Raw genomic sequence first — 72,089 nt, forward strand, 5'->3', positions numbered from 1 at the left:
AACGAGTTTGTCGGAGACATTTGACTCCATCTACCGCATAGTTCGGGGATAGTAATCCCGGGACAGCATGTTTTGTGAGTATACTGCTCGAGCGTGAAGCCAAGGGAGAGGGAATCGCGGTGTAACCCCTTTTTGTTTTGTTTTTAGGCACGCGATAAGGACAGTAGTGGCGTCCTGCATGAGAATTATCTGCCCATTGCTTGATCATAAACTGCTGTTTGCTCTGCTCCTCATCGGCTGCTGTTCTGTTTTATCTCTTCTCTCTTTGGCTCTCAACGAAGGCGGTCGCATTTTCTTCCCCTCCTCTCCCTTATCTCCCCTGCTTTGCTCCTCTCGTCTCATCTAGTCTACTGTCTTGTACTTCAAGAGACTCTCTCCGCACTGCTCTCCAAACTAAGAAATTATGGATTTGATCAACTGGTCTCTCAACGCAATTGACACCATCTTCTCAACGAGAAGCTTGGGTTCGGGGGAACCTGACTGCCCTGCCGGAACGTTCACAGCTGGCTACACGATGGACGCGTGGGAGAGGTGGCGGGTCGTGTGTCTGGCGGCTCTCTCCGTGGAGGACATTGAAGATATCTACCTATTCGGAACCATGATAACAGGTTTTCTGCTGTTTGGATTAGGCATTGCCCTGGTTTATCGAGGAATTAAGAAGACGGTGACAGCTGTCCAAAACCCCACAAGGCTGCCCGTCATGATTGAAGCAGTGGGCAGAGCTGTCAGCACTCAGACTGTGACTTTGGTGACTATGAACCAAAATATTGATAACATCTTGGAGAAGCTTACAGCTTTGCAAAGGCAAATGATCGTTTCGGAGACCCAAATGGACCAGGAGCTATGTAAATTGGCGGCTACTCGTCCCAAGACCAAACAACCCCAATCTTATCTGTTTTCGGCCCCCCTCTACCAGCACTGGCCTTGGCCGAGGCTGCTGCTGCAACAACAACTCCCTCTGGAGAGAGCACTGCAGCGAGACGCTCTTGCGTTCCTTCCCCCATTCCCCACAGACACCTGCTGATTGTTGACTCTGTCTGGGACCTGATCAAGGTTGACTCCATGGCAACTGCTGTGTATCGCTATGACATCCTGTGGACTGAGGCACCTAGATTAGGATGTCAGGCGTAGCGACTCTCCAGGCCTACACATACACGAACTCTTACATATATACAGATATGCAATCACCACCCCAAACCCCAATCCCTCGCCTTCAACGCTTTGTACCACCAGTCTGGCAGGCGGGTCTGTGACCAGCGCCGAAAATGGCTGCAGGACCGGATGGCTGCTTGCCTGTGCTGGGTTACCTCCATCCCCCACTCCACTCCCCTGTTGCAAGTCTTGTGTGTTCATGTTGTGTACTGATTATGTGCTAATGTTGCTGAGGTGTTTTTTTTTACTGTTCCCAAACTGTACTCCTTACAGGAGCATAGTCTGTGGGTTGCCTTTTTTTCTCCTCACCTCTCCTCATGTTATGCTGTATTTTTTTTCCTCAATGCTCTGTCTTCCTGTTCTGTCTACCCACTTGTCATATTGTATGTATGTTTGTATGGACAGGTTGATGGCTAATTTCGCTGGTACTTGTGACTAAGTGACAATAAAGGCTACTACTACTACTACTACTATTTTGTGTTTTGTTTTGTGTTCCGTCTCGAGGGAACCGACTCGAGTGAACTGACGCTACGGTCTCGAGTGAATCGTCTGGAGTGAACTGTCTCAAGTGAATCGTCTTGAGTGAACTGTCTCGAGTGAACTGTCTCGAGTGAACTGTCTCAGGTGAATCGTCTTGAGTGAACTGTTTTCAGTAAATTCTGTTCTCAGTGATATGTTTGTTTTTCCTCGTTTTTCCTGTTTATTTCTTTAATTGATTTCTCTTTTTCGAATTTGTATGTTTATTTTGGTTTGATTATTGTATTAAGGAATTATTTTGTTCTTTTTGCATATCACTGTTTGATGTCTTTTTCTTTTGTTTGTTGGCAGGGCCTGGGCACCCGGGGGCAGACGAGTGACCATTTAGGTGGTGATGTCCTCACTGTGTGTCGTGGTCTTCTCTGACATGAGTCGTTGAGTGTGTATTAGTGTGTGTACTGTGTATAGAGTAATTTTCATAAGGGTGATATCTTGAGACTGCCTCTGCAGGTAAGCCCAGGTTCCTCTGCTGCCAACAATAGAATTAAACAATTGAGATGTGTGATTGCTGGTCAATGCCTCTTTTAACTATGAATGTTGCTTAAATAAAATACTTTTGTACGATTACTTATGTCTCTGACTCCAACGGTGATTGGGACCTGTGTGTGCCTTAGAGGTTATATTAAATTCTTGGGGTGAAATTCCCCAGGTGGCGTAGTCGGAAATTACAGCAATTTGAGTCAAATCACGCCCGCTCTGCTACACTAGTCCAGCCATAAAGTCGTATGTAAAGCCTCAAACAGACAGAAGCTAAATCCTTCATTTGATATGTGATACATGAACAGGGGCCCCAAGTTAACTAGAACTTGGCAAATAGTAAAGATAGATGATTTAGGCAGAAACTTGGCTTGTTTAGTTCAAGTCAAGAAACTCAATGCACAAAAGAAAAAGGTTTAGTAGTGCAGAAGTCAAACTGAGAAAAGTCACGAAACATCCAACTCAGACAGAAATGAATACCAAAGAGAAACATGTTGAGTTTCATGAAGTTTATTAAAACACTTAAATTCACTTGACCAGGTTAACTTGTCCACTAGACACCACAGTTTGCCCACTAGAGATGGTCTTGACGTGCACGTCTCTTCCTGTAAAAAGTGGTAGAAGCGTGAGGGGCATTTCAATAAATTCTCAGTTCCTGAAGTCAACTTACAGCAAGCACTCACTTTTCCTAGTGCAACTTTGCTCACAGGAGCCAGAGGAGGGATGGCACACCGCTGTACTACAGTGGATGAAGATCTAACAGAAGGGGAAAGGGTTAAGCCATAGAATTCACTGTAAAAAGCACTAATATTAAGGGTTGAGGTAAGGCTGCAGAGCATACGGTTTCCTGCAGAGGAGCCAGTGATGCTGGATCTACAAACGCGAACATCTTCACAACAAAGCGCTTGTAGTGGGTCGGGAACTGAAGACCAGATGATCCAGCCACTGGAACCAATGCGGTCAGGTAACGATCATCCTGGTAAGGGCATCTGAAAGGCAAAGAGGCAGTCAGAAATGCCTTACAGCACACTAGATGGATAAAGACTGGCCTTACTCACCCATCAACCAGAAGATCCCATTGGGGTAGACTGAGTGGACTGGGGGTTGATGTCGCCCAGCAATGTCCCAGCATCAGGACAATGTTGGGGTCGGTCCTCTCCAAAATGTGCACCTCAACATACACAGGCTCCCGCAGGACTTTTGTAACTGGATAATCAGCATCACTGTAGTAGGACGTGTACGCCTCGTCCCCTGAGGAAGAATGCAGCGTTTAACTAGAAACTGGAGCTTTAGAAAGGCTTAAGGCATACTTGGGACAAACACTTACCTTCTGCACAGCCTTTGGTGACACATTGACCATTTGCCAGTCTAAGCTCCACCCTGAGGGGTCCAGGAGCAGCTACTGGTGGAGGTGGAGGAACGGTGTTGACCTCGACAACCAGAGCTTCCACAGAGGTACCAGAGTACCTACACTGGAAGAGAAGCCTGGACAACAAACAGTGAGCTTGTAGCATTTGTCAATGATTCTCATTTATGATAAAGCATACATCACTTACTCAAAATGACTGTCCCTTGTAATGGAACCAAGTGGTCCGATACCCACTTCATATGAGGAGGTCATTCTGTTTTCATACACCACATATCCACTGTCCTCCTGCAAATAGTAACATTGTTGGCATCCAATCCATTCTTAGCCATGCAGAACAAAACCACAAGCAGCTACTCGCCATCATGCTTGTGCCACATGCAGTGACAGGGAACTGGTATATAGCAAAGAAAGGTGTGGATCCCACAGGACTGCAAGCTGGATCACTTCCACCCAGGAGACGGACTGAATCCAGGCTCAATCGAGGCAGCGTAACATCTCTAGCCACCACTACCACAAACTGACCATCTCTTATACACTGGACAGTCACTGGAACGAGTTACAAGAGCAGGTTACTGCTGAGGATCAGTTTAACATGAATGCCTCCACATTGACTACACTCTTACCTGCCTTCCCATAGTAACACTGCTGTCCATTAAAGCAGCAGTTGATAGCAGCACACTCAGCACCACTGATACCAGGTGGTCCACATTGAATCTGCTCATAATCAGCTACAGTACATTTGTCAAGGGGCTCTGCCTGTGCCACTGGCTGCTTAGGCTGAAACTGCTGAGGAAACTGTTGACTAGCTTGCTGTTGAACTGACTGAGGAAACTGTTGACTAGCTTGCTGTTGAACTGACTGAGGAAACTGTTGACTAGCTTGCTGTTGAACTGACTGAGGAAACCATTGACTAGCTTGCTGTTGAACTGGCTTTTGAACCTCCTGAAGAAACTGTTGACTAGCTTGCTGTTGAACTGACTGAGGAAACTGTTGACTAGCTTGCTGTTGAAATGGCTTTTGAACCTGCTGAGGAAACCATTGACTAGCTTGCTGTTGAAATGGCTTTTGAACCTGCTGAGGAAACCATTGACTAGATTGCTGTTGAACTGGCTTTTGAACCTGCTGAAGAAACTGTTGACTAGCTTGCTGTTGAACTGGCTTTGGAACCTGCTGAGGAAACCATTGACTAGCTTGCTGTTGAACTGGCTTTTGAACCTGCTGAGGAAACCATTGACTAGATTGCTGTTGAACTGGCTTTTGAAACCACTGGTCAGTTTGCTTGAACATCAGAGCTTGAGGATTCTGGGGCAGATCACTCCACTTCGGAACAGCATGACTGAAAGCACAGAACCAAACACAAAGTGCCAGCGACTGAACAGCAAACCAACTTCCTGCCATTCTTCAACAGCTAGTCACACTGCTGAGGTGCTGCCCTTTGGTCCTTTTGTACTCTACAGACTTTGGCTAATTAATGATAATCCCTCCCTCTTCATTAACAGTCATGATTCTCCAGACTTGCACGAGTGGGAGTTTATGCAACTAGGTGATTCTATTGTTTCTTAAAAGTACATTTTTCCCTTTTGAACATACATAAAACCACATTGAGCTGAATTCAGAATACTATTTCTGCCATTCTGAATTCATCCTTTTTTATATTAGATGTTTTAGCTATTCTGGATTGTTTTTTTTCTTTGAAACACATCATAGTTTTCTCATGGCAACAGGCCTGTGTATTTTAAGAAAGTTTAAATAACACCTGCTAGTGCACTTCTTAAAGGGATACTTCAGCATTTAGCATTAAGCTTTGTATCAGTAGAAAACCTGTAGTATTTTGGAATTACCGTGCTTCCCTCCCTCATATCCCCCTGAGACAAGAGATTTATGTATTTTTTGTTAAGCTAGTTCCGCATGTTTTCAACCCTCCCATAGGGGGTGGAATCTCACTAACAGAATGTACAAATAGTGTCAGCCATCTTCTTTTGGAAGCTAAGCTAACAGGCTCTTGCTCTGTGGAGAAAGCTGAGTAGTAGGGTTTACCATCCTCTTTTACCCGGTCATGTCCGACCGTCGAGATCGTCCGGGATTCAGCTTTTGCTTACTACAGTCGCCATACATTGTTTACATGCACACCTTTTGTTTCAATCTAACTGAACTCATTCCGATTGGTGAATCTGAATGTAGTGTTTACATGAACGCTAAACAAGTGTTCGGTAGATGTGCGTTTTAGCATTGCTAGGAAAATTCCCGCTCCTCCGTGAGAGATAGCCTACAAGACCGGTGCGTCTCACAGGTGTCGCTCATCAGTAATCACGCCACCGGCCTCGCGCCGTCCTCAGCCTCGTCCTGCTCGCCACAGTAAACATAATGAATGGCGACTGTAGAACGCAAAAGCCAAATCCCGGACATTTTGGGCGATCTCGAAATCCCGGGCAGACTCGTCACGGAGACTCACGATAAAACGGCGTCTTTTAAGTTGAGTCAACTAGTAGCCTAGCCTAGTTGTTTAACTGCGCTCTCTTACCGGTAGGCGTGGCTTGGGAGTGGCCTCGTAGGGCAGCGAAGCAAGTGCATTCTGGGAGTTGTCTTTCATCCACATGAGCCAAAAATACATTTTCTGGCTTTTCTCAGTCTAGAAGGCTCCAAATTTAAAAACAATTTCACATTTCTACTACATAAATGACCCATTTTAAATACAGATTCATCTTCCAGAGGTGAAGTATCCCTTTAAAATGTTTACGTACTAGGTCAGTAGGCGGTAGAGTACACCGTTTTGCGGCTGTTTGAACATTCAACCACATGAGCATCTACTCTATGAAAGCAATCTGGCCGAATGTGTTTGACTACCTCTGGAAGTGGGCAAAAATAGACAAGCTCAAAAAAAGTAAAAAAGAGCCCCTTTTTACACCTTCATTTACCACAGTCCACTTGTAATCTGATTTACAAAAATGCTTCTGAGTACCAGGTGTAAACAAGGCCTTGGACAGCTACCTAGTTGGGATACAACAGTTAAAGGATTAATGCTTAAATGAAAGCGGTCTACATTACTGGGACTAGCCTGAAATTAAAAATATATATATTCAGTATCAACCAATCCTTTATCCCAATATGATTCTATACTTGCGTGACTGTAAAAAAGCATTCCAAAAAGCCAACGAGTGACCTCAGAGGGGTTTGGGCATCAATATATGCAGTTATGCTAGTCCAGCCATAAAGTCGTATGTAAAGCCTCAAATAGACAGAAACTAAATCCTTCATTTGATATGTGAAACATGAACAGGGGCCCAAGTTAACAACTAGAACTTGGCAAATAGTAAAGTTAGATGACTTAGGCAGAAACTTGGCTTGTTTAGTTCAAGAATCTCAATGCACAAAAGAAAAAGGTTTAGTAGTGCAGAAGTCAAACTGAGAACAGTCACGAAACATCCAACTCCAGACAGAAATGAATACCAAAGAGAAACATGTTGAGTTTCATGAAGTTTATTAAAAGACTAAAATTCACTTGACCAGGTTAACTTGTCCACTAGACACCACAGTTTGCCCACTAGAGACGGTCTTGACGTGCACGTCTCTTCCTGTAAAAAGTGGTAGAAGCGTGAGGGGCATTTCAATAAATTCTCAGTTCCTGAAGTCAACTTACAGCAAGCACTCACTTTTCCTAGTGCAACTTTGCTCACAGGAGCCAGAGGAGGGATGGCACACTGCTGTACTACAGTGGATGAAGATCTAACAGAGGGGGAAAGGGTTAAGCCATAGAATTCACTGTAAAAAGCACTAATATTAAGGCTTGAGGTAAGGCTGCAGAGTATACGGTTTCCTGCAGAGGAGCCAGTGATGCTGGATCTACAAACGTGAACATCTTCACAACAAAGCGCTTGTAGTGGGTCGGGAACTGAAGACCAGATGATCCAGCCACTGGAACCAATGCGGTCAGGTAACGATCATCCTGGTAAGGGCATCTGAAAGGCAAAGAGGCAGTCAGAAATGCCTTACAGCACACTAGATGGATAAAGACTGGCCTTACTCACCCATCAACCAGAAGATCCCATTGGGGTAGACTGAGTGGACTGGGGGTTGATGTCGCCCAGCAATGTCCCAGCATCAGGACAATGTTGGGGTCGGTCCTCTCCAAAATGTGCACCTCAACATACACAGGCTCCCGCAGGACTTTTGTAACTGGATAATCAGCATCACTGTAGTAGGACGTGTACGCCTCGTCCCCTGAGGAAGAATGCAGCGTTTAACTAGAAACTGGAGCTTTAGAAAGGCTTAAGGCATACTTGGGACAAACACTTACCTTCTGCACAGCCTTTGGTGACACATTGACCATTTGCCAGTCTAAGCTCCACCCTGAGGGGTCCAGGAGCAGCTACTGGTGGAGGTGGAGGAACGGTGTTGACCTCCACAACCAGAGCTTCCACAGAGGTACCAGAGTACCTACACTGGAAGAGAAGCCTGGACGACAAACAGTGAGCTTGTAGCATTTGTCAATGATTCTCATTTATGATAAAGCATACATCACTTACTCAAAATGACTGTCCCTTGTAATGGAACCAAGTGGTCCGATACCCACTTCATATGAGGAGGTCATTCTGTTTTCATACACCACATATCCACTGTCCTCCTGCAAATAGTAACATTGTTGGCATCCAATCCATTCTTAGCCATGCAGAACAAAACCACAAGCAGCTACTCGCCATCATGCTTGTGCCACATGCAGTGACAGGGAACTGGTATATAGCAAAGAAAGGTGTGGATCCCACAGGACTGCAAGCTGGATCACTTCCACCCAGGAGACGGACTGAATCCAGGCTCAATCGAGGCAGCGTAACATCTCTAGCCACCACTACCACAAACTGACCATCTCTTATACACTGGACAGTCACTGGAACGAGTTACAAGAGCAGGTTACTGCTGAGGATCAGTTTAACATGAATGCCTCCACATTGACTCTACACTCTTACCTGCCTTCCCATAGTAACACTGCTGTCCATTAAAGCAGCAGTTGATAGCAGCACACTCAGCACCACTGATACCAGGTGGTCCACATTGAATCTGCTCATAATCAGCTACAGTACATTTGTCAAGGGGCTCTGCCTGTGCCACTGGCTGCTTAGGCTGAAACTGCTGAGGAAACTGTTGACTAGCTTGCTGTTGAACTGACTGAGGAAACTGTTGACTAGCTTGCTGTTGAACTGACTGAGGAAACTGTTGACTAGCTTGCTGTTGAACTGGCTTTTGAACCTGCTGAAGAAACTGTTGACTAGCTTGCTGTTGAACTGGTTTTTGAACCTCCTGAAGAAACTGTTGACTAGCTTGCTGTTGAACTGACTGAGGAAACTGTTGACTAGCTTGCTGTTGAACTGACTGAGGAAACTGTTGACTAGCTTGCTGTTGAACTGACTGAGGAAACTGTTGACTAGCTTGCTGTTGAACTTGCTTTTGAACCTCCTGAAGAAACTGTTGACTAGCTTGCTGTTGAAATGGCTTTTGAACCTGCTGAGGAAACCATTGACTAGATTGCTGTTGAACTGGCTTTTGAACCTGCTGAGGAAACCATTGACTAGATTGCTGTTGAGCTGTCTTTGGAACCTGCTGAAGAAACTGTTGACTAGCTTGCTGTTTAACTGGCTTTGGAACCTGCTGAGGAAACCATTGACTAGATTGCTGTTGAACTGGCTTTTGAAACCACTGGTCAGTTTGCTTGAACATCAGAGCTTGAGGATTCTGGGGCAGATCACTCCACTTCGGAACAGCATGACTGAAAGCACAGAACCAAACACAAAGTGCCAACGACTGAACAGCACACCAACTTCCTGCCATTCTTCAACAGCTAGTCACACTGCTGAGGTGCTGCCCTTTGGTCCTTTTGTACTCTACAGACTTTGGCTAATTAATGATAACCCCTCCCTCTTCATTAACATTCATGATTCTCCAGACTTGCACGAGTGGGAGTTTATGCAACTAGGTGATTCTATTGTTTCTTAAAAGTACATTTTTCCCTTTTGAACATACATAAAACCACATTGAGCTGAATTCAGAATACTATTTCTGCCATTCTGAATTCAGCCTTTTTTATATTAGATGTTTTAGCTATTCTGGATTGTTTTTTTTTCTTTGAAACACATCATAGTTTTCTCATGGCAACAGGCCTGTGTATTTTAAGAAAGTTTAAATAACACCTGCTAGTGCACTTCTTAAAGGTATACTTCAGCATTTAGCATTAAGCTTTGTATCAGTAGAAAACCTGTAGTATTTTGGAATTACCGTGCTTCCCTCCCTCATATCCCCCTGAGACGAGAGATTTATGTATTTTTTGTTAAGCTAGTTCCGCATGTTTTCAACCCGCCCATAGGGGGTGGGATCTCACTCACAGAATGTACAAATAGTGTCAGCCATCTTTTTTTGGAAGCTAAGCTAACAGGCTCTTGCTCTGTGGAGAAAGCTGAGTAGTAGGGTTTACCATCCTCTTTTACCCGGTCATGTCCGACCGTCGAGATCGTCCAAAATGTCCGGGATTCAGCTTTTGCTTACTACAGTCACCATTCATTGTTTACATGCACACCTTTTGTTTCAATCTAACTGAACTCATTCCGATTGGTGAATCTGAATGTAGTGTTTACATGAACGCTAAACAAGTGTTCGGTAGATGTGCGTTTTAGCATTGCTAGGAAAATTCCCGCTCCTCCGTGAGAGATAGCCTACAAGACCGGTGCGTCTCACAGGTGTCGCTCATCAGTAATCACGCCACCGGCCTCGCGCCGTCCTCAGCGTCGTCCTGCTCGCCACAGTAAACATAATGAATGGCGACTGTAGAACGCAAAAGCCAAATCCCGGACATTTTGGGCGATCTCGAAATCCCGGGCAGACTCGTCACGGAGACTCACGATAAAACAGCGTCTTTTAAGTTTCGAGTCAACTAGTAGCCTAGCCTAGTTGTTTAACTGCGCTCTCTTACCGGTAGGCGTGGCTTGGGAGTGGGCTCGTAGGGCAGCGAAGCAAGTGCATTCTGGGAGTTGTCTTTCATCCACATGAGCCAAAAATACATTTTCTGGCTTTTCTCAGTCTAGAAGGCTCCAAATTTAAAAATAATTTCACATTTCTACTACATAAATGACCCATTTTGAATACAGATTCATCTTCGAGAGGTGAAGTATCCCTTTAAAATGTTTACATACTAGGTCAGTAGGCGGTAGAGTACACCGTTTTGCGGCTGTTTGACCACATTCAACCACATGAGCATCTACTCTGAGAGCAATCTGGCCGAATGTGTTGGACTACCTCTGGAAGTGGCCAAAATAGACAATCGTTTCAATTATACCAGATGACGTTATGTAGAGCGACAGAAATTCGACGAGGAAGATAAAACTTAACCAAAATAAACTTGTGTTCTAAACTACTTAGAACACTATCTAAGGCTGCATCGAAAGGTAACTTCGCGTCTGATGCCATGTTGGATCCATAGATATAAACAAACTGCTTCGGTGTGTCGCATAGACGTCGTCATCGTCTTGCTGCTCCCTCCCCGTTCTGTGATTGGTTCCCTTTTTGAGGGGAAAATCTGGTCCATGGTGTCCAGGCTGCCTAGCAGCGTGAATAAAATCGCGCAAGGCAGCTTGGGGAAACCCAGGCTATGGACAGCTACCTAGTTGGGATTCAACAGTTAAGGGATTAATGCTTAAATGAAAGCAGGGGTCCGTTCTTCATACGTAAGCTAACTTACTTAGCTGGATTTGATTGTTGCCGATTTGGCATGATCTTGGATTGTTTGGTTCTTCGACGCTCATCCTGGACTTGCTGTCATAGCAACAGGTCCGTAAGCTTAAACCTGCTCGTGAGCAGGCTTATTTCATGTTAACAGGATTAGACCCCGGCTTTATAAGCGGAGGTGATACGGGAAGTCTTTCGCAGCCATGTCTTGTCCGTTTTTACGACAGGAACCTGTTGCTGAAGGTGCAAGAATAATTTGCAGAGCTTTTCGAATTAATCACGTTTTGCGAGATAGACAGGATCCTTTAGCGCAGCGCGATAATCTACTTATTGAGAGATATCGTTTTTCTCGTGAGGGTGTCATATACATTATTAATTTGTTGGAACCACGTTAAATAGAGTCGGTCTTTAACAACAGCACAAACTGTTTGCATTGCATTGAGATTCTTTGCGATTGGCTCTTTCCTTTACACTATTGGAGATGCGGAAATCTTGGGGAAAAGTGCTGTCTGTCGTGCCATTCACAAAGTTTATCTGGCACTCAAGCAGTTTTTAGGGGGTTTTGTGGTATTCCCAAGCCACTTAAGACCACAGGTTGTGAAGCAGAATTTTTTTGTTATTGCAGGTACATTATAATTGTTAATGAAGATCATGCAACCATGACCATGACAAAAAAAGTAGGACTTACAGTATTTGTTCCTCAGGCTTCCCCAATGTGATTGGTACCGCAGACTGCACACACGTCCCCATCAAGGCCCCAATGAAGGGGATTTTGTGAACCGAAAGGGATTTCCCAGTGTAAATGTGCAGGTAAATTACTATTACGATTCTTAATATTCCAGATTAGTAATATATCAAATAATAAAAAAACGTAATGTAATCAAAAAGTATGCAGTTGACTGACTAAAAATATCTTAGATGGTGTGTGACTCCATCTCCTACATCACAAATGTGGAAGCAAAATGGCCTGGTTCTGTGCTTGGCTCCAGGATTTTCAGAGAGTCACATTTTTGCACATTATTTGAACGTGGTAAGGAAAAATTTAATATCAAGCTCACTGTATTACATACATTTATTCTGAGCCTAACAAAACTGCATTTTTCCATTAGGTGCTGGCAAGATTTCAGTGTCTGAAAAGTCTGAGGGTTGCACCTGACAGGGCCTATGAGATATTGCATGTGCCATACTCCACAACATTGCCACCATCAGAAAGGAGAGGACCCCTGTGGTGGAGGTGCAGCCTGATGATGACCTCCAGCCTGATGATGACCTCCAGCCCGATGATGACCTCCAGCCCGATGAAGACCTCCAGCCCGATGAAGACCTCCAGCCTGATGATGACCTCCAGCCTGATGATGACCTCCAGCCCGATGAAGACCTCCAGCCCGATGAAGACCTCCAGCCTGATGATGACCTCCAGCCTGATGATGACCTCCAGCCTGATGAAGACCTCCAGCCAGATGAAGACCTCCAGCCTGATGATGACCTCCAGCCCGATGAAGACCTCCAGCCTGATGAAGACCTCCAGCCTGATGATGACCTCAAGCAAGTGCACTTGGACCAACCGGGACAGAGCGGACAGAATTGTGGACCTTTTTTTTTTTTTTTTTTACAAACAAAAACCTTCATTAAATTAATAATAAAAGAATTCCTTGTTGAAGCTGGTACCTGGGCGTGGCAGGGGGGCTCAACAGCGCCCCCTGGAATGGTGTCCGAAAACTTGGTCCATAAATCAAACACGCTTGCATGTAATAATATGAAACTCAGTACACATATTGATCTCATCGGGCCGAACAACTTTCGTGCTCTAAGTTTTACAAAAGCCCAACAGGAAGTTGGTTATTATACGTTGTTTGGAAAACGCATACAATGGAATGTGAAATACTCCTCTTAGGGAATTCATCCGATCGCCACCAAACTCGGTGTGAATAAAGTCAAGACATTGAGGATGAATTCTTGCGAACAGATTTTTGATATCTTGAACGGTTTGGCCGTGGCGAGGAAACAAATTTATGGCGAATAATGGGACACAGGAAGTGTGTTATAACTTCTGCATACATTAACTGATCTTGATGAAACTTCCGCAGTGTGTTCGTTGTAAGAGGCCGATCACATGGATGTGATTATTGTGAGTCAAAGTTATAGCGCCACCAACTGGCAGCAGGAAGTTTGTCACTTTCAAAATGCTTTGAAATCACTCTCTTATTTTTACCCGATTTGCTTCAAACTTTGTGTATAATGTTGACACACGGCAGATGTAAACGTGTGAAAGGATTATTGATATCTTAGATACTGTTGCCATGGCAACACATCGAACTTTAATATTATAGTCGAGTCCCAAAATAGATAAATAGCCCTGGATAAGATGCAGTAGGCATTTTTGAGGAAAAGTACTTCAAGTGTTGTTTCTATATGATTTTTAGGTGCTGAATCCATTTCTGCCGTATAACAAGTTGTAAACATCACTGTTTTGGCATAAACAATAAAAACAAAATGGCTGCCAAAAAATTAATAAATAAACGTTTTAATGCATTTATTGCAGTTTAAACATTAAACATTATAACTAAACTATGCATTCTCAGAATATTTAAACATGTAAACAATGAAAAAACAACATTAACATGAAAGGGACAGTTTTTAATGGCTGCTGGAATTATGCCAAGGTACCAAGGTACACTGGGAAGCATATATCAGTGGAAATATGCAATTATGCCCAGCCCGAAGGGGGGAACTTGGAATACACATGACCCCAGGGGGCTGCATATTGAGAATCACTGGGGTGTCCAGCCGCAGGTGGAATATTTCAAACCCCGGGGTGGCAAGGTGGCTTGCCGAGGAAAAGACACATGCTCAGAGAGGCTTACAGTGGACTACACACGTGGGGGTCGCCCAGAGGCCGTGTTAGGTGTCGCCCAGCCTGCAGCTCTACAGATGTCTGTTAGCGAGGCGCCATGCGCTAGAGCCCAAGAGGATGCCACACTCCGGGTGGAGTGGGCCGTCACACCAAGGGGGCATGGTCGACCTTGCTGCTGGTAAGCCAAAGCAATGGCGTCCACTATCCAGTGAGACAACCTTTGCTTGGAGAGAGCCTTTCCCTTCAGCTTCCCACCATGACTGACAAAGAGCTGGTCTGAAGTCCTGAAACACTGCGTTCTGTCTACGTAAGCATGGAGGGTGCGTACTGGACAGAGCAGTGCCAAGGCTGGGTCTGCCTCCTCCGAGGGCAGCGCTTGCAGGTTCACCACCTGGTCTCGAAAGGGTGTGGTGGGAACCTTGGGCACATATCCAGGCCGGGGTCTCAGGATCACGTCCAGAGTTAGCCGGTCCAAATTCCAGGCACGCTTCGTCAACCGAAAATGCCTGCAGGTCCCCTACCCTCTTGATGGAGGCCAATGCAACCAGGAGCACTGTCTTCATTGACAGGAACTTAAGCTCCACTGATTGCAGAGGCTCAAAGGGAGCACTCTGCAGAGCAGTTAAAACCACTGAGAGGTCCCAAGAGGGAACGAGAGGAGGGCGAGGAGGATTCAGTCTCCTCGCTCCTCTCAGGAAACTGATGATCAGGTCGTGCTTTCCAATGGACTTACCATCAACTGCATCATGATGTGTGGCAATGGCGGCACCATACACTTTCAGGGTGGAGGGAGACAGCCTTCGCTCCAACCCTTCTTGCAGGAAGGAAAGCACGACACTGATCGGGCCTTTCGTGGGTTCTTGAAGTTTAGAAGAACACCAGTTGACGAAGAGGTTCTACTTCAACGCATAGGCATGTCTCGTGGACGATGCTCTAGCGGAAGTGATGGTAGCCACCACCGCTGGTGGTAGGGTACTCAAACCTGCCTCGTCCCGTCCAGGAACCACACATGGAGATTTCAAAGATCGGGACGAGGGTGCCATAGGGTGCCCCGTCCCTGAGAAAGCAGGTTCTTTCTCAGAGGAATTGGCCAGGGAGGTGCTGTCGCGAGGAGTACTAGTTCTTGGAACCAGGTGCGGTTGTGCCAATACGGGGCAACCAAAATTACCTGCTCCTCGTCCTCCCTGATCTTGCGCAAAGTCTGCGCAAGAAGGCTCACTGGGGGAAACGCATACTTGCAGAGGCCCCGCGGCCAGCTGTGCGCCAGTGCATCCTTGCCGAGCGTGCCCTCGGTCAGAGAATAAAACAGGTCGCAGTGGGACGAGTCGTGGGAGGCAAACAGATCTACCTGTGCGTCCCCGAACTGATCCCAAATCAGCTGAACCGACTGGGGATGGAGTCTCCATTCTCCAGCGAGAGACCAAAACCGAGACAGATCGGCTGCACGGTTCAGGTCTCCCGGGATATAAATGGCTCGAAGCGACCTCAGACGCTTCTGACTCCATATGAGGAGGTGGCGGGCGAGTTGCGACATACGACGGGAGCGCAGACCACCTTGTCGGTTGATGTACGCTACTGTGGCGGTATTGTCTGATCGGACTAATACGTGCTGACCCCTGAGCAACGCACAGAAGCGGTGCAGGGCGAGACGTACAGCCTGCAACTCGAGGCAATTGACATGCCAAAGGCGCTGGGGTCTTGTCCAGGAGCCCGCGGCAGCATGTCCATTGCACATGGTGCCCCAGCCCATTGTGGAGGCATCTGTTGATATAACAACATGCCAAGAAACTCGTTCTATGGGTCACTGGGACTCGGAGCGTGCCGTGTTGCCATGCCCACCTCGGGACTTGATCGCGAAGCGGTCTCATATGAAGCAAACCGAGCGACATTACTGCGGCTGCGGATGCCATATGCCCCAGGAGCCTCTGAAATAGTTTCAGTGGAACCGCACTTTTGTGGCAAGTTAGCAGTGACTGCGCGCGCTCGCTCGTAAGCTGCGCGCACATGGCGACCGAGTCGATTTCCATACAGAGAAAAGAGATCCTCTGCACGGAGCAGAGTTTGCTCTTCTCCCAGTTGACCCGAAGGCCCAGACAAGCTAGGTGCCGGAGCACTAGGTCCCTGTGTTCGCAAATCTTGTCTCGAGAGTGAGCTAGGATCAGCCAGTCGTTGAGAGGAACAAGGGCTGCCTCGACAACCTTCGTGAAGACGCGAGGAGACAGGGCTAGCCCGAAAGGGAGAACCGCGTACTGGTATGCCTGCCCCTCGAATTATATATATATATATATATATATATATATATATATATATATATATATATATACACTGGTATGCCTCATTTGCATATGTAAACATGACATTTCAGAAAACTTGTAATACAAAAAATTTCTGTCTCTATGTAAGTGAAAAACTGGAAAGGTTTTATGGTGATATCTATAACTTAAATTTTTTACCCTATCCACCTGTAGTGTTTCGGCTGTGAATAATGCACCTATTGTTTCAATAACAATTACAAGAAAATGGGAGCCTTATTTCAATGTTATACGGTGGATCCTTATTCAGGAGACATTGAACTTTCTAAAAATGTGGTATAACAACTTTTCCTCAAAAATGCCTACAGGGTTACACAATCTTGAAGATTCGGACCTGACTATTATTTTTTTATGCTTTTGAGACTCTTAGCATGCTTGAAATTGGATTAAACTCGACAGACACATCACATTTATTAGCCAGTAGACATGTGCAAAGTTTCAGAAACGGGCATGGTGGAATGGCTCAGTAGCGCCACCTTTTGACCAAAGTGGGGGGTTAGATTCATCTACAGCAACAAAACTTGGTATGTATATTGTTCTCATCAAGAGAACTTTCTAATTTTCAGTCAAGTCAGATATTTTGGTTTGAATGTGGATTTTTCTGGAGAATTTTCTCTCTCTCTCTTTCTCTCTCTCTCTGTGTGTGTGAGGGGTGGGGGGGGATTTTTCACCCTTGAACGGGGTCTGAAAACTTGGTCCATAGATCAAACACGCTTGCATGAATTAATATGAAACTCAGTACACGTATAGATCTCATCGGGCCGAACAACTTTCCCTCTGTCAAGTTTTACGCCAGCCCAACAGGAAGTCGGCTATTATGGGTTGTTTGGAGAACGCTTGCTCTGGAATTTGAAATAATCCTCCTAGGCAATTCTTTCAATTGCCACCAAACTCGGTCAGCATGAAGTAAAGACATTGAGGATGCTAAAGACAAAGGCCGTAAAAGCCGTAAAGACATTGAGGATTTTTGATATCTCGAACGGTTTGGCCGTGGCGAGGAAACTAATTTATGGCGAGAAAAGATAAAAACAAAGTGTTATAACTTCTGCATACATTAACTGATCTTGATGAAACTTCAGCAGTGTATTCGTGATAAGAGGCCGATCACTTGTATGTAACTATTGTGAGTCAAAGTTATAGCGCCACCAACTGGCAGCAGGAAGTGTGTCACTTTCTAAATGCTTTTGACAAAAGTGGGGGGGTTAATTTTATGTACAGTCACAAAAATCAGTACGCATATTGGTCTCATCGAGCCGGACAATTTTCTAATTTACAGTCATTAGCTCCGAGCAACAGGAAATCAGATATTTTGGTTTGAATGTGGATTTCTTTGCAAAATCAGCCTCTGAATTTTTACCCACTCCTCTTAAGTGGTTTATTTTATTCCCACCAAACTTTTTCAACATGATGAAAATACATTAAATATGCTAAATTGTAAACAGATAATAAATATCTCAAACAGTTTTGCTATGGCGAGGGATTAATGTCAAAAAAGGAAACACTAAAAGCCTAATATCTTCTAAAAATTCTATATAAAATTATACAAATATCAGAACTAAACCTATTTTATTCTTTTTTTTTATTATTTAATAATTGTTTGTTTAAAAACATCCAGAATGTTTTTTTTTGTCCAAAAATAAATGAATAATGTCATTCATAGTGCTATACTGCCCTCTTGTGTTCAAAATCAGGTAGGCCTATTGTATCTATATAAAAATATACTAGGTATGTGACGGTGAGGAATATTCTACCACCGGTTAATCAACGTGTGACTCCACTGGGGGCTTTTGAATCGCTAACTTAAAAACGAAAGTAAAATATGTTCGTCCGCACTGACATGGATAATGGTGCAGAGCAGAGCGAGCGTTTTCAATGAATTCCTATGGAAGTAGGAATGAACTAAAAAACGTTGACTCTGTTCTGCTCGTTCCTCGCCATGTACGCGTACCGTTATGAATGCCCGTGCAGCCGTGAGCATTTTAGTTTAATTTTAAAATTAGCGCCATTTCGGGGGCAGATTGCTTGAATTTATTTTACAAAAGCACAATGTTGTGTTTTATTTCGACTGTACACAAATATAAGTTAACACTTTGCAGTTTGAATGATTTTAGGGTTAGGGTTATATATATATATATAAATATATATAATTATATTGGCTTGGGCAGCGTCACCCAAGCCGGTGACGCCGCCACCCCAATGCCTTTAGTGTAACTCTGTGTACTCAATAGTGCCTTAATAGTACTCTGTGTGAAATAGTGCATCAGCACCTCTATATCACTTTGTGCTGTAGGCCTTTCCTCCTGCAACTCATATTGCAGTCAGAAATAATATGTACACAGCTATAAATTAAGTAAAGTTATTTATGCACTTACAAGTACTTCCTCCAAAGGACAGTCACCTGAGAGGGTTTCTTCACTGTCCTGTGCAAAAGAAACAAATGGGTCATACAAAGTGTTGCACTTTCTTCCCTTTTGATGTAAAGTTAGAAAAGTCCACGTACTGCACATATTCCACTTTCTTGGGAACAGGTAAAAGTGTTGGTGTATTGTGTAAAACTGCACAAAAGAGGAGAACACAATGGCATTACAATGAACTACACTAGGAAAAAATGTGATCAATAACTTATGGCAAAATATTTGTACATTAAGTTCAGCAGTTTTCACCATCACGAGTCAAGGCAATTGATCACTACTCAATATTTATCAGCTGAAATTACTGTACCAGCCATTTGAATTATAGGCATACTTAATTTAATGCAGCAACAAATTATTTTACAGTGTAAATATATACTGTATATATGTATATGAGTATGTTAATATACTGTAATAAGTGATAGAACCATAACATGGTGAGCACTTACACATTTAATTTGTCTGCTTCTTTTTGCCAGCCCTCTCTCCTGGCTTTTGCACACTTTGAGGTGTTCCCTGGCGTTTTAATTAAGTTTTCAAACTCAGCACAACCTTCAAGCAATAACTCTTGCTCTGCTGCGGAGAAAAACTGAGCAGGCTCTTTGGCCATGATGATCAGCGTTGCTGATCAATGTTTCTATTATCGATACATATCCCCTTTTAAACCAGCGCATGAGCGCACAGTTATCTCAGATAACTCAATCCAGCTATACTAATCATAACCGGCAGGTGTGTGCGAAGAACCTAATTAGCCGGATCATGATTAGCACGATGATATTATCTTGGATGTCTCATTTGATCTCGGATGTTTTAAGCGACGTATGAAGAACGGACCCCTGAACTTGAATGATAATACTGGCCTATGGTATGACTTTACCACAAACAACCAGCCCGTTAATCTAAGTGCCAAACTTGTCTACCAGAAGAGCTGGTTTGCTCCTATTATTGATTTGGGTCTCGTTGTTCCTTCATTGGGTAACCTAGTCTCTGAGGTGTATTTCAAGTCCTCTATTCTTAACCTCAGTGCTAATGCAGGTATTCATCCGAAGGATTACTGGATGTGTGTTAGTGCCACAACTGTCTCCGTGTTTCAGGGATTGAAGGCCAAGCTTAATGGAATCACTAGCCTGACCACAAAAAGTGGATTGAAACTGGCCTCTTCTTTGTCTGTGGAAAATGCCCACATTGACGGTAATCATGAGAGTAGCCTACATTGACTCTGGAAGACATCTATGAGGGTGTATTGTCTGTGGACACAGTTGCTAAGATTAATCTGACAAGCTTTACTATTGATGCCACTCATCAACTTTCTGCGGACACCAAGGCCCATCCAAAGGCAGCATCAAACTTAAAGATCAAGTACACCTTTGATCGTCCAGATTCAGAGGCTGCTGGACATGGAGATGCTGAGAATACCTTGAAGCTGGATGCAACTCTTTCCTTTATCTCTATTGAGTCTGCAACCCAAGTAACCACAGATTCCTCTTCCGGGGGCGCGGCCTGCTGTCGACCCTGTGCTCACTGTTTGTTTGTTTGTCTGCCTGTGACTAGTTTTTTACATGCTAGAATAGCATCTTGAACGGTATCTTAAATATAATCTCGAAATAGCATCTCGCTATGGATATTATCGTCATGAAAATCGCTTTACTATGGATACTACTTTGCTTATCGGCATTTGGAATTGGGGATTGTTTATCAGGCCGTCAAGACTATCTCACTTACACCCGTGAGCACCTGCTCTCTCTACGAGCAATCGGTGAAGCTCCACCAACTCTTCCTGTCGACTGTATGGAAATCTGTCGGCTTGCCAAATGGCCAGAGAGGAGGAAGAAAGTAAAAAAAAAAGCGAGGCTCAAGAGGAGGTGTGAGGCACAGACTTTGGAGACGCGGCAATAGATTCCCATTGCCCGTCATTACTCTGACCAACGTCCGATCGGTAAGCAACAAACTTGATGAACTGGCATTGAGAGCAGAACATGATTGTGAATTTAGGCAGAGCAACCTTGTGTGTCTGACCGAATCATGGCTTAAAGACTATCATGACACTCCAACCCTGCCCGGGTACACTACCATAAGAGCAGACAGAAATGAGCGTAGCTCACGCAAGTCAATTGGAGGAGGGCTGTGTTTATTTGTTGACAATCGCTGGGCTACACAGTATTGCGTTCGGGAGCAAGTGTGCACACCGGACTATGAATTACTGACTGTAACTTTCCGACCATTCTATCTCCCGCGAGAGTTCGGTCAAATTACTATTATTCTTGTGTATGTGCCCGGACCGAATGACGCAGCAGCGGGTGAAAAAATAACAGAGAGCTATAATGATGCACTCGCCCGCTCTACAGATCAGCCTGTCTTTGTCCTTGGGGATTTCAACTCATGTAACTTGTCTACACATCTGCCCACTGTTCATCAATATGTTGACTGTCCTACACGGTTAAATCGGACCCTTGACCGCTGTTATGGAAATATCCCTGAGGCATATAAAGCAGTGTGTAGACCACCCCTGGGCAATTCCGATCACAATATAATTCACCTTTTGCCTAAATATAAAGCTATGCTAAAAAGGACGAAACCAGTTATCAAGCAGATAAAGACGTGGTCTGGAACAAATAAAGATCAACTCAGGGACTGTTTTGACAACACAAACTGGGACACCTTCTTTGAATCCTGCCAGGATGGGAACGAACTTACAGACACTTTAACATCATACATTAAGTTTTGTGAGGATTGTGTATCTGAAACAAAGACTATTAGAATATTCCCAAATAACAAACCCTGGGTTCCCAAACAATTAAAAACCTGCCTTAATGAAAGAAAAATTGCCTTTTGTTCAGGCAACATGGAATTAGTGCAGGAAAAAAGGAAACAATTAAGGGCAGATATCCTTAAGGCAAAAATTGAATATAAAAACACAATAGAGAGTACATTTTTTAGCGGGAATATAAAACAGGCTTGGGAAGGCTTAAACATTTTAATGGGAAAAAGTTGCAATAAAAGCAACAGTTCTGTAGTTTGTAGTCAAAGTCTTGTAGATGAAATGAATATGTTCTTCTGCCGGTTTGACACCGTGGATGATAAGGATGAGTGTGATGACATCTGTAAAAATCTTTCCATAGGCTCACCAATACTTATCACAGAAGATGATGTTGCTAAAAGCCTCACTAAATTAAAACCGAATAAGGCCACCGGCCCTGATGGCCTAAAAGCCCGCTTACTTAAAGACTGTGCCCCACAATTAAAAGGTGTTCTTTCAAGGCTTTTTAACTTTCTTCTAGTTGCAGGTGTACCCACATCTTGGAAATTTTCTCTAATAAGGCCGATACCTAAAAAGCCTGGTGCAAGTAAGCCTGAAGATTTTCGACCTATAGCCATCACCTCCATATTATGCAAAACAATGGAGAGAGTTCTGGTAGATCTCTTGACCTCCCAAGTAACCAGTGTGATAGATCCGCTGCAATTTGCTTATAGAAGTAATAGAGGGACCGATGATGCCGTGTTGGTCCTTTTAGGCTCCATTTCAAAACAGCTTGCACTCTCTAAAGGGTATGCTAGAGTTTTATTTATAGATTTTAGTGCAGCATTTAATTCTATGAAGTTACACATTCTCCTGCAAAGACTAGTTAACATTAATATAGATAACAGCCTGATTCTCTGGATCAGAGACTTTCTCTCCTGTCGCCCTCAGAGGGTAAGTGTAAATAGTTTTTTGTCTGGAGTGCGTACCATCAGTACAGGCTGTCCACAAGGCAGCGTTCTTTCACCTATGCTTTTTTCCTTATTTACAAATGATTTTAATATAAATAATAGTAATTTTAAATTGATAAAATATGCAGATGATATGGCCTTAGTAGGACTTTTACAAAAAAAGAATTCCTTGGATGAAGCCTCTTATCTTGCACATGTAAAGGCCCTTGAAGCATGGTGCAAAGATAGCGAGCTAGAAATTAATGTGGCAAAGACAAATGAGCTAATTTTTTGCAAAAAACAGGACATAATAACAGAGCCAGCTTTAATTAATAATCAAGTAGTTGAAACTGTGGAAACTTTTAAATATCTAGGTACGGTTCTGGATATCCACCTGAGTTTTACCGATAATACAGAACTTATCTTCAAGAAATGCTCACAACGACTCAGTCTTCTTAGAAGACTGAGTTGCCTGGGTGTCAGTGCTCAGATTATCGAGCTAGTGTATATTACACATATTGAAAGTGTTTTAACTTTTCATCTCTCTGCTTGGTTTGATTATCTAAACTGCAAGCTTAAGAAAAAGCTCAATAGGATAGTCTCGATGGCCAGCAAAATAGTGGGAAAACCACAAAAACCACTGTGCCAAATATACATTGATAGAACGAAGAATCAGGCTAGGAAAATCACTGTAGATAGTACTCAGACTACTCACCCTCTCTCTAGTGAGTTTGAACTACTGAAGTCTGGGAGGCGCTTCAGAGTGCCTCTGGCAAAAAGTTATTTTAAAAAATCTTTCATTCCAAACGCCATTAGTATCCTTAACCAAACAAAGTAACTACCATAAATGAGCTGCTATTTTAATGTATTTAAGTATATTTATTCTCAATATGATATTTTATATTGTATCTTGTTCTGTTTAGCTAGATATATCGTTTTTATTATTATGTCTGACACATTATTTGTATGTTTATCTGTCTTGTACGCTGCTGTGAGCCAAAGAAAAATTTCCACCTCGGTGGACAATAAAGATTTATTCTATTCTATTCTATTCTATTCTATTCTATTCTATTCTATTCTATTCTATTCTATTCTATTCTATTCTATTCTATTCTATTCTATTCTATTCTATTCTACATTGCCTGAGTCTACTGAACTTAAGGGAAAAATGGATAATCAAGCTAACATCTATGTGAACGCTGATGGTCTGAAATCCAGTCTGAAGACTACTGGAAATGGGTGCATTGATTATAAATATTCCAAGTTTGGGTTTGACATTAGTGACCAGCTGACCTTGGAGGGAGATCTTGGCCGTATGTATTCTTTGCTAGAAATTGATCCAAATTATCTATCTATTACAGATATGCTGAAGTTGCAATAAACCACACTGCTCTTGGTAAAGTTGAACTTGTTCCCCTGAGCACCCTCTTGGCTGCACATGTTCTGGACTCAGCCGAGGTATAGTGATTTTGATATAAGAGATCCAGTAAGAGGAAATGTTTTTGTGTTTTTTCTCTCCCTTTTGTACAATTCAAGTACAGAAATATCACTAGAGTATAGTGGTTTACCCGATTACCCAAAAGTTGTGTTAGGGTGCGCTTCTAATCTCACATCTCCATCTACACTTCTGGAGTATCAGGGTGAATTAAGTGTAACTCAAACTGACCTCAATTAACATTAATTTGTTTTGAATATTTCATCAAGGGATTGATTTCAACTAATCATTGAGCTTTATTTACTGTGTGCTTGCTCACCTCAGGCCTCATAATCACTGACACGAACAGATCCAGAATAACTTTAAAAGTCACTCTCAAGCACAATGATGTTGTCTAGTGATTGAAACCCTGAAATATCGCTTGTCCCATTTAAACACTACTATAAATGGATCACTTTACTATAAATATAGACTCGACTCTTCTTATTGTTCTACTTCAGTGACAATTTTACATTAAACTGTACATTTTGTGATGGTCATTGTTTATTTAATTGATGTTCATATATTTAATTGTACATTTGCAAAATAATAATAAAAAAGGGTTAAAATGACTTTTGGCAAAAGTTAGTTATTAATATTCCTAGTTATATTCCAAGTTAAACGGGTTTTCTTTTGTAGTTTTTATATGGAAGTGTAATAACTCCAGCATTTAAGATGCAAATAGCCTACGTGTGAACCGAAAAACAACAATATTTCCTTGACTAGATGATATAGTCACAATTATTAAACCAGTGCTCTTTAAATGATCTCAAATCGGTCTATCAATGAATTCTCTCATTTGAATTAAAATATAAACTGCTGGGATGACCGTATTTTATCTCTGTGACATGTTATCACTCAATTAAATAACGTTTGAATTCGTTTAAAACGTTATATAAACACAATCAGTGATTTAACTCCTGATTCACTGCGAAACAGAAGAGGGCAGTGTGCACAAGGCTTCCGTAGAAAACAAGAAAAGATAAAGGAGCTGCCTTTTGCCTTTATGTTTTTATAATACAATGACATATTGTTTATAAATAGTTTATAAAATGAAATATACGCATATATACCGCGAAAAAATAAATGTTAAATTCCCAAGTAAGTTACGTTATTCTGTGACGTCGAGCCGAGGAAGAACGTCAGTTACTCAGTACGTCACAGTCACGTGGTAACATTTGAAATTGAGCCTCGAATACACCGAATGCACAACAGACACACACACACCTCTGCTGTCAGGGTTTAATACAGGCAAACTGCGCCGAAACAGAAATATTTGATGATTTTCGGAGGTACAGTCATGAATTTTACAACTTCTAAATGTATACGACTCGCAAATATAATGTTTTGTTGGTTTGAAAATGATTTGTTAGTGTCTGTCGCTGTGAGGCCAGCTGTCATGAATACGAACCCATCCTACTCGTGTTATATACACAATCATTTTAGTATTCTGATTACAAATAACCTATATGCTACTGGATTTATTATATCACAGGAAACATCGCACAGGATAGATGGCTTTAGGGTTTGAGCAATCAAAACGCGTGAAGATGGATGAACTTTCGTCTCACATTTGGAGGTAAGTTAAGCGATGTGCTGAAGATCCACTTGTTCATGATGTTTTTATTGTAACTTAAGTGATTTTTTTGTTAAGTGTTTTGTTTTGGGTCGTTTGTCACACACACACACACACACACACACACACACACACACACACACACACACACACACACACACACACACACACACACACACACACGGCTCATTGTAGTGAAGTCTACATCGTTGTATTCTAACCTGCCGAAACCAAATAAGATTAAGAATAAGTTTATATTAAATATATTTTAATCATGAGTATTTTATATTATATCTAAATAATTGTGTTCATGTCTCCTAATTTGAATTCCCATATTAACAAATAACATTTTAATTTACAACAGCATGTTTTTTGGTCAAACTTAGGGCTTATTTATACATTGTTAATGTTAAACGTTCTTCTATTATTATTTATTTATTTATTTATTATAAATATTACTACTTGTTTCAGAATGTTCAAAGAACATTTAAAATAGAGGTCGACCGATAGTGGATTTTACCGATAACCGATCAAATGATTAAAAAATATTAATGTAGGCTATTATGTATTAACTATTAATGTATTATCTAAGACACAACTTTAAAATGTAAAAATGTATTAGTGAATATTGAAATCAACAAATTAACAATACGTTTATTAACCAAAGTTAATGTTACAAGTGTTAATGTAAATGTAAAGTGTTACTATGTCATATAAATCCAAACATTAATGCTTAATAAATGTCCACCTTTATATTATATATATTATATATATATATATATATATATATATATATATATTATTTGCTTCTATTTTAGAACACTTGATGATTATCTAATCAAAATATGTTAGAGTGACGATAAAAAAAACCTGAAATCGACCTCATGATTTTTGTATGTTTCAGTCGGCAGCATGTCAATACTCATTGCTTTCTCATGTCACTAGCTTTATATTTATCCACTTCCTGCGTAACGGATGCATTAAAGCGATCAGCTGTGCGGCGTCACAACAAACTCCACGAGGCGTCAGTTTTTATTTTGCCTCTTCCAGTTATCGGTGCCGATTAATCGGCAAAACTGTTATCGGTCGACCTCTAATACAAACGTAGCATTTTGCAAAATGTTAAATGGAATTTTCCTTTAAAGTCCCCCTGTAGTCAACAATTCTATCCCTTAAAACTCATCTCTGATCACCAAAATGACATATTTAAAAGAATGTCTTCATGCTTTAAAATATCTTGCCTCATTTAGTATATGAATATGCAAATGAGCCCCGCCTCCACTCACTCACTCAGCTCAGAGATCCACTGGTTGACGATCACACGTTGATCTGATTGGTTCTATGAATATGCAAATGAGCCCCGCCTCCACTCACTCGCTCAGCTCAGAGATCCACTGGTTGACGATCACACGTTGATCTGATTGGTTACAAGGTAGTTTGTGACGTCAGAAACACCAGCGATTTCAAAGCGTGTGTTTGAGACTGTCTTTGGTTCACTGCAGTTTTAAGGAGGAAATACTCAGCAATGGTGTCGACTTATGAACTTACACATGCTTTGTCTTAAAGCATATTAAAAACACCACATAGACACATAAACAACATTAAAAGCTGGATTTCCACCACAGGGGGACGTTAATGTTTGCATAACCAAGAAAAAAAACGTTTTTATAACTTAAAGGGAATGTTAGCGAAATATTCTTAGAACATTTTGTTGTTGTTGTTGGACTGTAACTAGTGCTTCAGTTCATCCCATATATTGGTCTGTGACTGTTTTATTTTAACTTATGTAATCGTGAGCGTTTCCACCACAGCGCTCCGGCGGAGACTGCGCTCCCGTCCCAGAGGATTCCCACTCCAGAAGACCAGGCTTCCCAGCAGGAGGATCAAATGCAGATCATGTACTGCAAAGACCAGGTGTACCAGGGAGACGCGGAGTTCAGCCTGGAAGAGCTCCGTGCGCAGCGCTACTACAGGGCTCTGAGCGGTACGTGTGTGTTTTATACAGCATGTGTAATGTTGTTAGGTGTGTCTGAGGCAGCCTTTAATCAAGTGTGGAATCAAATGCTTCAACTAAACCCATGCGCTGCGTCTGAAGTCGAATAGAGGATGTGCTCTGACGTCACTTTCCCGTGGGAACACACTCGCTCAGCCGGACTGAGTGGCAGAAGAGCTGATGCGGGACTGGATTTAACAGGAGAAACTGAAAACACCAGTAAAATGACCGATTATCAGTGTGAACTAAAGCTTGGACTCGATATAGTGTTCCATACAACTCACCGAAGATCCAGTGGTCATGGATGTTGACATGTGTTTACATACATAAAGAAATGCATAAAGCAAATTTGCCTGTGAACGCTTTATATAAATACAATATAGGTCTACATCCATGTGATCACTTATATTAATGTTATATATCATCATATCCTCCAGCCCTAAAACAGCCCATTGTTTATTTAAAAACGTCTAATTTTGCAGAATATACGATGTGAAGTATTTAATTGAGTTGTCAATACAATATATAACATTTAGGGGTGTGCGATATACTGTATCGTCCACGATAATACCGTAATTGTTTTTTTAATGATATGCAATATGACATTATCGAGTATATCCCTCACAAAAACACACCCAGAGCACGCACGCATGCTGGTTCACACTAATGCGAGTGTGTGTGTGTGTGTGTGTGTGTGTGTGTGTGTGTGTGTGTGTGTGTGTGTGTGTGTTTTAAATGTGTCTATATAGTTTTGTAAAAAAAAAGAAAAATCAGTGTTCGATATTACTAAATGAAGTCAAACTAAATGACAATGAGAAATGTTGCTTTAGCAATTAGCTGAAATCAAATAGGTTTAAGATTTATATATATATTTTATTTTTTTATTACTTTTATGGTTTTAGTTAACTATAATAAGCCTTGATTAGACCGTATAGCATTTTAATTTGATTTTACATTTCTAACTGTGCAGAAAAGGCCTCAAACATCAACAGAATAAAGCAGGACCTGCAGCTTCAGATCGAGCAGAAGCAGAGACTCATTCAGCAGAGGATCAGCACAGCTCCACAGCAGGTACAGCCGTATACTCAATATCTGACCAGAGAAATGAGGGACAGGAAATGCTGAAAGAACTTGAAGTTTCAGTTGAAGGATCCCTGTAAAGGATTAGTTCAACCAAAAGTGGGGGTGGTGTGGCGCAATGGATAAGACACATGCCTTTGGTGTGAGAGACCCGGGTTCGAATCCACTGTGAGACACCAATGTGTCCCTGAGCAAGACACTTAACCCCTAGTTGCTCCAGAGGCGTGCGACCTCTGACATATGGGCCAGTGACAAATAAGGTTTTCAACTGATAAAAAATTCAAAAAGGTTAAAACTGCACATCAAAGTAGTTATTATCTTTATGGGGGTGTTTTTTACTTATTACTAAAATCTCAATTTTAAACAATGTATTTTAAGCGGTTTAACTGAGAATCATGTGACGACACCAGTCAAAATGTCATACGGGATAACGTTAATGCATTTTCTAAATATTACGATATTAAAACTTTTCAAATCAATAATACTTAATGAATATATAAAGTGATGCAGTAAACAATATTTGGAGCACAGAAAAAAATGTTTTGCACAACAATTTTTTCTCATTATATTGTGATTTCTTTAAACGTGACCCTACTTGTTCAAGTTCTTTACCCACATTTTAACACTGCAATGTGATTTAAAATGCGAAATGTCTGAAAATGTTTTACAGGACTTGGTATCATGTTATTATTGTTTCCTCAACTCCATGAAGTGAAATAATTCATTTCAATGGGAAAAAACAGCGTTATCCCGCCTGACTTAAGTTGTTACTCGGTATGACACCATATAAGTTAACACATGAATTGTCATTTTTACAACACTTAATAATGTTCATAAATAATTAATGTTTATGTTATGCAATGTTTTTCCAAGGAAATTAATTAGGCTCCACTGTAAAGAAATACAGATGTGGTTTTCAGTGTGTAAACTGTTACACACAAACTCAGTGTGGTTTCTTCCCAGATTTGGCAAGTATACAAATACATTTAAACATTTTTTTCATGTTTATGAATATCAGAACAGCACAACTTTTCAACATTAGGTTTAATTTAGTACTGAAAAGAACCGTGAATCATTTTATTGATGATCATAGTCACTCTACATCAATATTCATAAATAATGTAAAGGGTTAAAGTAGGCGACCTTCACTCATTTCACTGAACATCATTTATTTGAACAACAAATTTACAAAAGCATGTAATTGAACAACATATTTATAAAGAAAAATCTTATTAATGGGTTGAAGTACCTTGAATCACTAAATTTCATTAGTTTCATTAAATGAACACTACATTTTTATAGACTTAAAGGGGCTGATTCCCCAATATGACAGGTTGGACAATAATTAAGTGTAATTGTAATTGAATATTAATATGAATTATATAATTTGCTAATATTTAACTAAACAATGTTAATGATATGTTAATATCACAATTTTAATGGAAATTATACAAATTAAAGCTGAAAACTGTATAATAATATATTGTCAAACAGAAAGTAACTGTTATCCTATATGACAAAATTGTTATCCGGTATGACAAAACTCAGTTTAAATCTTTATCAGGCAGTATTTTTGGCTACCTATAGAAATCTGCAACCTTTACCTTCAACTTCCAAATATGTAAATTCATGCTAAATAAACATATTTACATAAAATCCACATTATATATGTTATTTTAGCGTTATCCCATATGACACAGGATTTTACTACATAGTGTGCTAGTGAAGAAAAAGGGTGAGTTAAACACATTTTATGAAAGACATACTTACCTTTCACCATTGTTTGGGGGTCCATCAGGGTCTTCCTGATTGTGTAACATGCTGTCTCACATCGTGTCAAAATAAAATTCACAATAAAATTGCTCCAGTTTGCTTGTTATCCCGTATGACATTGGCTGACAGCCAGTTTTGGGACAGAATGCTCCAAAGCATAACAATTAACTGGATGTCATATTCTTTGTAATATTTAAATATATTGTTGTCAAGACTCATACAATAATGCCTGTGGAGGAGATGTTAGGGTTTATTCGATTTTTTACAGTTTGTTTGGCTTTTTTGTATGTCACTCTAAGGTCCGGACAGTTATCCGGTATGACATTATGTGACTATAATGTCTAATAATTCTTACACTTTGTAATACCCTCAATATATGTTTATATCATTTGATAAACAGAGATCAATTGATTCAATAAATGTGCTTTTTATTAAACATTTCCTTATTTTGACTTCATAAAGGGGTTTGGACATCAAAATTGCACGTCACGTCATTGGGCCATATATAGCAATTGTAAGTCGCTTTGGATAAAAGCGTCAGCTAAATGAATAAATGTAAATGTAAATGTAAATGTAAATGTAAATGTAAAAGTGAAAATTAGCCCATGATTTACTCACCCTGAAGTCATTCTAGGTGTATATGACATTCTTCTTTCAGACGAACACAATCAGAGTTATATTAATAAACGTCCTGCTCTTCCAAGCTTTATAATGGCAGTGAATGGCCGTATATTTTTTTAAGTCCATCAAAGTGCATCTGTCCATCATAAAAGTGCATCTGTCCATCTATCCATCATAAAAGTGCATCTGTCCATCATAAAAGTGCATCTGTCCATCTATCCATCATAAAAGTGCATCTGTCCATCATAAAAGTGCATCTGTCCATCTATCCATCATAAAAGTGCATCTATCCATCATAAAAGTGCATCCGTCCATCATAAAAGTGCATCTATCCATCATAAAAGTGCATCTGTCCATCATAAAAGTGCATCTGTCCATCATAAAAGTGCATCTATCCATCATAAAAGTGCATCTGTCCATCATAAAAGTGCATCTGTCCATCATAAAAGTGCCTTCTGAAGTGAAGCGATGCGTTTGTGTAAGAAAAATATCCACATTTAAAACTTAATCGACTAAAATAACTATCTTCCGGCAGACGGCTGTATACTTTGATGGACTTCAAAACAGAAATGACCATTCACTGCCATTATAAAGCTTGGAAGAGCCAGGACATTTATTAATATAACTCTGATTGTGTTCGTCTGAAAGAAGAATGTCATATACACCTAGGATGAGTTCAGGGTAGTGCTGCACGATTAATCTTATCGCAATCGCGATGTCAAACCTACGCGATTATATGACGCAAATCGGTCTTAAAGGGACAGTACACAGTAGCCACTAATTATATCTGTCGCTAAAGTTAATCAAAGAACAAAGGGAACAGAGAAAAACACTCGCAATATTGACCTCAATTATCGCAATATGACATTTTCCACAAATCGTGCAGCCCTAGTTCAGGGTGAGTAAATCATGGGCTAATGTTCATTTTTGGGTGAACTATCCCTTTAAAGGTGCAATGTGTGATATTTCTGAGGATCTATTGACAGAAATGCAATATAAGATCCATAACTATGTTTTCAGTGGTGTATAAAGACCTTACTTAATGAACCGTTATGTTTTTATTACCTTAGAATGAGTCATTTATATGTACATAACCGCGGCCACCCCTTCTATGAAGGTCGACATATATCGTGACGTCATGTTTCTACCGTAGCCGACAGCGAACAGACAGCGCTACAGAGCGCGTTTCATCACTAACTTGAATGAGAAGCAGCAGAAAAAGACGTGGCTTCCTACGTCGGCCACCGTAGAGTTTGAAATTTCAAGGAAAGGCCGCGAATTATTGACCGGTTGCAATTCGCTTGCAAACCACTAGATGCCGCTAAAAATCACACACTGCACCTTTAAACGAATGTTTTGCATTTTTAAGAGGAGCTTTCAGACACACACCAGCATAAGTCTGGCTCCTGTTTTAACAGTGTGATTTTAATACTTGGTCTAGATCGTTGACGAGGAGGCCGGCTCTTCTTCTGCTGGTGCGTGTGAACCTGCCGACCCTGTTGTGAAACGAGCTCCATTCGTCATTTACAGCGATCAGGAAGAAGGGCATGAGGTTCAGAGGTCAGCTCTTATAATGCTTTAAGAAAATCCTCCTTAAACCGACTGTGTTGGGTTGTGTTGGGTTGTGTTGGGTTGTGTTGGGTTGGGTTGGGTTGGGTTGGGTTGAGTTGGGTTGAGTTGGGTTGGGTTGGGCCGTGTTGGGCTGAGTTGGGTTGGTTTGAGTTGAGTTGTGTTGGGTTGTGTTGTGTTGGGTTGTGTTGTGGAGTTGAGTTGGGTTAAGTTGGGTTGGGTTGAGTTGTTTTGTTGGGTTGTGTTGTGTTGGGTTGGGTTGGGTTGGGTTGGGTTGAGTTGGGTTGAGTTGGGTTAAGTTGTGTTGTGTTGAGTTGTGTTGGGTTGAGTTGGGTTAAGTTGGGTTGAGTTGTGTTGTTGAGTTGAGTTGAGTTGAGTTGTTGTGTTGTGTTGTGTTGTGTTGTGTTGTGTTGTGTTGTGTTGTGTTGTGTTGTGTTTAGGGATGGCTCGATACCACAATTTTGGTTTCGGTACGGTACCAGAACCTAATACCTCGGTATCGATACTAAATCGATACCACAGGTGACAAATAACCAGCCTCAAAATTTAAGTGAATTGAAACAATTTTATTAAAAAACACTGCTTGAAACTCTGCTGCACCGAATGTGCAAACAAAAACTATCAAAATGTTAAAAAAATTGAAATAAATAAAAAAAGTCGGGGTTAAATTTGGATTTAAAAAAAAGATACCTGAAATTATACAATTAAAATAGGTTAATATTTTTATAATAATTGATTAATATAGAATAATAATAGAATGAAATGACATGTAAACCATTAGCTGTCATGCATCAACAGAGAATTATCAACATTTATAGCATTTATTCATCTTGGTTTGATTACTGTTTGGTTTGTGTTTGGGTTCATATTAGATTAATGCATTGCATAAAGTAATGTTAACATGCTAAACATGTATTAGTATATTTAAATAATAATGACTGATTGATCTAGATTAATAAATGCTATAATACTGTTAGGTCAGGTTACCTAATGAATGTTGACAAATGTAGCTTAAATGTAAAGTGTTATTCTAACATTCATATTAGTAATATCCATATTACTACTATTGCTCTTTCTCTCTCACGTGTCATGCAAGCACATTTGATCCGGTCCGTGTCATATTTAATTGATAAGCTCTTATGTATGTGCGCTCACTGCGCTGTGAATAAAAGTCTAAATTAAATCAGTTGAATGATGGACTCACCTGTCGATCTCTGAACTATTTGAACAAGTCAGGATGATCAAGTGACAAGTGGTTCTTAACGTTAGCCAGATTTGATGTGTTGCCTCCCGTGGCTAATTTAAAGCAGCGTTTGTAGAGTGGTGCATTGAGGTCTGTTGCTTAACCTTTCTCATTACTTTTGTAGGCAAAGTAAAGCCATATTTCACTCCCACTCTTTATTTATTAATTTCGGGCGTGTAGATCAATGAGCTTCATATGTTTGATCCATCGTGTTCCTCCGTTGTCACCGTTTGCCGGTTTTGCGTGACCCACCCGCGTCAGTTTGGGTAGCGCACTGCCGCCTAGCGGTGAACTTCGAAACAGCAGCGCATCAAATACCGAATTGAGCAAAATTATGATATTGTACCGTTTGAAATATAGCCTAACATATACCGGTATTTTTGCAGTACCGGTATACCGCGCATCCCTAGTTGTGTTGGGTTGTGTTGGGTTGGGTTGAGTTGGGTTGGGTTGTGTTGGGTTGGGTTGAGTTGGGTTTGGTTGTGTTGGGTTGGGTTGAGTTGGGTTTGGTTGTGTTGGGTTGGGTTGAGTTGGGTTGAGTTGGGTTGGGTTGGCAGACCTGCCAACCTGTACGCATTTTGCGTAGCGGATACGCATTTTGACTTCAAAGTACGCTGGTACGATTTGTTAGTCTAAACTACGCAAAAACCTGGTGACGCCTCTGCATGCGCAGTCCTCAAATCAAGCAACAGCAAAAGAAGAAGAGTTCGACCAATCATAGCGCTGGATTCATTCCCCAAATAGCAAGCGGGGATGATTGACAGATGCGTAAGGCCTATCATTAAAAAGAGACTGAAAATCGACACCAATAAAGAATCCCGCTCGATCCGCCTTCCACTCCCGCGGCCCGCAGTCTGGCTGATTTCATAAGCGAGGACAGTACAGTAGTCACTGTACATCTGACTCCTGAAGGTAAACGGCCTGGGCTGGGCTCGATATGGAAAGTTGAAATATTGTACTGAGTTAACGTAATCCTATGGATTCGATGATCACACGGATCGCATTATCTTAAAATACTCCGTTCTTCATGGTCACTCAGAAAAGAGGAAGACATCATTCAGCCATGCAAATAATAAAATGCTCAAGAAATGCTGAACGATAAATCTTAATAAACTTGAAATCGCTATGGCTTAGTGATTATGAAAGTGATGTGATTTGTAGATTACGGATAAGCGCGAGTCTGGAGAAACAGGCGTTTATTAATTAATTCTCAGTGCTAAGAAACGTAGCCTTCATGTGTTACGTTATTGTGTTAATAATAACTAAAGTAGCCTACCTAATTATGTTACATATTTATTTTGTATGAAAACTAGCGCGTTCGTTACAGATTAAAAAGTAGGCTACTACCGCGTTGTATCAGTGCTGCGCGAGCTCTCTCTCACAAACACGGACGCGCGCACAAAGAAGAGAAGATAATTGTACAATTAAATTTGACTGGCTAAGTTTAAATTTTGTTCTTGCTTGTTTTAGTTTTGTTTTTTTTTGTTTTATTTTGTCAAAATGCCAGAAAGCATTTTGTATTATCCATCCTTGTTTTTAAAATTCGTTAAATGACGAACATTTTACTGTTAACAGCCCTTATGTCGGATTCGTCTAACTTACCGGTATACTTGATTCTTTTTAGAATAAGTGATTCGTTATGCTCTTATTGGACTCCTGTCTAATCATTGTCAACTGTTTTCTATAAATATGTTTGTATTGGGTAACATTTATTCAGCTAATGCGTGTCCTGTTTAAAATGCGCAATGTTCAAAGGCAAAGACAGCACGTCACAAATAGAAGCCCTTTTCCCTGTGGTATTTAGTATCATATTTGGATATTGGAATAATAAATTAAGTAGCCTATCTTAATTGTAAATTTTCTTTTTACAGTTTTATAGGGGTTTTATATTTTATATTTTATACTGCATTATATTGCATTGCACACATTTTATGCAATGCAATTTAATGCATGTGATAAGTCGTCGTCCACAACCCCCCCGTCGTCGTCGTCGTCGTAAGCCCCCCCCCCCCCCCCCCCCCCCCCCCGTCGGTACGCAAAAAATAATTTCAAGGTTGGCAGGTATGGGTTGGGTTGGGTTGGGTTGTGTTGTGTTGTGTTGTGTTGTGTTGTGTTGAGTTGTGTTGTGTTGAGTTGTGTTGGGTTGTGTTGAGTTGTGTTGAGTTGGGTTGGGTTGAGTTGGGTTGGGTTGTGTTGGGTTGGGTTGTGTTGAGGTGTTTGCATTTAAATGTTTCTCTGATCTTTTTGCTGATGGTTTTTCTGTTGTGTGTTCAGGAGGAGTGCAGTGAGTCGAGAGGAGCACACGCATCAGAGTGAGTCTCTCCTGTCTGTCACATACTGTGTGTGTGTGTCTATGTTCAGGTGAAGTTCCTGTGCTTAAACGTGTGTGTGTGTGTGTGTGTGTGTGTGTTCAGGTGAAGTTCCTGTGCTTAAACGTGTGTGTGTGTGTGTGTGTGTGTGTTCAGGTGGAAGTGACTCTCGACAGCAGAAAACAGCCACAGCAAAACCATCCAGCGCTTCTGATGAGAACAGACAGACACACAGACCGTGAGGACGCCAGCTGGCCTTTCTTTCTTTCTTTCTTTCTTTCTTTCTTTCTTTCTTTCTTTCTTTCTTTCTTTCTTTCTTTCTTTCTTTCTTTCTTTCTTTCTTTCTTTCATTCTTATCATTTTATCGTTGATCTTTCTTTTATCGCTCTTTTATATTGTTCTTCCTTTCTATCATTCTATCTTTTGTCATCCGTTTTTTTTATCGTTCGTTCTTTTTTGTTGTTTTTCTTTTTTTTAGCTTTTTTCACTTCTATCGTTCTTTTATCATTCTTCCTTTTTATCGTTCATTAATTTTTGCATTCTGTCTTTATATGGTTCGTTTTTTCTTTAATTGTTCTTTCTTTCTCCTCTCTCTTTCTAGTTCTTTTGTTTGTTCTTTTTGTCATTCCTTTTAGTTTTTTGTGTTTGTTTTATTCTTTCTTCTTTGGCCGCTCTGTCCACTCTTTCATTTAATCAAGATGTTTCCTTTGCAATTTCAGATCATCTTCGACAAACCGTGTGTCTCTGAAGCTGCCGACCTCGAGTATGAAAGTGCCAAAGTCAAAAGCAGAACCCTCCGCTGACAGAGTGAGATCAGCGTTCCTACAGGGATAGTTCACTTTAAAATGAACATTAGCCCATGATTTACTCTCCCTCAACTCATCCTAGATGTACATGACATTCTTCTTTCAGACGAACACAATCAGAGTTACATTAATAAATGTCCTGCTCTTCCAAGCTTTAGAGTGGCAGTGAATGGCTACCAACAGATTGAAGCTCAAAGACGTGCATCTGTCATGGGCTAATGTTCATTTTAAAGTGAACTACTCCTCTCAGTTTCTTCTCAGTGTTCGTAATTAAAGTGTTCCTGTCAGTAATCACGGTCATTAGCAGGACTCGTCCATCTCTCGCTGTGAGGAAGCCATCGTCAACGGCCACTGGAATAAGACTCTGTGCCGGAGCCCAGACGACACGTGTGAGTTCGCTCGTGCCACTCATCTCGCTTCAACTCCGTTCGGTGGAGTCGAGAGGCAGAAACCCCCGGAGAACCCAGAGTCCACTAAAGCACCGAGCTCAACCATGAGCCCTGAGGAGAACAAGCTCAGGTACTCCAGGTGCTTAAAGTGCTTGAATTTGCTGTTTTTATTATTGAGCTCTCCAGACGGCAACATGGCGTCGGCCCAGATCTGGAACGTGTGGATTCAGCACGCACCAGATGTGTGCCGGATCTGGGTCGACACTTGGTTGCTGTCTGCAGGGTTCGTACAAGGTGTTTAAAGTGCTTGAATTTTACTTTTGTAAATTTAAGTCCTGAAAACCCTTGAAAACAGACATATTTAAGAAGAAAAGTGCATGAATTATTGATTATTATTTATTATCTTTTCACACACAATTAACGCTGCAGTCCGTCTAATACATATATAGAGGCGTTTCTCATGGCTATGAGTGTGATATTGCTCATATAAAGCAATCATTGCTTTCATTCTTCAGCTCAATCATGTATTCATGGAAATAAATCAGTTTGAATAAGGAAAGCGATATCTTTGTCATAATATCCTTTCAATGATTAAAGTTTCCACCGTCATTGCATCTGCTGCACTTTATTATTTGAACCGTTTTGTTTTATTAGTTTATTTTTCATCTAACATTTTTATTTAAAAGATAATAAAGATGTTTTGTTTCAGGATGGATGGCGTGCTCAATTCCTTTTGAGTTTGATTTGGGTGCTCTTCGGTCCAAGGTAGAACATCTAAAGTGCAGTGTGGAGAAAAAATCTCTGGTAGCCGAGGCACTCCTTAGTTAAAATGTCTTTATTAAAGAAATGACATGTCCTAAACGGACAACTTTAAAATGCCCACGCGTAGCGGCATGGGGCCTTCTTCAGGGCAGAAGAAGGCCCCATGCCGCTACGCGTGGGCATTTTAAAGTTGTCCGTTTAGGACATGTCATTTCTTTAATAAAGACATTTTAACTAAGGAGTGCCTCGGCTACCAGAGATTTTTTCTCCACACTGCACTTTATAATAAAGATGTTGTTTGATAAGTGAGATCTCAGTCCTTGAAAAACCAAAAAGTGTTTAATTTTACAGTATCTGACGCATCAGCGTGTTCGTTCACTGCGATAAAACTGTCTGGAAATGTTCAGAATTGTCTTAAAAATGTCTTGAACTGGAAAAAAAAAATTGGTGTAGAAACAGTTTTCACAAATAATTACAAAGAAACTTCAAGAAACATATTTCACAATATGAGAAATTTTATTTCATGATAATGAGATACTACAGAAATGTAATGATCATATTTTCATGCTGTGATATAAACCATGTGTCAAAATTTCAAATTTTTGTATAGTTGCCACAATATATATATATTAACATGATGCCCAGCCCTTGTAAATGCATGTCTTGCATTACATTTACATTTTTTACATTTATGCATTTTGCAGATGCTTTTATCCAAAGTGACTTGCATTGCATTGAAGGCGCACATTTTCATCAGTTCATGCATTCTGCAAATCAAACCCGTGAGCTTGTGTTGCTAGTGCGCCACACCGTTACATCTGATTTCATGTTACAGTATTTTTAATGGCTAATTATGACAAATCTTGACTAGAATCTCACTCAGACTTTGGTTTGTCCATGCTTTGTGTTCACAGTCCTATCCTAGAGATCAGTCAGGACTTGGGCGGCACTTCCTTCGCTAACTTTTCCCAGGATCCCACGAAACGCTTTAATGACACGGAGATCAGCCGAGCTGTGGAGGGACCAGAGACTGTGCTGGAGAACGGTGGGAAATAAAGCTCACAGTTTAGAGTTGATATGCTCTCTTAGTGAAACTAGATCTGTTTTAGAGCTGCACAATTCATTGTTAAAAGATCACTATCGAAGTTAAATCACCTTTGAAAGTAACTTGACGCTTCAAATAAAGATTGTATCATTACATCATTACAACAGTAGGTGGAGACAAGACACTGTTAAAAATGTGTTTGTCATTGAATCATTCACTCGAGATTCGTTTAAAAACGCTGATTCATCCAGTAATGAAACAAGTGACGTCTTTATGAATGAGTCATTGAATCATTCACTCGAAATTCGTTTAAAAACACTGATTCGTCCAGTAATGAAACAAGTGAAGTCTTTATGAGTGAGTCATTGAATCATTCACTCGAGATTCGTTCAAAAACGCTGATTCATCCAGTAATGAAACAAGTGACGTCTTTATGAGTGAGTCATTGAATCATTCACTCGAGATTTGTTCAAAAACGCTGATTCATCCAGTAATGAAACAAGTGACGTCTTTATGAGTGAGTCATTGAATCATTCACTCGAGATTTGTTTAAAAACGCTGATTCATCCAGTAATGAAACAAGTGACGTCTTTATGAGTGAGTCATTGAATCATTCACTCGAGATTTGTTTAAAAACGCTGATTCATCCAGTAATGAAACAAGTGACGTCTTTATGAGTGAGTCATTGAATCATTCACTCGAGATTTGTTTAAAAACGCTGATTCATCCAGTAATGAAACAAGTGACGTCTTTATGAGTGAGTCATTGAATCATTCACTCAAACCGATTTTTTAAAATAATTCAAGTCAAATTATTCAAAGGGGGGGGGGGGGTATTTTGAAATTTCAAATGTAGGCGCGTTGCGCGTGGTGAGCGCGCTCATCCGCCGGCGCGACCACAACACTGTCCAACATCAAATGGCAAACGTAATGCAAGCGGAACGAAACTGCTCGTTATTGTGTGGTTGACGGACCGTTTATCAGTTTGGACCAAAGCAGCGCGAGCCGATCTTGATAAAGCGACACTGTTACTACACAGCGCTAATAAGAGATCCAGTAAAGAAAGCATTTGAATTCGCCACAGAAGTAATAACATCGCTGCGAGATCTAGTGAGAAACATTAACATTACTCCGTTATTAACGGATCAAACAGCGCTGACGTGGAAACCAGGAAGAAACATTGTGGCATGAATGAACTATCCAGTGTAGATCAGCAACATTCACCATGGATTTACTGTAGTAACACTAACTGCAACCATGTAAGTTTGGCAGGAATAGTAGGCTATAATGCCTTCAAGTAACATTACGTCGGTTTTATTTTGACATTATGAATACAATTGCTGCCCTCAAATGTTAATCATTCTGAACTAAAATAAACCTTTGTTTATAACTACTACAGTATTTTTTCCAAGGAGCTGTTTTGTTTTATATGCTCCTAAAAAGAGTCAATTATTGCTCCAGAATTGCTCGAAGTAAAAAAAAAATCATACTTTATGATGTTAGTTTTAATAAAAAAAAATAAAAAAAAATTAAATCAAGGAAATTTCTCTGGCATTTCTATCTTTTTGCTGTATCAAAAATGTACCAAACCGAACCGTGACACAAGTGTATCGTATCGAACTGAACCGTGAATTTTGTGAACCGTTACACCCCTACTGTTTACACAACAGCTGATGCAAGAGTAAGTGTAACATAAAGCAATTTGGCAACTGTGTTAATCTCTTGTTGCATGGGATGCGCCGCATACCTGGACTGTCACCTTTTTTAGTCTCAGGAGTTTGCAGGTCTGTAAATTGCATGTTATTTTTGTTAAATTATCTGTTCAGAATCATGGGAGAATCAATGATTCAAAAATGATTCAATTTATTTCAGAATCATCCATTTCTAATCTATTGGGTTTTGTTTAGATCTTAAAAAAACCAAATACATTTTAGGTTCTTTCGTGTGTGTGTGTGTGTGTGTGTGTATATGTGTATATATATATGTATATATATATATATACACAAGAAAGAAACCTAAAATGAATTTTTGTTTTTAATATATACATATGAATGATTCAATGACTCGTTCACAAAGGCGTCACTTGTTTCATTACTGGATCCCAGGCACACACATCTTACATTATCTGGTCATTTTCCCCCGCCCAAAAGTATGTTCTATGATATATGATCTTACATCTTTTCAACATGTTTGTATTTGTGCTCATAGTGTCAGTCACTGAATCCGAGGACGTCTGCGGTCCAGGCGTGAGGTCCAGGCTGTGTCAGCAAGCAGACGTGACGACCTTTTCCAGCTTCCACCGTAAAACTGAGCTGCTTCCTGACACCAGCGGGGACTTAAATCTTGGTATTTGGAAAACTCATGCACAGGTGCAGTAATATTGTCAAAATAATGTTTAATAGAATATTCCCCACACTTCCAGATGGAGAGACGTTGGTTTACTGCCAGAAGAAGAAAGACTTCACCGTTTACTCGTCCAGCGATGCCACTGTCCTTCTGAAGGTGCGACACTATATCAACAATACAATGATGGCAAATGAGATTTACAGATAAACAGACACTTATTTAGTTGTTATAATATATTTAAAGTGCAATTTTAGTATTAAATATTATTATAGTATTTATTAAAGTCCCCCTGTAGTCAATCATTTTATCCCTTAAAACTCATCTTTGATCACCAAAATGACATATTTAAATGTTTTTTTCCTTGAAAAAAGTCTTTATGCAAATATCTTGAATGTAACTCGACACCCTTGCCTCATTTAGTATGCGGGGTTCTATGAATATGCAAATGAGCCCCACCTCCACTCACTCACTCAGCTCAGAGATCCACTGGTTGACGATATATATATATATTCACACTCTTGTATATTTATACTTTGTTGATAGATTTATGATGTTCGTGATAACCTTTAACTTTTAGATTTACACTGCTCTCTCTCTCTCTCTCTCTCTCTCTATATATAAATATATAAATATACTGTATATGTATGTATATGTGTGTGTGTGTGTATATATGTATGTATGTGTGTGTATATATATATATATATATATATATATATATATATATATATATATACACACACACACACACACACACACACACACACACACACACACACACACACACACACGTATCATATAAACAAACTTTTATGATACGTGATTAATCTATTTGACAGCACTTTTATATATATATATATATATATATATATATATATATATATATATATATATATAAACACTCATTTCTTACATCTTTATTTGTCATGTTTTTGTGACTAACTCTGATGTTTCCATATTTCCTCCTCCTGTACTGTACGCTTCCCTGTTTTCCCGGTTCAGCTGGACTCTTCCTCAGTGCCGTGGGATTTCTTCATCAGCTCGCAGCTCCGAGCTCGACTGTCACATGACCAGCAGGATCGTCTCGTCCAGATCTCCTGCTACATGTTCGAGAACGGCTGCATGACCCTCTGGAGGATTCCTCACGGAGAGACCATCGAGGTACGTCTCCTCAATCCGTTTTTCTTTTCCTTGTAAACCTCCGCAAGTACGGAAGCTTGTTTCGCCACAGAATAAAACATTTTAAAAGATAATTCTGACTTTATATCTCGCAATTCTGACTTTATATCTCGCAATTCTGACTTTATATCACGCAATTCTGACTTTATATCTTGCAATTCTGACTTTATATCTCGCAATTCTGACTTTATTTCACGCAATTCTGACTTTATATCACGCAATTCTGACTTTATATCTCGCAATTCTGACTTTATATCTCGCAATTCTGACTTTATATCTCGCAATTCTGACTTTATATCACGCAATTCTGACTTTATATCTCGCAATTCTGACTTTATATCTCACAATTCTGACTTTATATCACGCAATTCTGACTTTATATCTCGCAATTCTGACTTTATATCTCACAATTCTGACTTTATATCTCGCAATTCTGACTTTATATCTCGCAATTCTGACTTTATATCACGCAATTCTGACTTTATATCTCGCAATTCTGACTTTATATCTCACAATTCTGACTTTATATCTCACAATTCTGACTTTATATCTCGCAATTCTGACTTTATATCACGCAATTCTGACTTTATATCTCACAATTCTGACTTTATATCTCGCAATTCTGACTTTATATCACGCAATTCTGACTATATCTCGCAATTCTGACTTTATATCTCGCAATTCTGACTTTATATCTCACAATTCTGACTTTATATCTCACAATTCTGACTTTATATCTCACAATTCTGACTTTATATCTCATAATTCTGACTTTATATATCGCAATTCTGACTTTATATCACGCAATTCTGACTTTATAACACGCAATTCTGACTTTATATCTCGCAATTCTGACTTTATATCACGCAATTCTGACTTTATATCACGCAATTCTGACTTTATATCTCGCAATTCTGACTTTATATCACGCAATTCTGACTTTATATCTCACAATTCTGACTTTATATATCGCAATTCTGACTTTATATCACGCAATTCTGACTATATCTCGCAATTCTGACTTTATATCTCGCAATTCTGACTTTATATCTCACAATTCTGACTTTATATCTCGCAATTCTGACTTTATATATCGCAATTCTGACTTTATATCTCACAATTCTGACTTTATATCTCACAATTCTGACTTTATATCTCATAATTCTGACTTTATATCTCGCAATTCTGACTTTATATCACGCAATTCTGACTTTATATCTCACAATTCTGACTTTATATCTCGCAATTCTGACTTTATATCACGCAATTCTGACTTTAAATCTCACAATTCTGACTTTATATATCGCAATTCTGACTTTATATCACGCAATTCTGACTATATCTCGCAATTCTGACTTTATATCTCGCAATTCTGACTTTATATCTCACAATTCTGACTTTACATCTCACAATTCTGACTTTATATCTCACAATTCTGACTTTATATCTCGCAATTCTGACTATATCTCGCAATTCTGACTTTATATCTCACAATTCTGACTTTACATCTCACAATTCTGACTTTACATCTCACAATTCTGACTTTATATCTCACAATTCTGACTATATCTCGCAATTCTGACTTTATATCTCGCAATTCTGACTTTATATCTCGCAATTCTGACTTTATATCTCGCAATTCTGACTATATCTCGCAATTCTGACTTTATATCTCGCAATTCTGACTTTATATCTCGCAATTCTGACTATATCTCGCAATTCTGACTTTATATCTCGCAATTCTGACTTTACATCTCACAATTCTGACTTTACATCTCACAATTCTGACTTTATATCTCACAATTCTGACTTTATATCTCGCAATTCTGACTATATCTCGCAATTCTGACTTTATATCTCGCAATTCTGACTTTATATCACGCAATTCTGACTATATCTCGCAATTCTGACTTTATATCTCGCAATTCTGACTTTATATCTCGCAATTCTGACTTTATATCTCACAATTCTGACTTTATATCTCGCAATTCCGACTTTATATCTCGCAATTCTGACTTTATATCTCGCAATTCTGACTTTATATCTCGCAATTCTGACTTTATATCACACAATTGCAACTTTATATCTCGCAATTCTGACTTTATATCTCTCAATTCTGACTTTATATCTCGCAATTCTGACTTTATATCTCGCAATTCTGACTTTATATCTCGCAATTCTGACTTTATATCACACAATTGCAACTTTATATCTCGCAATTCTGACTTTATATCTCTCAATTCTGACTTTATATCTCTCAATTCTGACTTTATATCTCGCAATTCTGACTTTATATCTCGCAATTCTGACTTTATATCTCGCAATTCTGACTTTATATCTCGCAATTCTGACTTTATATCTCGCAATTCTGACTTTATATCTCGCAATTCTGACTTTATATCTCACAATTCTGACTTTATATCTCGCAATTCTGACTTTATATCTCGCAATTCTGACTTTATATCACACAATTGCAACTTTATATCTCGCAATTCTGACTTTATATCTCGCAATTCTGACTTTATATCTCGCAATTCTGACTTTATATCTCGCAATTCTGACTTTATATCTCGCAATTCTGACTTTATATCTCGCAATTCTGACTTTATATCTCACAATTCTGACTTTATATCATGCAATTCTGACTTTATATCACGCAATTCTGACTTTATATCTCACAATTCTGACTTTATATCTCGCAATTCTGACTTTATATCTCGCAATTCTGACTTTATATCTCGCAATTCTGACTTTATATCTCGCAATTCTGACTTTATATCTCGCAATTCTGACTTTATATCTTGCAATTCTGACTATATCTCGCAATTCTGACTTTATATCTCGCAATTCTGACTTTATATCTTGCAATTCTGACTTTATATCTTGCAATTCTGACTTTATATCACGCAATTCTGACTTTATATCTCACAATTCTGACTTTATATCATGCAATTCTGACTTTATATCACGCAATTCTGACTTTATATCTCACAATTCTGAGATGTAAACTCGGAATCGTGAGATAAAAAGTCGCAATTACCCTTTTTATTCTTTATTCTGTGGCGGAAACAGTCTTTTTATATGCAAGTCCTCAATCAAACATTTGTGTTTTCATCTTTCCACCGTTAGGATCTCCTCGCTGAGCCCATTGCTAGAACGGATGTTTCACGCTTAGTCCTTCTGTTACTAGAGTTGGTGAAGCGGTTTCATTCCTGTCAGGTGGTCCATGGAGGCCTGAAGCCAGAAACCCTGTACTCTTACCACAGGTACATGAGTAAAGCACATGCACACGCAAGCATACGCTTAGTATTGATACCCGTTTCCAAGCCGCTCATCCTGTGTGTGTGGCCGCAGTGGCATCACAGCTCTAGATTTCTCAAGCGCAGTGGATCTGCAGCTCCAGAGTGACGTGAAAACTGCACAAGACCTTCCGTCGGCACAGGAGTACATACAACAGGGTCTTCTGCCAGCTTCTGCCTCGCCTTATCAGGTACATTCACACTCCTCTTTCCTTCCAAATATATCAACACTTGTGAATTTGTGTAAATTCACTTTGGGTTCAGGGTTTTTATTTTTTCCCACATTAATTTCCCACGTCTTGTACAATTATGTGGTTTTGCTTCATTAATACAGTGTATGCTTTTTTTTTCTTGATTTACCCTGAAAGAATGGAAGTGAAATGTGACAACATGCCCCAAAGGTGGCCATATGACAGATTAAAATGTTATCTGATCTAATCCAAAAAATATACAAGACAAACTAAAATATTTCCTCAATAAAATACAATTAACTTTATTCACCTTATTCTCATGGTTTCTCAATAGAATTCATGAAAGTATAGAATAGAAAAGCATAGGCCTAATAGGGGCTCATTGTAACGCAGTGTGACAACATGCCCCGCCTGCACACCTGGGGTTTAAACCCGGCGAGATCAGCATTAAAGAACCATATCAACTGTTAAATAACACGCATAAGATTAAAATAATATCAGATTTGTCTAATTTTATATAAACACAAAAAATAGATGAAAATTTAATTTAAGAAATGTACTTTTGCTATAGATTAGGGCTGCACGATATTGGAAAAAAATTACATTGCGATATTTTTTTCCCAACGATATATATCGCGATATTGCGAGCCATCAATCCAGGCTAAAGTCAATAATTACCATTCCATGTTATTAATAATTTCACTAATAAGCAAGCTTCATTACAAGTAACAAAAAGGCCACTTAATATTTTATTCCAGAAACATATTTCTCTCAGAATTCGGTGAACGTTCTTCACAGGACCTAACGTTCTTCAGGTATAGGACCCGAAAAATTATGTTTTCTGTGCTGATTCAGTGACGCGTTCATGTAAACGGCACCTAGAACCAGCAAAAGTAATGATTAATAATATGTAAAATATTACAATGAGACATTTTAATTGTTTATTAATAAACAAGTGTTTTCTGTAAAGATGAAGTTGACAATACTGACTCGCGATCTTCGCAGCAGTGATCGGGAGAAATGCACTTTTCATACAGATTAATTAAAAAAAAAATTTATGGTTCTGTTTAAAAGTAGAGATTTCTGTAGATAATAGTTATATTTCTTTTTTTTATTTATTATTATTATTATTATTATTTTTTTTTTTTTTATTATTATTATTATTATTATTATAGGTGTGTGAGGCGAGTAGGCTACCTTTTATGCTGAGTTTCGGTTCATGGATGATAGCTTAATCTCCAGTTCAGGCGCTGGCTGCTATATTTAATTTTTATTTATTAAATCCAGGAAATTGGATAATGAAATACTGATTAAAATTAAGATACAATTAATACAAAACGAAATTCGTTTTAAAGAAAGGCTTTGTGCTTTCTGTTTGAGGTCTCTGTGAAAGTTTTAAAGCAGTCTTTTAGTGCTGCTTTCATAACGGTCGCGTCCGTAATGTCACGTAACATTGTTTTTTCCTCATAAATGCGAACTCGAAAAATAAACGACTTTTTTAAAAAAGACAACCATCCACAACTTTATAACACTCCAGAAAAGTAGCCTACCTCTTTTTGGTCAACATCCTCCGTTTTGTAGACGAAATAGGCTAGTCCCAAATAGCTGATTTTGACTTTTTTGCGGCAGTGAGCGCGGTGAGCTGCGGCACAGCGAACCAATCACTTTGCAGGCACGCGGAACGCGTATGTCACCCCAGCAAAAAGCCATACAACAAACTCGTGTTTACTGTGTGCTACCGTTCTCTTAATACACTATGGGTGCTACTAACGTTACCCTTCACATCGCATGTTCCGGCGATGTGACTATCGCTCATTCGCACATCGCGATGTCGATGTTAAAACAGAATATCGTTCAGCCCTACTATAGATACACACTTCCTGCTCAGCTACTGTTCGGACGCTCTTGCTTACTGCTCCGCGCTTTGCTCTATCGCTTTTATATTTTATCTTTTTTATCTTTATCTTTTTATATTTTATTTCCTTATCACCTAATTTTAACTTCGGCAAATCAGCACAGTGCTCAAACGACAAAGTTTGGATTACTACAAAAACGCAGAATTCTTTTACCCGACCAGCTTACATTCCGGGGAAAGGAAAACACAACTGCCTACACTCATAAGGATAAGAGAGAAAATGCCTCTTCTGGTTCAGGAATCTACTTGCTGCACTAACTGCCACAGACTTTTACAAAGGATTGCAGTTCTTGAAACAAAGTTACGTACGGGACCACCAAACCAGACGGAGCACACAACAGAGCTTCGTCATGGACAGCCTCAGCATACAGCCGGTGAGTCCCATGAAACTAGTGCTCCTCGACAGGTAGAGAAACAAGCCGATCGACTTACAAATCGATGGCACAAACAGGGAGCGAGACCCAAAGGCACTCGAGACATCAGATTATCACGAGCATCACATATTGCCGCAGTAGCATCCTCTACCCCAGATACAGCTCTGACAAGGATTGCAAACACTGGTATCCTACCACTGCCTATACATCTTGAGAACAGATTTGAAGTACTAATGAATGTAAATGAGGAATCCCCAAACGTGATGAATGTGATCGAACACAGACTGAATCAGCCAGTAGCTAACACTGATGCTAACTGGCGCTCAAGGTCGAGCAGACAGCGGCACTCAGCTCAGAGCTCAGCCGAGCCCAGGACTCTGATAGTGGGGGACTCCATAATCAGAAACATTAGCAGCAGGGATACAACTACGTGCTGCCTTCCACAAGCAACAACTTCTGATGTAAACAGGGAACTTCAGAACATTCTGATGAAACATAAGACTGCAAATTGACTCATCATTCATGTGGGGAAGAATGATATTCATAAAGAGCAGTCAGAACTCCTTAAGAAGGATTTCAATGAACTTTTTGAAACGCTTAAAAGACTGAAAGTTCAAACATTCATCAGTGGACCACTCCCAGCAAGAGGAACAAACAGGTTTTCACGGTTGCTTGGGCTTAATACATGGCTGCAAAAAACCTGCAATATAAAAGGAGTAAACTTCATTGACAATTTCAATCTTTTCTGGAGTCAGAGGCAACTTTTTCATCGGGATGGCCACCACCCAAACAAACTTGGTTCAAGAGTGTTAAAGGACAATTTCTACTTCTCCCTCAATCATCCTTCTGCAATGTGTGCCAATCCACTCAATGTGAACGGCACACACACACCTGGACACAGTATGAATGACCACAGGAGCTTCACTTCAGCACAAAATGGACATGCGGTTGACATATCACACAAGGACAATGCTAACACCACTGAGCCACAACAACCTCTGCTCACGGACACAATCTCAGCAGAGCCCTGCACACAGAGCTCACCACAGACAGCAGTGACATATTAGAACTGCTCCAAGATTCAGCACCCAAGGATGACTTCCTGGAAAACAGCCAGGGAAGCCAGGACAGCATATCACAGCCTCCGAAGACACCAGAGCAACAGCCCCTTTCACCAGACACGTTATCCCTCTCTCCAGCATCTCCACTTCTGTGCTTCTCACAGAAAATGGAGGATCTGGTGCATGCTGGAACCAAACTATCCCACTCTTTTGCTGCAAGCCCCCAGATATCAACCAAAAAACGGCAGGCACCTCAACCACCCGCACCAAAGCCTGCGGGCCCAGCTCGCCCTCGCCCTCCCGTGAGAGCTCTTCGGCCTCTGCCACAACGCCAGGGCCCACACCCTCCTCCTTCTGCTCGAGGTGAACCAAAAACAACTGATACCAGCTCTCAGTGATATGTGTCGGGTCCCCGCTATGATAACAGTAACTTTCTCAAATGTTTACAAAACAAGCGGGAACCCAGTGTGCCTGTATCTTTCTCTATTGCTGTTCTAATACAAGATAGAAAGTCTAAGGCCTTCAATAGCCGTACAGCAAACCCATCTAATCTGGTGCCTATTACACGTCAAACTAATATTGCTGTGGGGAAAAGTAAGTCTGTTAAGTTAGCACTCTTTAACATCCGCTCACTTAAAAATAAATCACTTCTAGTCAACGACTTAATAACCACAAACAACCTGGATTTTATACTTCTAAATGAAACCTGGCTAGAAGACAGCTACAGTGCAACAGTCCTCAGTGAAACAGCCCCTCCTAACTTTACTTTTATGAGTGTCTGCAGAGCTGTAAAGAGAGGTGGGGGTCTAGCTGCTCTTTTTAAAGATATCTATCAATGTAAGCAAATATCATTTGGGAATTACCCGTCTTTTGAATATCTGGGTACTGTGTTAAAAGGTGCTCCACGCATTTTACTTATCATTATTTACAGGCCTCCAAAATACTCTCCAGCCTTCGCTGAGGACTTTACAGAACTGTTATCAACAATTACCTCAGAGTTTGACTGTTTTGCCATTGCTGGAGATTTTAACATCCATATAGATAGTGCAGAAAACAATAATCTCGGTGTGACTCTAGAGTCAGACCTTAGTTTCAGTAGTCATGTCAAAGCAATAACTAAATCAGCATACTATCATCTGACAAATATTGCAAGAATAAGATGCTTTGTTTCCAGACAAGACTTAGAGAAACTTGTTCATGCTTTCATCACCAGCAGGGTGGATTATTGTAATGGACTCCTCACTGGCCTTCCCAAAAACACCAGAACACAGTTGCAGCTCATACAGAACGCTGCCGCCAGGATTCTGAGCAGAACCTTTTTAATTTTAAATTACATTTTTTTTAAAGTATTATTACTGGTATATAAATCATTCAATGGCCTAGGACCTCAATACATTGCAGATATGCTCACTGAATATAAACCCAACAGATCACTCAGATCATCAGGATCATATCAGCTAGAAATACCAAGGGTTCACTCTAAGCATGGCGAGTCCGCTTTAGGTACTATGCTGGACCAGCTTCCAGAGGAGATCAGATGTGCTCCTACAGTCACATTCACATCCAGACTCAGAACACTTCTGTTCAGCTGTGCATTTACTGATTGAGCACTGTGCCGCTGTTCCTCCGACTGTTTGTACTGAACTGTATTGTATTCTAAACTGTTTTAATTATTCTTATTTCTTTTTATTATTTTAATTTCTTCTATGTAAAGCACTTTGAATTGCCATTGTGTATGAAATGTGCTATATAAATAAACTTGCCTTGCCTATAGTTAAATGTTCAGCGATATCTTCCAAAGATTTTTTGTCTATATATATAGTGTTGATATGGCAACTAGTAAATACACTAAGTTTTGTCATGCTGGCATGTGTGGAAAGTTTTAAACCATGTGTGTTACAACTATGGCACAGCTGATTGGCTCTGCTGATCCTGCAGCCAATGAGATTGCTTGCTTAACATTGAAATAGTCGGGTTCAGTGTTAGCTTTCAGCTAGTCCTGCAGTGCTAACAGACTCTCTGAACCCCTCCCCCTCCCCAGCTCCACCTGCCTAGATCTGACACGGGATTTATGCAGCGGCAGAAATAATCAAGAAGAAAAAACATAATCTTTAAACTACTTCAGCTGCCGGCTTATGGTTTAGGGTTTGCATCCGTTTGTTCATTTATCTAGCTAATCGTTAATGAACAATCAAATGCATGAAATGTGTAAAAAGCAATAATTGTTGCATTTAATTATTTCTGTTCTTGCAACAGGTTGATCTGATTGGCCTTGCAGAAATCGTGCACACTCTGCTGTTTAACCGACCAATGAGAGTAACGCAGGAGAACTCGGCCTGGAGTCTGGAGGAATTATCTGGATCTGATCAGAGGTGCGAGCAACATTAACTATTAATATTGTACAGACATATGGAGGAACAAAAACATGTCCAGGCCATATTTGACCACTTAGACAAAAGAGAGCAGAGTGCGTGTGTGCGTGCGTGTGTGTGTGTTTGTGTGTGTGTGTGCGCGCGTGTGTGTGTGTGTGTGTGTGTGTGCATTTAAAACGTTACCAAATATTTTTGTTGTGATGAGATTTGTGTTTTTGCATTATGATGATGCGTGCGTGTGCATGTGTGTGCGTGTGCGTGTGTGTGCGCATCATCATAATGCAAAAACACAAATCTCATCACAACAAAAATATTTGGTAACGGTTTAAAATATGGTCCCATTAGTTATTGCATTACTAATGAGCAATACAATTGTTACAATACTTATTAATGTAAGTTAATAAAAATACAACTTTTCATTGATAGTTCATTCATGTTTGATCAGGTCCATTAATAATAACAACAGTGATTATTAAAGAAACAGATACAACTTTATATTTTAATAATGAATAATGTTGCTCTTATAAAGTGATTTATAAGTCATTTTCATTGTTTACTCATATCAACAAATATAACCTTATTATAAAGTGTTACCAGATATTTAGAGTGAAGTATTTGCACATCTTTATAACCCTTTAAGATAAGCACATGAAAACTGTATTCCAGATGTTTGTCTTAAGTGTGTTTGATTGGTCATTTCCCTCAGCGCTCCTGTGAGCTCCTCATGGAAGGACTTCTTCCACATGACTCTGAATCCGGAGCCGAAGTCTTCTCCGCTGGTGTTGTCCGACCTCATCAGTCATGTGACAGACAGCTTATGAATATCAGATGTTAAGTCATGTTACACTATTTCATTGTAAAATAAGGCCATGTTCTTTTCACTCCGTGTGAAACTGTGGAATTAATGTTATATATTGTTCTTTATACACATTAATAAACTATTTTCACAATGTTTTTTTAATTCATAATAAAGAAAATCTCAGTGATTGAGGCATATTTTTGTTTTATATATATAAAATAGTGGCTTAAGATGCGATATGTTGTTTTATAGTGAATAAATGGTATATGACACTATATAAAACAAATTCAAGTATCATGCTTTTTATGAAACTTTTGCTACATAATAATTAAAAAATACAAATGTATTTAAATGTTATACTAAAAGTATGAACCTTCCAGTATTGTGACGTGAAATGTGAAGTTGTGAACATACACACCTGTGTTCAGTGGATCGCCGTTATTTGACTCATGCATTGAAAACCTGTAAATCAACATTCTAATCTTCACAATAGTGCATAGCTGATGCATTCTGGGTAATCTCCTCTGAGTGAATCACCTTAGCTCAGCATTTGTAAGTTCATTCAAACTCTTTTCATGTTTGCATTTTTAATAACACTTTACAATAAGGTACACTATGTAACTTTTGTTTGTTTGTTTAAAATGAACAACATTTAAGTTAGTCAGTACACGTGTGTTTGTGTGGCCCTGGTTCACTACGGTAAGCCTGTTGTAAGTGTGTATTTTACACCGGTCAGGAGGGTCTTCATGGGAATATTAGGTACTTGTGTCCAGGGCTGCACGATATTGAAGAAAAATGCCATAACTCATTCAATAATGCGCTATACGATACGATAATGCTTAAAGTGTGTAAAATAAACTTAAATTATCTTTAAAATGTATTTAAAATAATATAACCTACATACGTGACAGTAAAACATCCCTAAACTTCTGCCAGTGAACATCAGTGTTTTACTGTATATCAGAAGTGTTATTGTAACATCAGTGTAAACCTCAGGGGTCAGGGGGTCAGGGGTCAGGTTATCCTACATTAGCTTATTCAACAACAGAAACTGAATAATCAAATGTAAAAATAAACTGATTAGTTTTCACTGTATGAATTAAATATATCCTGATTCTTATTAAAGCTGCAGAAGTTATTCAGCCGAGAGTGAGTGAGTTTCTCTTCGTCTTTAGTTCATGACTGCAGTTACTGCGAGCCGTTGCGATACACATATCACGATACACACACACATCTGCGATATTACGATCATTTCCATATATCGTGCAGCCCGACTTGCATCACTCGCCCGTGTCTCGTCATATCTGTAAATAGAGAAAAGTTGTCTGGTGTGTGTGTGTGAGAGAGAGAGAGAGAGTGTGTGTCTGGTAAGGGAATGAAAAGAGAACGAGTCAGAGCTGTGTGTGTGTGTGTGTCAGGAGTTAGTTTTCATATTAATCAAACACTGAACGAGACAGAGCTCGTAATAAAACAAGAATGAACATCAGATCCTGTGTGTGTGTGTGTGTGTGTGTGTGTGTGTGTGAACAGAGGAGTGTGTGCTGGAGAAAGAGAACGAGACAGAGCTCGTAATAAAACAAGAATGAACATCAGCTTTATCAGAACATCAGAACATTTGTACAGCATTATCAGAACATCAGTCATTATGGTTGTTGTGCTGGAGTTTATTGTCAAGGAAGTATCGCGTTATTAATGTGTAAAACTACAGTAACGTCTTCAGCTTCAGCTTGAGATCCTTTCATCTGAACTGTAACATCTATTGCTCCTGTAGTGAAAGTGTTATGGACATTCTTCAGTGTTTTATGAACATGCTAGAATATGATTATCGTTTACTATGCGGTTTTTATAAGGCAAACTTGATCTTTGGATTGTAAAGCTGTCTATAATAATTCTAGTCCAGAGAACAAAAGCATCAGAGCTGCTGAACCCTATTGGACAAACACAAACACACACACACACACACACACACACACACACACTCTCTCTCTCTCTCTCTCTCTCTCTCTCACACACACACACACACTGTATGTTAATGATTGACTTCCAGAGCTGTTTTGCTAGTGAAATGACTCCTGGAGGAGTTCAGTGCTGACTCGAGGAACACACAGGTGAATGCTCAGATCGGCGTGTGTGTGTGTGTGTGTGTGTGTGAATTACTCCTGGAGGAGTTCAGTGCTGGCTCGAGGAACACACGAGGAACGAACACACAGGTGAATGCTCAGATCGGCGTGTGTGTGTGTGACTCCTGGAGGAGTTCAGTGCTGACTCGAGGAACACACGAGGAACGAACACACAGGTGAATGCTCAGATCGGCGTGTGTGTGTGTGTGTGTGTGTGTGTGTGTGTGTGTGTGTGTGAATTACTCCTGGAGGAGTTCAGTGCTGGCTCGAGGAACACACGAGGAACACACAGGTGAATGCTCAGATCGGCGTGTGTGTGTGTGACTCCTGGAGGAGTTCAGTGCTGACTCGAGGAACACACAGGTGAATGCTCAGATCGGCGTGTGTGTGTGTGTGACTCCTGGAGGAGTTCAGTGCTGACTCGAGGAACACACAGGTGAATGCTCAGATCGGCGTGTGTGTGTGTGACTCCTGGAGGAGTTCAGTGCTGACTCGAGGAACACACAGGTGAATGCTCAGATCGGCGGCGGTGAGTGATGTGTGTCTAATTTACTGACGTTCAGGAACACTTATGAAGTATAAAATGCCCAATTTATCGATTTAATCAACATTATTCTGTGGACATAATAATAATGTTGATCATTACATCGCTCACGCCTGTTAGTGTTTAAAGCTCTAATGTTTAAATGAGTTTCTGTAATATTTCACTTTTTGTAGAATAGTGCAAGTGACAATATCTCATTCATCAAAGTCCCCGTCGTCAATCACTATCCCTTAAAACTCATCGTTGATCACCAAAATGACATATTTAAACGTTGTTTCCTTGAAAACACCTTAAGTCAATTATAACTGGAAAATCAAAGGACTTCAACTTTATTTGCCTTATAAAGCATGAATTATGCATAAATGTTTGGTTTCAACTATAACGAGATATTTTTCAGCATCGGAAGTTTCAAAGATTTAATGGCGGGACTTTGATTATTTATTTTTTATATGCAAAACTGTTAGCCAATCACAGAAGTGGGCGTTTACTTCCAACTAATGAATGAGACACGCCCACAAAAACTGAGTGTTTGAAAGAGGGTAAAAAATAGCATATTACTTTTAAATTACTCTTAAAGTCTCCCTGTGGTGAAAATCCAGCTTTTAGTGTAGTTTATGTGTCTATGTGGTGTTTTTAATACGCTTTAAGACAAAGTATGTGTAAGTTCATAAGTCGACACCATTGCTGAGTATTTCCTCCTTAAAACTGCAGTGAACCAAAGACAGTCTCAAACACACGCTTTGAAATCGCTGGTGTTTCTGACGTCACAAACTACCTTGTAACCAATCAGATCAACGTGTGATCGTCAACCAGTGGATCTCTGAGCTGAGTGAGTGAGTGGAGGCGGGGTGAATTTGCATATTCATAGAACCAATCAGATCAGCGTGTGATCGTCAACCAGTGGATCTCTGAGCTGAGTGAGTGAGTGGAGGCGGGGCTCATTTGCATATTCATAGAACCAATCAGATCAACGTGTGATCGTCAACCAGTGGATCGCTGAGTGAGTGAGTGGAGGCGGGGCTCATTTGCATATTCATAGAACCAATCAGATCAACGTGTGATCGTCAACCAGTGGATCTCTGAGCTGAGTGAGTGAGTGGAGGCGGGGCTCATTTGCATATTCATAGAACCAATCAGATCAACGTGTGATCGTCAACCAGTGGATCTCTGAGCTGAGTGAGTGAGTGGAGGCGGGGCTCATTTGCATATTCATAGAACCAATCAGATCAACGTGTGATCATCAACCAGTGGATCTCTGAGCTGAGTGAGTGAGTGGAGGCGGGGCTCATTTGCATATTCATAGAACCAATCAGATCAACGTGTGATCGTCAACCAGTGGATCTCTGAGCTGAGTGAGTGAGTGGAGGCGGGGCTCATTTGCATATTCATAGAACCAATCAGATCAACGTGTGTTCGTCATCCACAGAATCATCAAAACAATTGTGAGTTTATATCTCGTGATTCTGACACTTTTTCTTGTAATTTTGAGTTTCAGAAGTTATATCTCACAATTCTGATGATTGGCAAACATCTATTTACATTTTTACATAAAATATTTTAAATACTTTTGAATCATTGTTAATGGCGAAACATTTGTCGCTGGACCCGGCTCACCAGCCAAACCTCGACCTCCCAAGATGCAATGCGCCGCATGACTTTAGTAGATTCAGTCGTACACAGATTCAGAAGGTTAAGTTTCATGTCTGGTGATGAAGCAGTGAATAAGCCGTCTGGTTCACTCTTGGCCCCTCATCATCATCATCTTCATCATCATCATCATCATCATCATCATCGTCGCCTGCGTGTCGGTGCAGATCTCCGGCTGACACGTTTGCACATCAGGGCGTGTCGCAGATTCTTCAGTGGTCCTGGAATTCTTCATGAGTCGACTTCCTTTAGTTGTCTGGGAAAGGGAGTCGGACTGACGAAATAACCCAAACACGATCCGTTTACTGAGGTTTAGTTGCAGTTAAAATGTTTAACCCTAAAGCTACTGTTTTATATGTGATACACACACGTGTCTAAGGCCTCTTAGCGATCCACTTATCCACTACACGCTTCTGTCGTCTGATTCATAGTGTAGGCTTTAGAGGAAGGTTATCTGTTCATCTCTCAATCATTGTATTGCATTACATTATATGTTTTAAAACTACAGGTTTAATAATAAAACTAAGCATTTAAATATCATCTTACTAAGACATTAATGGCAGATATTGATATTTATATGCATTTTAGTATATGCATCAGTGTCATATAAATATCAGCATCTGCACCAGATTGCATATTTTCTCTCAGTTTGGGCTGTTTCTTCCTCCATACTGTCACGATATCATGCGAAATAAGGGATATTCTCACTATATGCCTTCTCTTTCTGACCCCATCGGCAGATATTTCTTCTTGTTTTACGCTTAGACACTTCATTTGGCTTCTCCAGCAAGTGTATCTGACAAAATTCGCATTCAGAAGATGTTAAACATTTAAAGTCACTTCCGCCAATATGGATCAACGATTCTGACATCACTCTGTTCAGCTTTTCGTCAGATTTCCTGCCCAATCAAATGCTCTCTAGAATCTGAAGCTCCGCCCCCTACATTATAAATAGAGCCTGAAGGGCTGAAATCAGTCGCTTGTTCAAAGTCAGCATTTACTGTTTTCTACATGGTGAACAGAATGCTGTATTTTAAAGCAACATGGAGGAGATTAGAGGAGAAATGGTTTGAGACGAAACTGCGGCTTTACTGAACTCAACAGCTCAGGCCGAGCTGTGATGTAAACCAAACGCTATTGGCTGTTTTAAAAAGGGGGAGGAGCTGTTTGATAGGCCCGGCCCTAAATTCCATCAACACCCTGAATAACATTTCAAGAAACTTCAGTGGGACTGAGCAGGATGGATTCTGATTGGCTGTTATTAGCTGAGGAAAAATAATCGTTCTGGCTTTTCCCCAAAAGCATCATTAGCCAACCATGGACACGTTGAATTGTATTCAATGTTATTTATATTCAACAATATTATTGATCTCCTGCATTGACACCATTATATGAGAACTGAACTGAGCTGGACCATGATCACACTTTTTTTTACAACAAAAATGAACCATCACTGAATTTAAGCTGGGTTATGATGCTACTTTCTTCTAGAAACTCTGTTGCATTATTCTCCTGTTATCTCTGTAAAGCTGCTCACAAACACTCTGTGTTGTAAAAAGCGCTGTATAAATAGCGGTGACTTGAACTGTGTTGTTAACGACGGAACTTTTGACCAACTTATAACAACAGTTGAAAATTGCTTCGCTTTTGATGAGTTACAGGAATGTAAAAACGCGTTGTCAAAACTCCAAATTGATTTCTGAAATGGATTTTGACGATATCGCTATCACTGTGTCGTTATCTGTATAGTTGTGTCGTGAACTCTGTCTCGTTATCGACTCTGGTGTGAACGGGCTTTAGAGACTTCTCCTCCTCATGGAAGTGAGTAACTGATGTAGATCTGACCCACATGAGGAGAAGAGCACGACACGTCTGTCGGTGACTCACATCGCAGAGAGACGCTCCCAAAACCTGCGAACATGCAGCGGCATGCAGACCTACATGCTGATGATGGGAGAAACCGTGTGTGTGTGTGTGTGTGTGAGAGAGAGAGAGAGAGAGAGACCTTCACGAGCGTCACGGCGATCCTCAGCTCCAGGTAAGACAGATTCAACGCTCTTTCTTTGATTCTCTCTCTCTGTCTGGTCTAAGTTAAGATCTCTGGATGGTGTTGGACTTTGTTGCTGACAGAAGAAAGTAAGCGTGAGGTTATGAGGGCTGGAGAGTTGAGGAGAACGAGCTCTTGAAGATCATGTGGTTGAAGAAAACGGTGAGGCTTCGTCCTCGTCTTTCCGGTTCATTCACTTCCAATCCTGAAGGATCACGCTGCAAAAACGGATGTTCTTCCTCAGTATTTTTGTCTTGTTTTCCATATGCAAATATCTAGATATTCTTACATAAAGATGCTTTTACTGGAGAAGCAAAAGGACTGTCTGAACATATAGTAGCCTAATATTTACTTCGTTTTAATTTCGCAAGTTTTTGCAGAGATATTTTTAAGTAAATTTCACATATGGAATTAAGTAAACTCTGCTTAACTAAGTTAAGTAAAATTAACAAAGAAAAGTAATCAACCTTAAGTATTTATGCATTGTAACGGGAACACCAGTATCAGAAAAGTTGAGTAGGTTTTACTTAATTTAATAATGTTGATATTTATGCTTTCTCCGAGCTTAAATGAGAGCTAATATAGAATTATTTTTTGTTAATTGTTGCCTGAACTAAATTTTTCATGTAGAAATTACATATTGTTTTTTCTGTAGACTTCATAAAAAATCATTTTTATCCAAAAAAGGAGAACAATATTATTTTTCTAACATTATTTTTCTTACCTCAGGGGCAGATATTTGTTCAGTGCAACAAAAGTGCTTTAATTTCTCTTACTTAATTAGTCTGGATCAAATTTCACCTCAAAAACAAAATAAATACATAACTGGTAACACTTTACAATAAGTAGCCTGTTGCATCAACTGTTTAGTTGAATTCCCCTCAGAATTGCGATACAAATTCTGAATTGCAATATAAAAAAAGTCAGAATTGCGAGTTCATCTCACCCAATTGCAAAACAAAAAGTCAGAATTGCAAGATGAAAAGATGCAATTACCTTTTTAAATTTTTATTCAGTGGTGGAAACAAGCGTCCATACAATTGTAAGCATTAGTTAGTGCTTTATGCATTTATGCAATACAAGACATTAATTGATTTTTAGTAATGAGAATTGTTATATTATTATCATAGAAGGACAAAAACTCAAGTAAAATAAAAATACTGAAATAATTGTATAGGCATAAATGATAATGGTCCTAAAAGACAGAATTTTCTTGCAAAATCGAATTAATTTTATTCTTTTGATTCTGAGGTGACCTGGATGTTTTAATGAGATTAGAATAACTAAAGCTGAGCTGTAAGTGATGGTACACAGTAAACGCAAGCATTGAAACATTCGTTTGCGTGTTTCGTTTCTGTGGTGCGAGTCTTGATCAGGTTGCACAAACCCAATGCGAATAATAATGCATAATGATGTAGTGGTTTTGTTAAGGCTGATCTTTTACTTGTCTAAACAGAGCATGACATTCCTGGACATGGATCTGGCATGAACTTGATGAAGAGAGGAAAACGTAAGGTGAATTTTAAACCTTCTTTTCATAACTTTATTACTTATAACCTATATTGGATGTAACTTGGATAAACCCAGATTATGTTCCACATAATGGAGTAACTGTAGTGCAATTGCATCTTAAAATCTCTGATTGTTGACAATTAATTCACAATTAGGAGAAATACAGTATATGAATATTATGCCTGAAAATGATTTTCAAAACTCAAATTCTGCAACTTATTATGTCCATTTAAAAATCTTATTTTCCCAGTGTTGCATCAATATTTTAGGGTTTGATATAAATAAGCACCCATCTGAATGGATAACCGTTATAAAGCACATAATGAAGTCCTGAACCCGTTTGGTGAGTGTAAATACTCTGAGACGAGTTCTAGGGCGTATCTCTAGTGATGTGACGGACAGTGTCTTCATGTTTGAATGATTAGTTTCTGCAACTCTACTCGATCAGGAACATTAGATCTCAGTCATTCTTCATCAAGAGAGAATCAGAAACGCACGTGTGTAGAGGAAAGCAGGATTGAGTTTATAAACCAGGCATTTTATATTACGAATATTGTTGGCTCTTTCATACACTGCTTCTGTTCCTCTTTTTGAAGAGGCTAAATGCACAAATGTAAAGGAGTTTTTAGTGTACGTTTCGGCTAATTTTCTTTTTTAAGAATATGGTGAATAATATGACATAAAATTAAAAGATATATTTTAGATATATGATATTTTTTTGCATGCACTTTACAAAAAAATTTTTTTTCTTGCAATTTAGTTAATTTCTCACAATTCTGACTTTATATCTCGCAATTCTGAGTTCATTTCTGAGTTGAATTCTGTCTTTTTCTCGCAATTATGACTTTATATCTCACAATTATGACATTATATATCTCAGTAATGCCTTTATAACTCGCAATTCTGACTTTATTTCTTGCAATTCTGACTTTATAACTTGCAATTGTATTTCTTGAGATTTGAGTTGATATCTCATAATTCTGACTTTTTTTTTCTCAGTTGCAAGTTTATATCGCACAGTTCTGAGGAACAAAAGTGACTTATTTTGCAAGAAATAAGACATACAAACTTGCAGTTTTGACTTATTTCCCAGATTCGCCAGATATACATTTGCAATTTCTAGAAGAAAAGTAATTATGAGATAAAAAGTTTAGCTTCCATAATTTAATGAGCATTTCAACACAGAAATCTCAATGCCCAGTAATTATAAATGACACAATCTTTGCACATACTGTTTCTCAACCATGTTATAAAGGATATGACTTGTTAAATAATACCGACTTCCTGATTTCTTACACAATTTGAGTAAACATGGCAAAAATGGGTGTTCCCAATCCCAACCTGTCTAACGTTGTATACTGACATGCATTTTGGCTGAAGGCATAACGTTCAGATATCTGCAAACCCCTTAAGTTAGGGTTTTCTGAATCAAAAGGCCCTAAATGTTTTCTGCAAGCTCTGGTATCTGATCCATCATGGCATGTTGAGATTTAAAGGCTCTTTCAGAGCGATCATGTCCCGACGTGTTGCAGGAACCCAAGGCAGTGTAGGAGTAGCAGCATTTCTTCAGCGTGTGCGAACGCTCCTCATCTGTCATGTGCTTCTCTCCACACCCGCTGAATAAACAGCGACGCCGGACTCTGACTCGGGATGGAGGACTTCTTCTTCTCACTCATATATTGTGTTTCTGTCCTGATCAGGGTCCACTGAAAGATCTCGAATGAGCTGAACTGAGGGAAATCACACACAACTGCACAGGTCAGACATATGAAAACTTGTTTGGTTGTGTTGTATTTGAAATGTTGAAATACTGGTATTTTTTAATATCGTTATATTGGTTTCGTAACACGTGTTGTGTGTTCAGGGATGCTCTTCTGCAGACCTCGGTTATAACCAGTGCTTATTTGAGTTACTGTTGCCTTTCTATCGGCTGACCCAGTGTGTGTGTGTGTGTGTGTGTTGTAATGAATAGTCTGATCATTCTCCTCTGATTTCTGACATCAACAAGGCATTTTCATCCACTGGATATTGTCTCTTGTTCTGGTCATTCTTGTGCGTGAAAATCCCCGTAGATCGTCAGTTTCTGAAATACTCACTTAAATCCTCTGTCTTCCTCATTCTGATGCTCAGTTTGAGCTTCAGCAGGTCGTCTTCACCGTTTCTACATGCATTGAGTTGCTGCCGTGTGATTGGCTGATGAGATATGTGTGTTAACGAGCAGTTGAACGGGTGTGTGTTTATATTTGCAGAATCAGCAAAAATGTGGATAATTTTGACAAAATAAGAGGAATCGTATAAAATGCATGCTTTTTATTTATTTAGTACTGTCCTGAATAAGATCTTGTACATAAAAGATGTTTACATATAGTCCACAAGATAAACATAGATATTTATAAAAATGATCCCGTTCAAAAGTTTATGAACCCTTGATTCTTAATCCTGTGTGTCGTTATCTGGATGATCCACGACGGTTTCCTCATCTTTGGGGATGGTTGTTCTCGAGTCCTCTTGTTTGTCCTGAGAAGTTTAACATTTGAACCCTTTCCAGCAGTGACTGTCTGATCTTCAGATCCATCTTTTCACACTGAGGACAACTGAGGGACTCAAACACAACTATTAAAAAAGGTTCAAACGTTCACTGATGTTCCTGAAGCGAGGGGTGAAAACTTTTGAACAGGATGAAGATGTCCACATTTTTCTTATTTTGGTTAAATATATATATTTTTTCATTTAGTACGGCCCTTCGGAAGCAACAGAAGATACGTACATGTTTCCCAGAAGACAAATTAATTATAATTTACCTTGATCTCCAAATTCAGAAAGTTTTCACCCCCGGCTCTTAATGCATCGAGTTTCCTTCTTCAGCATCAGTGAATGTTACTAAAAACAAAAACGTTTCTCCTTTGTGATTTTCACGTACAGACGACAACGTTGTGAAAACAATCTCCGTTCACACTGATCCGTGAGAACGATTAAAAAGCACTGTATTATTCATGCCAGGCCAGTAGATGGCGATGTCACTTTGTAAAGAATATAGACTGAACACGTAACAATCATAATGCCACCGTTTCTGTACTTCACACACATGATATCGGTACTGTTTCCAAAAACTTGCACTTTGAAACCCGTTTTAAAGCCGCTGTTGTCGTGTAAATTAACGTCCAAACTGCGTACATTTTTCAGCTTTTAGTTGAAAACAGTGTCTAATAAACGGCCCCTCAGACATAAAGCTTTTTACAGAAATTACATGCTTCACATTTTTTTGTTTGATAACAGTGGCTGGAGATATTAGAAATATTTTATAGCAATATTTACTTTTCTAAAACATATTTTACGGATAACATAATGGATAAAAAAAAAAATTGATTGTCATGTGTTCATGATGTCTTATCTGGTTATTTTGCGTATTTATTGCTCACTGTTTAATGTTCTCTACTGGGCAAATATTGATTGACAGCTCATACAAGAGGAGTTTACAGACACACACTGTCATTTATGGAAATCCACTGGCTTCTGTTTGTGCATTTGTAGTTTATTAACTGCATATGTTTGCAAAACCCTTGAAGAACCTGCAAAAAGCTGATCATTTTTAAGAAATGAGAGGGATCATAATAATGCGTTTAGTTTTTATTTAGTTCTGCTCTGATTAGGGTATTTGATATGAAAGATAACTGACACACATGATCCTGAACCAAGAGGATTGAAGCTTTTCATAATAATGCAGGTTGTAAAACACATGAAAACGTGTTATCAGAGTAACACAAATTACTCTTAAATAAAGCAATAAACATTAACAGAATGACTCAAAACACCCTAATGTACATTACTGATATCAAAAATAAGATTAAACTATTTAAATAAAATATAATCGTATGTTATGAGTCATGATGGGACTTCTGGTAATGTCCTTTTTTTATGATAAAGTTACATATATTGTGATGTTCAACCATTTACAGTTTTTAACTGTATGCATTATGTTAAGATAACTTACTGAATGGGTTTTTACCAGAGATGCACCGATGTATCGGCCGATAATCGGTGTCGGCCAGTAAAAGCAATTGTATTCACTAACGGCCGATTGTTTAAAACAGCCGATGATCAGGGCCGATTATATCCTGTCAATCAAAAGGGGGCGGGACAACGTGTCAGACTGCAACTCACACTGTGTGTGAAGAAAATGTCTCTTGTGTTGAATTTAGGGCTGTCTATATGACAATAACATCGCTATTTTTTAATTGTTAAAGTGTTTAAAGCAAAAGCAGGCTCTATTTGACCCTCTGAATCGCCAGGGTTGTCAGGTCCACGGTTTTTCCCTATGTCAAGCATTATTTGTATCCTCCCATACAATATTCACAAAGTGCTTTGTGCTTTGTTACTTCTGATAAGAAACAAAGTCTCAGTTTTCAATTTCTGTCCATTTTATCATGAAATTCAATTTCAGTTTATGAAAACTACCTTATATGCAACTGAGTTATATACAAACATTTCATTTTTAATTTGAGTGTAATTTTTTATATCTGAAAATAAATAGCAGTTGAATGTAATAGTTTTTAACTTTTTAATTTTAATGTACCAAATGAAAGGCTCCCTGTATAGTTTACAGCATTAACAGAGGGGGTTTTTTTTTCATAAGAAAATCAAACTATCAGTTTTGGCAGATTTCATTCTGAATAATCGCTATGAGTATCAGCAGATATCATTCTGAATAATCGGATATCAGTATCGGCAGATATCATTCTCAATAATCGGATATCAGTATCGGCAGATATCATTCTCAATAATCGGATATCAGTATCGGCAGATATCATTCTGAATAATCGGATATCAGTATCGGCAGATATTCTCAATAATCGGATATCAGTATCGGCAGATATCATTCTCAATAATCGGATATCAGTATCGGCAGTTATCATTCTGAATAATCTGATATCAGTATCGGCAGATATCATTCTCAATAATCGGATATCAGTATCGGCAGATATCATTCTGAATAATCGGATATCAGTATCGGCAGATATTCTCAATAATCGGATATCAGTATCGGCAGATATTCTCAATAATCGGATATCAGTATCGACAGATATCATTCTGAATAATCGGATATCAGTATCGGCAGATATTCTCAATAATCGGATATCAGTATCGGCAGATATTCTCAATAATCGGATATCAGTATCGGCAGATATTCTGAATAATCGGGTATCAGTATCGGCAGATATCATTCTCAATAATCGGATATCAGTATCGGCAGATATTCTGAATAATCGGATATCAGTATTGGCAGATATTCTGAATAATCGGATATCAGTATCGGCAGATATTCTGAATAATCGGATATCAGTATCGGCAGATATTCTGAATAATCGGATATCTCTATCGGCAGATATTCTCAATAATCGGATATCAGTATCGGCAGATATCATTCTGAATAATCGCTATGAGTATCAGAAGATATCATTCTGAATAATCGGATATCAGTATCGGCAGATATCATTCTGAATAATCGGATATCAGTATCGGCAGATATCATTCTGAATAATCGGATATCAGTATCGGCAGATATCATTCTGAATAATCGGATATCAGTATCGGCAGATATCATTCTGAATAATCGGATATCAGTATCGGCAGATATTCTGAATAATCGGATATCAGTATCGGCAGATATTCTGAATAATCGGATATCACTATCGGCAGATATTCTCAATAATCGGATATCAGTATCGGCAGATATCATTCTGAATAATCGCTATGAGTATCAGAAGATATCATTCTGAATAATCGGATATCAGTATCGGCAGATATCATTCTGAATAATCGCTATCAGTATCGGCAGATATCATTCTGAATAATCGGATATCAGTATCGGCAGATATCATTCTGAATAATCGGATATCAGTATCGGCAGATATTCTCAATAATCGGATATCAGTATCGGCAGATATTCTCAATAATCGGATATCAGTATCGGCAGATATCATTCTCAATAATCGGATATCAGTATCGGCAGATATCATTCTGAATAATCGGATATCAGTATCGGCAGATTTCATTCTCAATAATCGGATATCAGTATCGGCAGATATTCTCAATAATCGGATATCAGTATCGGCAGATATCATTCTGAATAATCGGATATCAGTATCGGCAGATTTCATTCTCAATAATCGGATATCAGTATCGGCAGATATTCTCAATAATCGGATATCAGTATCGGCAGATATCATTCTGAATAATCGGATATCAGTATCGGCAGATATTCTGAATAATCGGATATCAGTATCGGCAGATATCATTCTCAATAATCGGATATCAGTATCGGCAGATATCATTCTCAATAATCGGATATCAGTATCGGCAGATATCATTCTCAATAATCGGATATCATCGGATATCAGTATCGGCAGATATCATTCTCAATAATCGGATATCAGTATCGGCAGATATCATTCTCAATAATCGGATATCATCGGATATCAGTATCGGCAGATATCATTCTGAATAATCGCTATCAGTATCGGCAGATATTCTGAATAATCGGATATCAGTATCGGCAGATATTCTCAATAATCGGATATCAGTATCGGCAGATATCATTCTGAATAATCGGAAATCAGTGTCGGCAGATATCATTCTGAATAATCGCTATCAGTATCTGCAGATATCATTCTGAATAATCGCTATCAGTATCTGCAGATATCATTCTGAATAATCGCTATCAGTATCTGCAGATATCATTCTGAATAATCGCTATCAGTATCGGCAGATATCATTCTGAATAATCGGATATCAGTATCGGCAGATATCATTCTGAATAATCGCTATCAGTATCTGCAGATATCATTCTGAATAATCGCTATCAGTATCGGCAGATATCATTCTGAATAATCGCTATCAGTATCTGCAATCGCTATCAGTATCGGCAGATATCATTCTGAATAATCGCTATCAGTATCGGCAGATATCATTCTGAATAATCGCTATCAGTATCGGCAGATATCATTCTGAATAATCGCTATCAGTATCTGCAGATTTCATTCTGAATAATCGCTATCAGTATCTGCAGATATCATTCTGAATAATCGCTATCAGTATCTGCAGATATCATTCTGAATAATCGCTATCAGTATCGGCAGATATCATTCTGAATAATCGCTATCAGTATCGGCAGATATCATTCTGAATAATCGCTATCAGTATCGGCAGATATCATTCTGAATAATCGCTATCAGTATCGGCAGATATCATTCTCAATAATCGGATATCAGTATCGGCAGATATCATTCTGAATAATCGCTATCAGTATCGGCAGATATCATTCTGAATAATCGCTATCAGTATCGGCAGATATCATTCTGAATAATCGCTATCAGTATCGGCAGATATCATTCTGAATAATCGCTATCAGTATCGGCAGATATCATTCTGAATAATCGCTATCAGTATCGGCAGATATCATTCTGAATAATCGGATATCAGTATCGGCAGATATCATTCTGAATAATCGGATATCAGTATCGGCAGATATCATTCTGAATAATCGGATATCAGTATCGGCAGATATCATTCTGAATAATCGGATATCAGTATCGGCAGATATCATTCTGAATAATCGCTATCAGTATCGGCAGATATCATTCTGATTTATCGGCTATCGTTATTGGCATAAAGATTTAGTATCGGTGCAGCTCTAGTTTTTACTGTACCTTTTTTACAGTATTTTTCTGTAAAAATAACAAACATTTGTTACAGTGCACTACTACAAAAAAAAGACATCTTTTATATCTTATGTTTGTATACATTCTGCATGGGGTTTATAAATTTGTTTCCATTCACTTCATGCATAAGGACAGATGTTGAGGGTCACAGGAGGACATAAACTATTACTGAGGAATAATAGTCGAACGGTGATCAGATAGTCAATATGCTCATCCACGCTGGTGATGTGATTGATCGAGTTAATGTAGAACAGAGGCCTAATGTGTACGAAAAATGACTGAGATATTAACCCTGTAAAGCCTCACATTTGATATATTAGTCAAACAAAAACAAAAATATTTTGTATCATATTTGATCATTTTATAGCTCATATGGTATAATATAGTGAGAATACGGAGGGAAGTATTCAGAGGCCCAAACTGAGCAAAAATATGCAATTTGGTGCAGATGCTGATATTTATATGGACATATACTAATATGAAACTGTTATGAAATGCTTGTAATGTAAATCAGTGATAACAGTATAGCAGATACTTGCATGAAATGCATTTAAATATCTGCCAATAATGTCTTAGTAAGATTATATTTAAATGCGTAGTTTATGATCAAAACATATAATGCAATGTAATACAATGATGAGAGATGAACAAATAAACCTTCCCTCAAAAGCCTGATGATCATATTTGATACTCATGATTTTTCTAATAAATGATGATGGATAATCAAGTAAACCGAAGCTGCTTCAGTCCAGCTGCAATATTACGAACAATCTAAAAGTTATTCCTACGTTTACTTGATACAAATCAGTGCAGATATGACACAGAAAGACTCGTGAAGCTCGAGCTGAAGGAAAGCTAAAAGACTTTTACTTGATAAAAGAGTCTAAACTATCAATCAGACACAGAAGGACTGTCAGAGAGAGTGTGAAACAGGTCATTTAGAGGCCTTAGAAATGTGTGTATCATAAATAATACAGGGTTATATAGGACTAAATAGATTCACACTTAGGAAATCCAATGTACCCAAAATCAGGACATTGTTTTCTGTGGTCGCTTTCATTGGTTGACATGACCTCAGTATGACCTGCAGGAATATTGAGCCTGTCACTAGTAGTTTGGCTCCGATGGTTCACTGAACATGCATTAGTAAAGACTCGATCTACAACCGTCTCTCTTCAGTGTCCGTGTAACAGGACGCTCACGGTGTCAGGTTTGAAAGAGCTAGGAAGGGGGCGTGTCCTCAGGTGTCCGATTGACAGCACGTGTCACACATGTCCCCGCCCCCTTTTGAGTTTTTTTTGTTTTTTGTTTTTTGATCTCTTCAGTTGGACATGTAGTGCATGTTGTGAATGCGACCGCATGGCATTGCTGGAGAAACTGAGCGTGTCGTTTCACGATGGGACCAACTCTTGTTTCCCACAGGCTGTCGGGATGTTCCTGAGGAAGAAGAAGAAGAAGAGGAGGCTGGAGATCTCCACACCCAAGAACTTCGAGCACAGGGTGCACACGTCCTTCGACCCGGTTCAGGGATGTTTCGTCGGTCTGCCGCCCCAATGGCAGAGCATCATAGAAACACTCAAGAGACCCAAACCTGTGGTGGACCCGTCCAGAATCACACAGATCCATCTCAAACCAAAGAAGGTAAAGTGAAGCGTGTATATATAGATACATACATACATACATACATAAATATATATCACATGTGTGTGTGTGTGTGTGTGCACGTTATATATATATTATATGTGTGTGTGTGTGTGTGTGTGTGTGTGTGTGTGTGTAATCCAAAATTGATGCTTGAACGTTTTTTTTTTTTGCATTAATTATTTGCCAAACTTAGTGACAAAAATATCAGCCAAGAAATTATATAGTTGATATTATTTTGCAAAACATTTCACTGCATAGATATTTCATTAATACCGTTCTATCTGTAACATTATTATGCAGTTATTATATACCGTTTCTAGGTCGTTGACTCTCATGCCCAGATCTCATTTCACTACAAAATCAAAAGAAAAAAATATTCAATTATTGCATAAAGAAAATTATAGCATTGTTTGCAAAACTTGCCGACAATATTAAGCAAAAATATATAATGTCTCTTGATTTCGCTGTGAAATTAGACTGAGACACGTTCTTTGCAGCATCTGCTGTAATTTCTTTAAGAGTGGGTTTCAACAGAACATGTTTTCCCTGAGGAAGTTTGTTCTCGTTAATGTTTGCGGCTCCGGTTAATAATCACACGTCTGTTAAACAGGTTCTGTCTCAATGTTTATATCTAAACCCTCGTCTCTGTTACATTTCCCCAGAGTTCTCACGTATCCGCTGCTCCATTCAAACGCTGTAAGAAAGTGACATTAAGCCTTTCTGTTCGCTAATGTTGACCTGATAAACCTGCTCGACGCTGCTCTAGGAGGAGCTGCATCATCCCACCAAATGACTTAGGGCGAATGTCTGAGATCCTGAAAAATTCTGCTTAGAGATGCAAATGAGATGCAAATGATCCTGAATATTGTTCTTGCTGTGAAAATATCTACTATCTCCTGGTTAATATGAGATTTTGGCGTATTTGCATGTATGGAAACGTCAGTTGAGGTGAAAATCAAATACTTTCACAGCATAATTTTTTAGGGGAAAAACTTAGAATTCTAAAATACTTTTAAAATATAGCCTTAATGAAGACAATTTCTGGAGTTTATAGAATATAATTCTTCAAAATGATCCCTAATAATGAAGAATTGCATGTATATAAAGATCTAACAGCTGTAATCTTCAAAGGCATGACGTTTTTATGGGATTTTATGGTACTTATATTTCTGCAGTTATAATCCATTTATTGACTTTTTGAGCATAGACCTGAAAATGAAATTTCCAACTTAAACTGTCGTAAATCTTGAAAGTTTGGTCTCTTTTTAAAGACGACACTTGGCAGATTATTGCTGAAGTGAAAAAAGTTTTAAAAAGTGAAGAAAAAAAGTTATAGAATTTTAAATTTATTGCTGTGAAAAAAAAATACTATTTTCAGGTTTATATGAAAGGTATATTTTCCAAAACACTTTTTATTCTAAAACTGTGAGAAAATCAAAGGCATAAATCTAAACAAGTTGTGTTCCAAATTTGAGGTTGATATCTCAAAAAATGAGCTTTCGGGAAGATTAATTTGTGTCCGCAAGGAGCTCAAGTGTGGCTATTTTTTTCAGGACCATTAAACCTTTTTGAATCATGTTCATGATTTATTTTATTTTATTTTTATTCACACAGCAAGTGCCAAAACCTTTACCAAGTTTCGTACCATTACGATGAAGTAAAAAAAAAAAAAAAAAGTGTTCAGAGAACAATTAAAAGTAACATTCCCATAATGTTTGCAAAATGGAACGTTCACTTAACATTCGCATAACCAATAAAAACGTTTTTAAAACATTTAAAACCTTCATGGACATTTTGAATGTTCAGAAAACCTTCAGAAATAGTTTTTAGAACTCAATGGGAATGTTAGCAAAACTTTCTTAGAACATTCAGTTCAATAACCGTCAACCTTGCAAAGTTCATGAATTACGAAACACATTTGATTCAGCTCAATTCTGTTCAGTGTTGATTCAGTTTAGTTCGACAGCAGTGCAAAGTTCAATTATCAAACGAATTCGATTCAGCTAAAAAAGTCCGTTTTGATGGCGTGTTTTCTCTCTCTTCCAGAGCATCGTGCGTGGCAGTTTCATCGGGCACGAGGACTACATTTCTGCAGCGATCGCGGAGATGAGTCGACTCTCGGTCACCAGCTCCAACTCCTTGAGGAGAACCAGCCCGTCTTTGCGGAAACGAGCTCAGT

The 72,089-nt window shown here is 39.3% G+C and overlaps 4 protein-coding genes across 9 annotated transcripts in view; 2 read left to right on the plus strand and 2 right to left on the minus strand.

Moving 5' to 3' along the window:
• Nucleotides 1-2,660: 2,660 nt before the first annotated feature.
• On the minus strand, nucleotides 2,661-4,976 carry LOC311305132 (zona pellucida sperm-binding protein 4-like). 2 transcript variants are annotated; one of them, XM_084432667.1, is made up of 9 exons: nucleotides 4,751-4,954; nucleotides 4,159-4,702; nucleotides 3,894-4,081; nucleotides 3,723-3,820; nucleotides 3,494-3,651; nucleotides 3,225-3,417; nucleotides 3,008-3,155; nucleotides 2,850-2,922; nucleotides 2,661-2,771 (listed from the first exon to the last, which is right to left on the minus strand). In XM_084432667.1, exons 1-9 carry the CDS (start codon nucleotides 4,931-4,933, stop codon nucleotides 2,695-2,697), a joined length of 1,662 nt encoding a protein of 553 aa, XP_084288793.1. In that variant the 5' UTR covers nucleotides 4,934-4,954; the 3' UTR covers nucleotides 2,661-2,694. The 2 variants fall into 2 exon arrangements, with proteins under 2 accessions (XP_084288793.1, XP_084288792.1); XM_084432666.1 differs by having other exon boundaries at nucleotides 4,159-4,976.
• Nucleotides 4,977-6,996: 2,020 nt separating this feature from the next.
• LOC311305133 (zona pellucida sperm-binding protein 4-like) lies at nucleotides 6,997-9,376 on the minus strand. The gene is made up of 8 exons (XM_084432668.1): nucleotides 8,497-9,376; nucleotides 8,230-8,417; nucleotides 8,059-8,156; nucleotides 7,830-7,987; nucleotides 7,561-7,753; nucleotides 7,344-7,491; nucleotides 7,186-7,258; nucleotides 6,997-7,107 (listed from the first exon to the last, which is right to left on the minus strand). The coding sequence occupies exons 1-8, from the start codon at nucleotides 9,353-9,355 to the stop codon at nucleotides 7,031-7,033; spliced, it is 1,794 nt and encodes a 597-aa protein (XP_084288794.1). The 5' UTR covers nucleotides 9,356-9,376; the 3' UTR covers nucleotides 6,997-7,030.
• Nucleotides 9,377-25,153: 15,777 nt separating this feature from the next.
• bub1ba (BUB1 mitotic checkpoint serine/threonine kinase Ba) lies at nucleotides 25,154-52,865 on the plus strand. 4 transcript variants are annotated; one of them, XM_084431334.1, is made up of 17 exons: nucleotides 25,154-25,272; nucleotides 25,476-25,559; nucleotides 27,368-27,540; nucleotides 28,520-28,620; nucleotides 32,465-32,583; nucleotides 36,110-36,147; nucleotides 36,301-36,382; nucleotides 36,864-36,951; nucleotides 37,255-37,469; nucleotides 39,016-39,146; nucleotides 41,354-41,491; nucleotides 41,568-41,647; nucleotides 42,491-42,649; nucleotides 45,797-45,933; nucleotides 46,022-46,157; nucleotides 51,764-51,879; nucleotides 52,586-52,865. In XM_084431334.1, exons 2-17 carry the CDS (start codon nucleotides 25,495-25,497, stop codon nucleotides 52,698-52,700), a joined length of 1,893 nt encoding a protein of 630 aa, XP_084287460.1. In that variant the 5' UTR covers nucleotides 25,154-25,272; nucleotides 25,476-25,494; the 3' UTR covers nucleotides 52,701-52,865. The 4 variants fall into 4 exon arrangements, with proteins under 4 accessions (XP_084287460.1, XP_084287457.1, XP_084287458.1 ...); XM_084431331.1 differs by having other exon boundaries at nucleotides 25,159-25,272; nucleotides 37,255-37,478; XM_084431332.1 differs by having other exon boundaries at nucleotides 25,159-25,272; nucleotides 37,258-37,478.
• Nucleotides 52,866-58,955: 6,090 nt separating this feature from the next.
• Nucleotides 58,956-72,089, plus strand: part of pak6b (p21 protein (Cdc42/Rac)-activated kinase 6b) — a 26,036-nt gene continuing 12,902 nt past the window's right edge. The window contains exons 1-5 of one of the 2 annotated variants that reach the window (XM_084432415.1): nucleotides 58,956-59,027; nucleotides 60,493-60,551; nucleotides 62,249-62,306; nucleotides 69,689-69,907; nucleotides 71,957-72,089. The exon at nucleotides 71,957-72,089 is cut by the window's right edge and continues 437 nt beyond it. In XM_084432415.1, coding sequence (XP_084288541.1) covers nucleotides 69,698-69,907; nucleotides 71,957-72,089 — 343 coding nt within the window. In that variant the 5' untranslated portion in view covers nucleotides 58,956-59,027; nucleotides 60,493-60,551; nucleotides 62,249-62,306; nucleotides 69,689-69,697. The remainder of the gene's footprint in view (nucleotides 59,028-60,492; nucleotides 60,552-62,248; nucleotides 62,307-69,688; nucleotides 69,908-71,956) is intronic. The other variant, XM_084432414.1, reaches the window with a different exon arrangement.

The sequence above is a fragment of the Rutilus rutilus genome (assembly GCF_951802725.1).
Source record: "Rutilus rutilus genome assembly, chromosome: 15".
NCBI lineage: Eukaryota > Metazoa > Chordata > Actinopteri > Cypriniformes > Leuciscidae > Rutilus > Rutilus rutilus.

Bases quoted from the DNA above. Each gene is read 5' to 3' on its own strand.
- LOC311305132 (XM_084432666.1), bottom strand. From the start codon at position 4,933: ATGGCAGGAAGTTGGTTTGCTGTTCAGTCGCTGGCACTTTGTGTTTGG. The intron at 3,652-3,722 runs GTAAGTGATGTA...TTTGTTGTCCAG, and splicing joins ACAAGGGACAGTCATTTTGA to GCTTCTCTTCCAGTGTAGGT. The intron at 2,772-2,849 runs GTGAGTGCTTGC...CACTTTTTACAG, and splicing joins GCAAAGTTGCACTAGGAAAA to GAAGAGACGTGCACGTCAAG.
- LOC311305133 (XM_084432668.1), bottom strand. From the start codon at position 9,355: ATGGCAGGAAGTTGGTGTGCTGTTCAGTCGTTGGCACTTTGTGTTTGG. The intron at 7,259-7,343 runs GTATACTCTGCA...CCCCTCTGTTAG, and splicing joins TGGCTCCTCTGCAGGAAACC to ATCTTCATCCACTGTAGTAC. The intron at 7,108-7,185 runs GTGAGTGCTTGC...CACTTTTTACAG, and splicing joins GCAAAGTTGCACTAGGAAAA to GAAGAGACGTGCACGTCAAG.
- bub1ba (XM_084431331.1), top strand. From the start codon at position 25,495: ATGGCTTTAGGGTTTGAGCAATCAAAACGCGTGAAGATGGATGAACTT. The intron at 36,148-36,300 runs GTGAGTCTCTCC...GTGTGTGTTCAG, and splicing joins AGAGGAGCACACGCATCAGA to GTGGAAGTGACTCTCGACAG. The intron at 45,934-46,021 runs GTACATGAGTAA...GTGTGGCCGCAG, and splicing joins ACCCTGTACTCTTACCACAG to TGGCATCACAGCTCTAGATT.